The sequence below is a fragment of the Anopheles bellator genome, chromosome 2, assembly GCF_943735745.2.
Source record: "Anopheles bellator chromosome 2, idAnoBellAS_SP24_06.2, whole genome shotgun sequence".
Lineage (NCBI taxonomy): Eukaryota > Metazoa > Arthropoda > Insecta > Diptera > Culicidae > Anopheles > Anopheles bellator.
The window spans coordinates 47341252-47397223 of NC_071286.1; the positions used below are offsets into that span (position 1 = coordinate 47341252).

The 55972-nt window shown below is 43.0% G+C and overlaps 13 protein-coding genes across 18 annotated transcripts; 3 read left to right on the forward strand and 10 right to left on the reverse strand.

Annotated features, from left to right (window-relative positions):
- Nucleotides 1-587: 587 nt before the first annotated feature.
- On the reverse strand, nt 588-1600 carry LOC131207624 (uncharacterized). Its single transcript, XM_058200246.1, has 3 exons — nt 1586-1600; nt 933-1501; nt 588-855 (listed from the first exon to the last, which is right to left on the reverse strand). The coding sequence occupies exons 1-3, from the start codon at nt 1598-1600 to the stop codon at nt 588-590; spliced, it is 852 nt and encodes a 283-aa protein (XP_058056229.1).
- A 5001-nt stretch (nt 1601-6601) lies between these two features.
- Nucleotides 6602-7984, forward strand: LOC131211352 (tetra-peptide repeat homeobox protein 1-like). The gene is made up of 3 exons (XM_058204782.1): nt 6602-6613; nt 7144-7533; nt 7694-7984. The coding sequence occupies exons 1-3, from the start codon at nt 6602-6604 to the stop codon at nt 7982-7984; spliced, it is 693 nt and encodes a 230-aa protein (XP_058060765.1).
- Nucleotides 7985-8146: 162 nt separating this feature from the next.
- On the reverse strand, nt 8147-9367 carry LOC131210393 (Golgi SNAP receptor complex member 1). The gene is made up of 4 exons (XM_058203634.1): nt 9203-9367; nt 8863-9137; nt 8489-8790; nt 8147-8415 (listed from the first exon to the last, which is right to left on the reverse strand). Exons 1-4 carry the CDS (start codon nt 9222-9224, stop codon nt 8313-8315), a joined length of 702 nt encoding a protein of 233 aa, XP_058059617.1. The 5' UTR covers nt 9225-9367; the 3' UTR covers nt 8147-8312.
- A 544-nt stretch (nt 9368-9911) lies between these two features.
- Nucleotides 9912-10310, forward strand: LOC131209658 (COX assembly mitochondrial protein 2 homolog). The gene is made up of 2 exons (XM_058202772.1): nt 9912-10092; nt 10149-10310. The coding sequence occupies exons 1-2, from the start codon at nt 10012-10014 to the stop codon at nt 10308-10310; spliced, it is 243 nt and encodes an 80-aa protein (XP_058058755.1). The 5' UTR covers nt 9912-10011.
- LOC131209657 (protein Abitram) lies at nt 10310-10912 on the forward strand. The gene has a single exon (XM_058202771.1). It carries the CDS (start codon nt 10310-10312, stop codon nt 10883-10885), a length of 576 nt encoding a protein of 191 aa, XP_058058754.1. The 3' UTR covers nt 10886-10912.
- Nucleotides 10913-11581: 669 nt separating this feature from the next.
- Nucleotides 11582-19336, reverse strand: LOC131211985 (sarcalumenin). 5 transcript variants are annotated; one of them, XM_058205691.1, is made up of 12 exons: nt 19319-19336; nt 18566-18672; nt 16318-16404; nt 15711-16264; nt 15136-15459; nt 14836-15075; nt 14345-14728; nt 13877-14198; nt 13643-13815; nt 13031-13222; nt 12699-12962; nt 11582-12628 (listed from the first exon to the last, which is right to left on the reverse strand). In XM_058205691.1, the coding sequence occupies exons 2-12, from the start codon at nt 18624-18626 to the stop codon at nt 12218-12220; spliced, it is 3012 nt and encodes a 1003-aa protein (XP_058061674.1). In that variant the 5' UTR covers nt 18627-18672; nt 19319-19336; the 3' UTR covers nt 11582-12217. The 5 variants fall into 5 exon arrangements, with proteins under 5 accessions (XP_058061674.1, XP_058061671.1, XP_058061672.1 ...); XM_058205688.1 differs by having other exon boundaries at nt 19282-19325; XM_058205689.1 differs by lacking the exon at nt 19319-19336 and adding an exon at nt 19263-19297.
- A 1452-nt stretch (nt 19337-20788) lies between these two features.
- On the reverse strand, nt 20789-22202 carry LOC131209204 (endochitinase-like). The gene is made up of 2 exons (XM_058202213.1): nt 22064-22202; nt 20789-21990 (listed from the first exon to the last, which is right to left on the reverse strand). Exons 1-2 carry the CDS (start codon nt 22107-22109, stop codon nt 20837-20839), a joined length of 1200 nt encoding a protein of 399 aa, XP_058058196.1. The 5' UTR covers nt 22110-22202; the 3' UTR covers nt 20789-20836.
- Nucleotides 22203-22778: 576 nt separating this feature from the next.
- LOC131207625 (endochitinase-like) lies at nt 22779-24196 on the reverse strand. The gene is made up of 3 exons (XM_058200247.1): nt 24175-24196; nt 23470-24088; nt 22779-23397 (listed from the first exon to the last, which is right to left on the reverse strand). Exons 1-3 carry the CDS (start codon nt 24194-24196, stop codon nt 22779-22781), a joined length of 1260 nt encoding a protein of 419 aa, XP_058056230.1.
- Nucleotides 24197-24514: 318 nt separating this feature from the next.
- LOC131209203 (endochitinase-like) lies at nt 24515-26023 on the reverse strand. The gene is made up of 3 exons (XM_058202212.1): nt 25959-26023; nt 25292-25898; nt 24515-25225 (listed from the first exon to the last, which is right to left on the reverse strand). Exons 1-3 carry the CDS (start codon nt 25969-25971, stop codon nt 24619-24621), a joined length of 1227 nt encoding a protein of 408 aa, XP_058058195.1. The 5' UTR covers nt 25972-26023; the 3' UTR covers nt 24515-24618.
- Nucleotides 26024-26787: 764 nt separating this feature from the next.
- Nucleotides 26788-31060, reverse strand: LOC131207626 (endochitinase). The gene is made up of 8 exons (XM_058200248.1): nt 30994-31060; nt 30213-30892; nt 29944-30141; nt 29579-29872; nt 29067-29510; nt 28667-28787; nt 27927-28539; nt 26788-27856 (listed from the first exon to the last, which is right to left on the reverse strand). Exons 1-8 carry the CDS (start codon nt 31058-31060, stop codon nt 27223-27225), a joined length of 3051 nt encoding a protein of 1016 aa, XP_058056231.1. The 3' UTR covers nt 26788-27222.
- A 4175-nt stretch (nt 31061-35235) lies between these two features.
- Nucleotides 35236-39323, reverse strand: LOC131207627 (uncharacterized). The gene is made up of 3 exons (XM_058200249.1): nt 39283-39323; nt 38606-39202; nt 35236-38557 (listed from the first exon to the last, which is right to left on the reverse strand). The coding sequence occupies exons 1-3, from the start codon at nt 39321-39323 to the stop codon at nt 37030-37032; spliced, it is 2166 nt and encodes a 721-aa protein (XP_058056232.1). The 3' UTR covers nt 35236-37029.
- Nucleotides 39081-40938, reverse strand: LOC131209205 (alpha/beta hydrolase domain-containing protein 17B). The gene is made up of 4 exons (XM_058202214.1): nt 40875-40938; nt 39788-40423; nt 39574-39706; nt 39081-39510 (listed from the first exon to the last, which is right to left on the reverse strand). The coding sequence occupies exons 1-4, from the start codon at nt 40886-40888 to the stop codon at nt 39427-39429; spliced, it is 867 nt and encodes a 288-aa protein (XP_058058197.1). The 5' UTR covers nt 40889-40938; the 3' UTR covers nt 39081-39426.
- Nucleotides 40939-42237: 1299 nt separating this feature from the next.
- Nucleotides 42238-44790, reverse strand: LOC131209271 (uncharacterized). Of its 2 annotated transcripts, none has more exons than XM_058202297.1 (4): nt 44207-44790; nt 43265-43452; nt 43104-43205; nt 42238-42754 (listed from the first exon to the last, which is right to left on the reverse strand). In XM_058202297.1, the coding sequence occupies exons 1-4, from the start codon at nt 44484-44486 to the stop codon at nt 42662-42664; spliced, it is 663 nt and encodes a 220-aa protein (XP_058058280.1). In that variant the 5' UTR covers nt 44487-44790; the 3' UTR covers nt 42238-42661. The 2 variants fall into 2 exon arrangements, with proteins under 2 accessions (XP_058058280.1, XP_058058281.1); XM_058202298.1 differs by having other exon boundaries at nt 43005-43205; nt 44207-44788.
- Nucleotides 44791-55972: the final 11182 nt, after the last annotated feature.

Below are 55972 nucleotides of genomic sequence, written 5' to 3' on the forward strand. Positions count from 1 at the left end.
GAAAAAGAAGACATTGCTCACATGTTTGTAATGAATTACCAGGACGTGATGCAGTGAATTCTTGCCGACACCGTCAACATGGAGCACTATTTGGGTCTTTTTAGGCGTTTGCGTGAATCAATGCGTCACAACCGCAAGGACTTGTGGGCGAACAACTCGTGGATCTTGCACCACGAGTCCCCACCGACGCACAATGCACAATGTACCGTCCAACAAACACCGAAATCGCCTGATTTGGCTTCCTGGGACATCTTCCTGTTTGATTTAATAAAAAAGCCCATAGATAATGGAAAAATCGAAGATCGAAGCGTTGCAGTCCACGGGTAGTCCCCAGGTAGTTTGAAGGAGACGATATCGACTTTGAACAATATCGTACATCGTTTTATAAATGAATTCCGGCAACTTCTTGTACAAGGTAGTATTTAATATAAGGTTTCTCGAAGTATGGCGTTGTCGTCCCATGGCAATTAAATCATAGTGCTCCTTCTTTTACAATAGTAACACCGGAATATGATGACTAAAATAACACTCGATTGTGTGTCGCCTATCTTCACGCTCGATTACACTAACACATCTCGTATCGAATTTTAACCGAGATATTTCTTTAGTCCCAGCAAACCAAGTCCGTGGTGATGTCCTGTGTATACTTTTTGGAGCGTTATGCCTCCGCCATACACTTTACCGTAAGATGGCAAGAACCCATACCCGTAGGCCGGCACTGGTGCTGGTACTACCACAGGATGCGGGACTGGAACCGGCTGGGGAACTGCAACGGGCTGCGGCACTGGAACAGGGTGTGGCACCGGGACAGGCTGAGGGACCGGGTACGGCTGTGGTACAGGGACACCGACCGTTCTTCAAAGCAAAAAAAATATATGTGTAAGAATTACATTCAACAGAGTTCACAAATCAAGTGACAGAATTTTTGCTACCTCGTAACAGTAACTGGGTATGGTTGAGGTACCGGAACTGGAACTGGATGTGGAACACGGACGGGAACAGCTACCGGATGTGGTACAGGGACTGGCCGATCGACCGGTACGTGCACATGCACAGGATAAGGCACGGGACGGTCTATAGGCACAGGCTGGTGTACTGTTGTCAAAATATTCCTTGTGATAGTAGGTGGCAGGGCAATGGGTGGAGGAGCAGCGGCAATCACAGGGCCAGGAGCAGGAAGAAACGGAAGCGGAACAGGGCCAGGAGCTGGAAGCGCTGGAAGAGCTGGAAGCGCTGGAAGAGCTGGAAGCGCTGGAAGAGCTGGAAGAGCCGGCAGAGGGACACCTCCAAATCCAGAAGGAATTCCAATTGGTCCCCCTAGAATAGGGCCTATCGGGGTTCCATATGGTGCTCCTAATGGAGCCGCAGCTCCAAAGGATGCGCCCAACTCCAGGCCGAGACCATATCCATGCCCAAGTGCTCTTTTCTGATGTTCTTTACCTTCCTGCTGTGCCGCACCATGGACTCTAGCAATGGCCACGAATAAGAGAGCATAGAACACCTAGAAACAGACAACGTGAAACACAACACGGCAACACCGCTTCAGTAAGTACACACTTTGTACAAGGGTTTCAAAAATAATTACTATCGTGGTCTTCATGACTCCCGGAATCAATCACTGCTAGCTCTGGTTCGGACCCTCTAAACTTCACCGACTGTGCTACTGATCTACTGACGAATCTGTCACGTCTGGGTATTTTTATAGCGAATTCAACATGCACCTTACACGCGGAAATAACGTTCCATCTCCAGTGGACTAAGATCTGTGTCGAATCCGGCGCGTTGCTCCCTTACTCCCTGTTAGACATTTCATTGAAGAAGGTGGCTACGGTTCCCCTGAATCTTATTCGGAGCAGTCCGTGTCATAACCGCTCCAATTAAGTGTATTTCGTCATCCGCTGGCTAGCCCATTTTTGAGCATCCCAGCACTATCCTCTGTCTAGACGACTCCGGCAGCTGTCCACACGAGTTTCGCTGTTCGCTGGGAGGTAAAGGAATGGTTGCCCTATCTGACCGGCTGAAACGTATCGCAGTGAGACTACCGGCTTTACGTACCATATCTGTGCACCATCGCCAAACCCTTGTAAGGCACAACGCCCTATACCAAGGAAGCAAGCGCACCTAAGGCCAAGCAATTGCACCTAAAGACATTTCTACTCTATTGACGTGGGGTGTTGTGTCACGCAAGTCTCCACTAGGAGGCCGGACGGTTCGAGTGCTCCACTGGAATGGTGAGGTCTAATTTTTCTAGACCCCGGAGTCCCGCGTACGGAGTAGATTGTATGGTTGGTTTTTTCTTGAATAGCATGCGTGTTTCAATGATCTCAGATCTCACAGAAACCTATAAAGTATCAGATGATCAGGAGAAACCATTGCCATTGCCGACATAATTGTCGGGAACATGGTTTGACCGCACTGGAGTCGTTTAGATAGTTATTCAAAATATGTTGCACAAAATTCAGTAACACTTATCGCACTTTCCAGTGTACCACAAGTGAGCTTCTTGCTACCAAGCAAAAATAACCCTTTCATAACGTAGCTTAATTAACGTAACGTACTAATTTAAAACTGTCATGTCCATCAAATATGCTTTTTGCCCCTTAGTTCTTGGCAAATTTCGTAGAAACTCAGCAATGAGATGCTATGTCAAAAATATTTAAAAAGGTAGCCAAACAGTGTTCAAATGTTTTTACCATGTACCGGTACTGGTAGTTTTGCGCTCCAATTAACCACCAGCACTTTGAGTAGTTATCGAAACAATCAAGCCATGTACCCTACAGTTGATGTTGATCACAAAACTACTAGGTCCGTTCCGAAGACACACTAGATTATTTTTGATAGATTCTCGTAGTACACAAATATGAATCTTTTGAGTATCCAGCTTTTTTAAAGGTTTTTAAGTTATCATTTGGTTGATTGGCTCGTCCATAGATCATCCGTCTGCGCTGCATCTATTAATCGAATTTTATGCGGAAAACGTGATTTCGATGCCTGACAGAGGCTTTACTTGATTGCGAAAATTTAAGTTGCTTCTTAATAGGGTTATGCCCGTATACAAATAAAATTTGTAGTATAGCAAATAGTATACAAATAAAATTGGTGTAACTCATCAAGTTTTTGACTAGTACTGGTTAAAAGCGAATAGATTGCAAACCGTTGAAACTAAACTATTTGCAAGATTACTACGACTTTTTAGTTAGTTAAGTTAGCATAAGTTGTACAAAATTGTTGATGCAGCGGTCAGCGTTTCGATTGTTTACAGTAAAAGAAGTTTACAATCTCCTTCGTTACATATTCAACGATGACATGTTGAATTATGATATTTGGTTTACAAATTAATGTTACATCGGACCTTTCCATTACTCATTACCTGATGTCAAAGTGAAATTGGCAGAAATATCAATGCTAGCCCGTAACATAATGAATGAATTATGAATTACCTAATACATTTTGGTTGAAAATTATGAACGCACACCAAACGCCTGTAGTTGTTTCACAATTAATCACTACGAAACAAATCACTTTGATCCACACGAATCTTCCTCCACCCGACGACCGGTAATCCGTCTACCCTTTGGGCAGTGAAAGTCTCCTTAGCTTTCTTATAGTAGCGGCATGGCCTAACGAATAGCTTTGACAACTTGGTAGCTGCTTAGTATTTCTAGGCGCGCATTTTATGCATTCCGTTCACCTTCTGCAGATATCGCACCGGGCCAGGTGTGTCTCACGCGTTGTCATCATAATCGCACGTTCGATAAGCACTTGATTTTCAAACCATTGAGTGCAGGGCTTTCACAGTGTACCTGTAGACGATTACAACATCACAACTGTTTAATTTAACGGATGTCTATGGCATGCACTTCCTATTTCCTTTCTTACTACTTTTCTATGAAACGTTTTATTCTCATCTTAAAGTGACGAAAAAAGGTCATTTTTTGTCAACTACCGCATTCGATGGATTATAAAAACCACCGGTTTAAAATATAAAACATCCCGCAAAATTCAATTATTAAGTGTTGTTGGAACAGATGAATGTTGAACCACGCAATGTTAGGGATCCAGTTCATGAATGAAAAATATATTAATGACACATTCCATTGACATTTCGCATTTTTTATTTTTAAATTAAAGATATTTTTATTGTGAAAGATATTTTTATTGGTTTTTGTTTCTTACCACAATGATTCAGTGTCCGAGAAATATGACCACACATCAGAATGGTAGGTGGAAAAGTACGGCAAGCCAATAAATTAAAATCAATCATTTTTTTCCCCTTACATTCTTTTTGTGCTATGTGGTACATAGTGTTCCGTGGGTTGATGTGCATGCCCTAGTCAAAAATATACTGTTTAATTAGTGTTCGCCAACTCTTTATATGTGTATATCAATGTAATCCCCTTCTGAACAAAAGACTTCCCGCTGAGTTCTTTAGTTGATGCAAAATGATGACGTTAAATGAGGAGAAAATGCCTCCTTAATGAAAAAAGAGTATCTTCTTAATCTTCTAATAATATAAGTGCTTGTTTGACGAGTATCGTGTTAGAAAATCTGTACCAACCTAAACGACGAGTATAAAAATAATAATGTACTTCTATTATTCACTGTTCTGCGAAACTGCCCAAACTAGCAAACTTATTTTTCCCCTTTTGTTTATAGTAGATGAGTCTAGTATCTATTTCATTAAATACATTAAACAAGTTTGCTTTACTAATTTATAACATTGTTGCATTTATTCGTAGTACTACTGGAGGGATATTCAACTAAAGATTATTGGAGATACTATAGAAAACTTAATTTCCCAGCAAACAACATCAAATGCTCCACTACGTGATAGTTACTCAAACTCATTAAATAATACGAACCGCTTTCTAGGAATTTCTAGGAACACGCTGTCTTATGTACAAAAACCACGACTTTGACCGTGGTATGCCTAAAGCATCCGGTACATAAAATGCAAAACACTGATATTATTCATGACGTCACGTGGTTTCAGTCATCGAAGACGCTTTAAGGTGGTGTCAGTAACAAATGATATTTCCCACGTAACAAAATTGTAAATGCTCTTGGTATAACCTAAGATGGTGCAGAAATAAATAGTAAGAAGCGAGAGTTTAAGACTCGTTAGCCACATTTCACAGTTATGCGAACATTTAACGAAAAAGAAGTATAAATGTCTAATAACCGTATACACATTATCGCATCTATGGTAAAGCAGTAAAACGAACAAACTCAAACAACAACGAGACAGTGTAATAAACAACAAGCAAAAAGTAAACTTTTTTTGGTTAAGCTTCCCTCGTTTGAATTTAAAAAAATGAATAAACAAAACGTCCGAAGATTAAAAAAAGACTTATTCTAACGAGATCAATATCATGACATTGGCAGCCAGCACTACCAAACAGTAACGCAATATCCGGTACAATGGACATCGAAAGCAAAATCATTGCAATAGAAACAGGTCAAGTGTACGAAACATCCGCCATTAACGATTGAACAATAAAGGCACGATGGGAGCTTTCTTGCCAAGTCCAAATATAATGTTGTACACGTTGCTCAATCATTACCAACCAGTAATTGGAATACACGATAGTTTCGCACTATCCATGAATTGGACGAAACGCACGCAATTTCACCTGATGCAATTCAACTGTCCGTTGGAAGCGACTGATAGATAGAGTTGCGTTCAATTTCGGACAACTCGGAATAATTAACATACCACCCGGCTCAGACGCCCTCATGGGCGTTCCGGGGTGGCGATCTATTACGGCCAGTTTGATACCCCCGGGAAGCGCTGCTAATCAGTTCCCTTCTCACCTGTATACTCTGCCAGGTACCGTTACACTCACGATTTTCGCCTTGCCCTCGAAGGCAATGGCAGCAGGAAAAAATATGTCACAAGCATTTAAACAATGTTATTGTCGCCAAAAAGTCCCATTCCTCGAAAGATGCCCCACCTATGATCACGTTCATCAATACAGGCACATTCCGAAGCAAATTACTACACCGCTTGACTGTCGAAACGCAAATAGTGTCCAAATGTACTACGCCTGGAGGGAGGTACCATCTCTATAAGATTTCAAGCAATCGATGGAAAACACTCACTTAACGGTCGAACGTTCAAAATTAAAGGTGTACTGCTAGAAGAAGTGTGTTTTACGAAGGAAACCGCGATAAAAATTGATATAAAGTGCTCTCGAGATCTGTTTTCAGCTGCACTGTTCATGTCACTACTTTGTGCATAGTTGAAAAAGCAACGTTTCCTGTACTAGTGTCATAAGCTACTTTGATAAAAAATTACAAAGTGTTTTCGTCAAGCCGATTGCCAAAAGCACATCCAAAGTTTGGACACGATTATCGACCGCGAAACGTGAACAGGTCTTGGTCATTTGTAACAGAAACAGCAGACCGGACAGGATACGAACTGAATCATCACGTGCTTAAAGTTTTCTGTTGTAATCAGCGTCAGTTCTAAAACGTGGTTTCGCTGGCTACACGGAAGAAAGTGAATTCCGCTTAAGCAACGTTTCATAACTACAAAACTGAACGATTGTTATTCGAAGGCAGTGACACAATTCCACAAGCGGATCAAACAAACCTGGAAATGAAAGTTTTGGTACGTGATAAAGCATTTTGATGTACTCGGTCTAAAAATAGTTCCAAATCTGCAACGAATTGTGATTTAATAATTTCTTGAACTGCAACGAATGGGTTGTCTCAAATGATTCACATTTTACTTCAAATTCCATTTGCTCTTTGGGTTAAATTTTGGCAGGTTATTTCTACCAGTGAGCTTATTACTCATCGCACTATTTTAAATCCTCGTAAAATCAGTAAAATCATGCTCAAACTCCTGAACAAGAACTCGTAGAACACGAGAAAACCAGCACTGCGTAACTAAATAATCATTCATACAACTTGTACAAATCATTAATGCTGAAAATGGCTAGAACCGTCCGCATTACTTTAAATTCAACGTAGTTCTTTTAATTTTTTCAAGTTAGTCATCATTTTTAAACTGATGCATCGGCATATTAGTTTGCTCATATCAAACGAGAGCGGGAATAGTGCTTTGTTACAAGCAAATTTCGATGAAAACTAGTTTCGTGTAGAATATAATGTCGCTTTTCTTTCAAATCACCTTAGGCATTGATGGTTCTTCCGTTGGCATTAGTATATGCTGGGAGCAACACGGATGTCGATAGCATATCCTTTTTGGATCCGAAACACCAGAGCGAACACCAAACTACGACGTTAGGAACTAAAAAAGAGAAACGAGGAATTTTCGGTCTCGGAGCATACACGCCAGGTTCCCCAGTTTATGGACACGGTTTTGCTCATCATGCACCTCATCTGCTCCCGCCGGCAGAACCCCTGGCACCGGGTGCATTCGCCGCCCAAGCACTGCCTGATCCTTTCGGCCCTTACCTTGGGGCTCATGCCCATACACACACTGTAATCACAAAGAAAGTTGGAATTCCCATTCCCGCGCCGTACGCGGTGCCTGTGGAAAAACCATATCCTGTCCCAGTGAAAGTAGGTATCTCTCATTATTCTTGTCCAGATCTAAAATAAAAATTTCTTTTAATTTGTATTTTAACTTTTAATATTAAAACTTTGGTTCAACTGTCCATTTCCAAATTTCATTTTTCGTCTGATTTTTTTCTACCCAACATCGCTTTCTTATCTTTGGCAGATTCATGTACCAGTAGCGGTGGATCGCCCTTATCCAGTGGCTGTTCCAAAACCGTACGCCGTCCCTGTAGATAGGCCCTACCCAGTGCCAGTAGATCGTCCTTACCCCGTAGCCGTTCCGCATCCTGTTCCAGTCCCAGTCGTCAAGCATGTTGGCTATCCTGTCCCAGCCCCTGTACCTTTTGCTGTACCTAAGCCCGTCCCTGTTCCCGTGCATACCCCGGTAGTAATAGAAAAACCAGTTGTTGCAGCATTTGGACCAGACCCATGGGCTGTTGCCAAGTTGTGGTAGAACAAAGATAAGATGCATAAGATTTCGTCTAACTCAATCTAATTCACGATACACGCAAGGTTGTACATTCGTTAATAATAATTCAACAACTTATTTATACATACGAACGTTAAATATACATGAAAGGGGAAAACACAGTAAACATATTATAGTGTATCACAATTTTTTTATTTATGGTTACCAATATTTTTCTATACATTTCATTGTTAATGGTTTTACTTTTCTTGGACTTGTTCCATCTTTAAGATAAAAATCGCATTGAATATGCTTTGCAAGTTATTTCTCTCCGCTCTCACCATTAGTTGTTTTCCGTTTCGTGCTTTAGGAGTCAATGAAAGGCGTACAATAATAGTAAAATGGTACAAACTGCGATCACTGCTCCAAGTATCAGGGATTCTCTTCGCTTCCGAATGTTGATCCGTTGAATTAAGCTATATTTTCAAAGCATAAATAACAGAAATGAATAAAATGATTTTCGCGTAAATTTGATGCGGTATCACTTACCTTGATATGAGCGGAAATCTGTTGGATATATCGTGCATTCGCGTTTGGAATCTTTTTAAATGCTGTCGCTGTGAAGACAAATGTTCCTTCGTTTCCATCGCTATACTGATCTGGTCGTTCACCAGAGAGCTAGAGTTGTGAAGATGTGTATTTTCCTTAAGGTACATATCCCTACGGCTAAGGCCGGATGTTGACGGAGAACCTATGGCCGCGCTTCCCAATCCGGAACCACGCAACAGTTCTTCTCTTTCCATTCGAGTCGTATGATTGGCCTGAATTTTCAAATACTCCTGTCGGTATCCCTGAAATACAGACGCAGATAAGATATTAAATCATTCCGATTATCTATTCCGCGTAAGGCTTCTAGGACTTACATGCAGTATCTCGCGGTGCCTTTGCAGAACGTGTAATACGGCAGTTCCGCTGTTTGGAATTTCCGACATTTTTTCATTAATGTTCGATAACTTGTCCAGCATTTGTTCTATTTCTATTGATAACGTTTCGAATACATGATCACCGAGCAGTGGCGACGTATCGGAAGTGCCTGCCGGAGCAGTTGTCCCACTAGCAGCACCAACGCCAACTTTATTGAAGGCAATCAGCTTCAAATCGATGTCGTTTTCCAAGTGTCGGGCCTGCTTTCTTATACCTGTAAAAAAGCAAAACAAGGTACAAACTAGATGGTGAAGCAGGAGCAGATAAACTATTACTCACTATCCCATTCGTTGGCGACCATCTCGCAGTTGTAAAATGTAGAAGAGGCTTTCTGACGCAATCACAACAGCAACGACTTTAACAAATTAACTTACAAAGACAACAAGCTACACGAATAGAATCACTTGCTAACTGCAAATTATTCCTTCAATTTGTAAACATCGCTATGTGGTTAGAAGAATCGCAGAGCATCATCAGTCAATTCGTCATGCCAGCGTTTATGCGAATGGGTGTGAACTTTGAAACCAGTTTGAATCTTTCGACCACTAGTTATAAACAGTGCATGTTCCGAACCGAACTGTCCTCTTGTACTAACATGAAAATAACATGACGGAATTTTAATTTGTATATTTATAAGATTATACAATATGATAAAATCATTGAACTTTAGAATAAACCGAAATAAATATAACTTGAACAATAATGCTTAAGTTTCATTCCAAGAGATCAATGTGCTAATGTACGTATCGTGGATAAAAATCCGAGCTTCAATTGAAACTGCATTGATAAGCGAAGAATAAAAATATTAACATAAATGAATATGGTAACAACTTACACAAGATGCCGGAAACAAACGAACGAACGAATTTCACGAACTGCTAACGAGCGGTTTCATTTTAGTACTGCCGTTTTCAAAATTATCTGTTTGCGCATTTCATTTGTTGGATCTCTACTCAACAGTATTCTGAGCTGTCAAACTTAATCGGAAGTAAATCATGTTGTTTTCATTGGCTGTGTTGTATAATACTTTCGGCTCAATTTAATTATGGTTACATTGAACGTTCAGGGCGTGTTTTAGGCATCAAGCCATGCATACAGATCTTTCACCTCATCTACATTCTTTAGAATGCAACCAAATAATTGAGGAACTTAAAAAGTGCCACTCTGAGGTATGCCTTGCTTCAGTGCCTTTTAATTGCAGTTCTTACCGTCCAATATTTTTCAGAACGCGTTCGGCAAGTTTCTTGGTGTCTGCAACGGTATTGACCAGCGAATGGTTGCTTGCTTGCGAAATGAGAGGAAAATTAGACAACAATTAAACAGGGAAAAAGCGCTTGAAAAGCAGCATCGTGTTCAGCAACTCATGAAACAACAATCGCAAGAGTGATGGCAGAATTGGTTGAAGATTTCTGGTATGAAGAGAATGAGCAGATGATCTGCGGTGTTAAAGTTCCCTCGATTTTGGGTGATTTGGTCGAAAATTATCCTACCATAGTTGATCGTTTCTATACCAAGTTTTATCATTTACCCAGTAATAGACCTGAGGAGCCTCAGCAAATATTATTCCATTCGAATAGGATTTGCTTGGTAGGGCTAGCTAAAGAACATGTAGCCTTTCAGAAAGGAATTCGCAGCGTTAGTTTTGAAGTAGGGAAGTTAGACAGAAGTGAGAACAAAGTTTCTGGCCGTAAGAAGAACGGCGGAATGGTGTTACAAGCCGATTCCACTCTTGCGCTAATTACATGTGAAGATAACGTCGTTTACAAAGTACGTTCCTGTGTGCAAGGGAAGTTGATTGAAGTGAATAATCGAATTACTACTGAGCCAGAGATAATGAAAACTGATGAAGGATATATCGCAATAGTGATGCCGAAATTGGAACAATGTCAGGCGATGAAAGAAAAATTTCTGTCTCCCGACGCATATCACGCAACTGTGTTGAAACCAGTGCAGGCTAAATAAATCACCTTTTGCTGCTGTGTAGCCATCAGCGGATGTTCTCTTTCATGGTAAGCTTTATGTCCTATGTCCGAATCCAGCCACGTAATGTTTCAGCTGATCCTGCATCTGGTTAACACTTTGGAATGTTTGCTCGACTTAACTCATAACCGATCGGCTCGGCGGCACGGAGCCTAAAAGGTCTTATAGACAATCAAGCGATCCGCTAGATAATAGCGTGGAGTGTGCTAGGATAAGCGGAGGCAGGAATCAGTTATAAATAATAGGAATTGAGGAATAAAGCGTCACTCAATGCTTGATCGACTGCCGGAGGCAAGACAACGTGGAAGTGGCTGGCCAAGAAAGTCAGCCTGCCCTTGTTATAACGAAGCCGCACCGTTATTGGCACGGTTGGTGCGTGAGATTTGCGCAGAGTTTCGGGACGGACCTGCGCTTCCAGAGCTCGACCGTGATTATAGAAAAAGTGAAGAGGAACAGTGATTACCCAGTGAACAATTTTGAGAGCCCGATGCTGCCCCTCTGTTAGAATTTAAATTAGAGTTAGAAAGAGGCGAATGTTAGGCCAGTATGGCTCAAAGCCTCCATAACACAAAAGAAAAAAAACAATCGCATTGTCCTAAGTCTGTAGGGCTTCAACGAATATACTTTGTATAGTCATCATTACAACACGGCATAGAAAAAACAAATCATGTCGTTCGTAATTCATTTTATTTGCCTTCTTTGCATTTGTTACGTTTTTCTTTCTTATTGCAACACGTAACATGATTATGATATGGCGATCGAACTGCCTGTATTAAGATGTGTTCTTATTACTTCCATTCACCCGGATCAATCAGTCTGGAACGGATCCTCAGATTATTTGAACACTGATTTTTGTTGATTTCATAATTCACGATAAACAGAAATCTCATCCGATTCATTCGATGAAAACCGTATCCAATGTCTGCATTAGATCTGAGTATTCACTATCACATTGGCAAACTTAATTTTGTATAACGGTTGGTCCGTTGGCGCTTTTCTCTTGCGTTCGGTATTACATAATTTAAACAGAAATGTTATTGAAAACATATTTAATCGAACGGAACATCGAAAACACTGTTTTCGTTATGGGCATCCCGGTTCATCACGGTAATACCAACAAAAACATTCACGAATCAGAATAAAAGGGTGAACATTACACTTTTTCGTTAGCTTCTAACAAAAAGGTTGAGAAAGCGAGAAACGAGGAACGAATCAAAACAAAGTATTGCAAGGAAATATATAATCTACGCTACTACTTTAACATTACGCACTGAATGCATTTGTATTCGATCGTACGAATAGTGCTCTTCAGCTTCAACTACTCGATTTCCCTTTTCCGAAATCGGTCGTTGATGTGAGCACGTGCAGTTTTGCTAGGGCCGCTTCAGACATTTTCTTGTACTTGCCGACGAGCTCGGGTAGATCGTAAGCAATGGCCACGTCAAGCTTATTGATGGGACAGCCACGGAAATAGGTACATGTTTCCGATAGCTTTTTGAAATCGTACAGTGGGTTCAAGTGGAAGAAATCACGATACACTTCCGGATCTGGCAGATCGTATCGAGAGATGTTGGTCAGCGTTGATAAGCCTTCGTAGATGTGATAGTCCTGGGGGCTGGCAATGATCTTTTCTGAAATTTGTTTCTTGTTGCCAAACAGCGACTTGTGATTGTAATAGGTGGTTAGATAGCAATCAACCATTTTTGCGTGATTGCGTACGCGAACCTGAAATAATCCACAAACAATTATAAATGTTTTTTGATGCACAAAATTCACACATTATAGGAAATCCTACCGCAAACCGGCGCGCACTCGCGATTTTGTTTTCAATTCTCTTATCAATTGCCTGCCCCAAGTCGAGCAGAAGCGATCGTTCCTGCGCCTGCAACAAACGAACAGGAGCACCTACTTCGAAAGGATTGGACCACAGAGATACTGTGTACATTACAGGAGGTTGCGCAGACGACATCAGCGGAGAGATATTCCAGATTAACGCACTCTGAACTCGTAACAATTCCTCGGGTTTCACCTGATCGGCCTTGTTAAGCAGGATTCGTGTCTGTAACGGGTGAAATGGTGATGGCTCTACTTAATTCCCATTCTTACTGATTGACAACATGATATTACCTGATATTCTCGTCCCTTGAGCTGATCGAGGATTGCTTCGGTTTCCGGTCCAACATCCAGCTTCGAGGGATCATACACCAGAAAGATGATATCGGCTCGATCAATAAACCACTGGCAGGCATCATTGAATGGGAAATATTTGGAAACCTGTTTGCGTACTTCCAAAATTCCTGGGATTTCCACAATATTAACCTACAAAAAGGCGGTAAAACAAGATGTACCCAATGGATTGGAGGCTGGTTCGCAAGCAACACAAGCACAACCGCGAGGTCAAGTACCAGACTGCAACGAAATGGGTGCCCAAATAGTTCTAGGTGGCAGTGAAAGTTACGGTCGCCGCTGAGGTAACGTGTGATATAAATAGATCACTCTTTTACAACGTGTTCGCGTAGGGTCTATTTTAAGCAGGTTTGTCGTAGCCTGGCTAGCGGATGCGTTATGCACGAAATGTCAGCATCTAGCTCGACAGGGTAACAGCTGCTCTGGCAAATCCATGATAAATGCCATGATACACTTATTTGCCAATGTATACGTGGGGCTACATTATATTGTTACTCTGCGTGCATAATCGTACTCTGTCTTTTAGCCAACGATACATGAAAGCTGTCTTACCCGTTCTAGCAACTTATTGGGAAGCCTTTGACCACGGAGCCGGTCTAGCAGGCCTTGTCCGAACTTTTGCAATCCCGAAAATGTCCAATCAGCTGCCAACTGTGTGCCATCCAATACCTCCGGCTCGTCACCATGCATCAATATATTAAAGTACGCAGGGGATGGTTCAGCACCTAAGACCGATTTCCTAGTTACAAACGGATCATTTAATTTTTCCACTTCCTTCATACGAACCTGTTCGCACGGAATTAGGTGTGTATTCATTGTGAGTCAGATAGTTTAAAATTGTTGATTTGCCTCCGCTCCACGGACCCATGAATAACACAAGAGGTTTCGAGAATATCTCCGGGTCACCAAAGTGCCGGTTGCTGAGGTCGCGGTACTTGTACAGGGTTTCTAGGGGCTTGATTGAACTATCGTAGATACGCTTAAGATCACGCAAAATAACTTCCGCAGTTTCTTGCAGCGCTTTCTCTCTGTCTGATGCATCGTCGTCGATGTTCAGCAACTCGTAGACGTGCGATGTATCTCTAAGGTTTGTTGGAATTTCGTACTCCTAGTGGGACACGTAGATAGATAGACATGTTTAAAATTATGGGGACGTACACGAACATTTTCATAACCAAGATCTGCTAGCGATCGTTATTGATCATTGTTGAACAGCTCATTCTTGTGGAATAGATAAAGCATTATTTTCATTACCAATAGAAGATCTTCCTCCGGGAACGACTCTTCCTTAGAGTCAGTTTCGGTTTCTTCTGAATCGGTTTCGGCTTCGGCTTCTTCTACTTCTCCTAAAGTTGTGGCATGTTCTTTCTCTACAGCTGCCTCTTCAGCATTTAGTTCATCCTTTTCCGTGGATTCCTCTTCCGATTCAGCCAGATTTTCGGTGCTTACAAAATCCTCTTCGGCTACTGTTTCTGTTGCCGCTTCCGATGTTTCCTCCGATGCCTCCGTGACTACTTCATCTTCGGTGTCTTCTTCGGTGGTTTCTTCCTCACTGGCTACGACTTGTTCCTCGCTCTCGACTACAGTTTCCTCAGAATCTGTAGTATCGTCAGCACCAGTTTCAGAGTCTTGTTGCTCCTATGGGAAATTAAAAAAATGTTGTAACTATGTTTTTGGCTTATAACGAACCATATTTCATCTCACTGTGTCCAGCACCGTTGTAAAAACCACATTAAAAATCCTACCTCACCGCTTGTTGCGTTAACTTCTTCATCTACATCTTCATCATCATCATCTTCTTCTTCTTCATCTTCATCTTCGTCTTCGGCTTTCTCTGTTAAATCAGCAGCGTTAGCGTCATCAGTTTCCACACTGTCAGCACTTTGTTCCTCCTCTCCACTGGAGGGAATCTCATTCTCATCGCTAGTGGTTAATTTGTCGGTCATGTTATCTTCGTCCACGCTATCAGGAGCCTCCACTCCTTCCTAACGACAAGTTGTAATCTTAGTTTTGGCCATGTTTCAAATCGGTTAACCGAACCTTACCAAATCGGTGTCATCGACATCCTCCTCTGAGTCCTCTAGGTTCTGTGCCATTTGTTCTTCTTTTGCTTCATTTTCATCATTGTCCTCTTCATAATCGTCGTAACTTTCTTCAGAACCAGTTTCTTCACTTAAATCATCATTCAAACTACTTTCTAGATCTTCTTGATCCTCTCCGTCATCATCATCTGAGTCATCAATTGCCTGGTCGTCATCAACATCGTCCTCTTGCTTCTCACTGTCCTCTTCACTTTCTGTTGCAACTTCATCTTCACGTTCGCTACTTTCATTGTCCACGTTGTCAATATTATTTGTACTTGAGTCGTCCTGTTAAATGCGTTCAATTAGTATATCGATTGCATGTTTCATACTGGTGATTTGAAAGCCGATTGGGGATCATAACGAAATGATTGAGACAGCAACGTAACGGAACAACAAGCGGGTGAGGTTTCTTGTGGTAAACGCTGGGACAAAAAGCATTTTCACGTATAACGAAGGCAATTTCCTAAGGCCTCGTTTGCGACGGATCAGATGAATGTATGAAAATAGGACAAATGAAAAACCAAATTTAAAATTACCTGTTCTTCGAAACTACTAGGTTGCTCCTGACTCTCGTCTTCTGTGTGCGCTTCTGACTGGGAAAATTCTTCTGAGGCAGTATCATCCTCAGAATCCTGGTTTTGTTCTTTATCTTCTTCTTCATCGTCGTCTTCATCGTCTGCGTCCAATACCTGATCTGCTGTTTCTTCAGAAGCCACTGCGGGCTCTGCGCCTTCCTCGTTTTCGTCGGAAGCTACGGCATCCTTCTCTTCTGATGCATCATCCGCATCATTCGTATCCAAAACCTGGTCCTGCTCCTCGGATAATACTGCTTCTTCCTCAGAGTTAGCGTTTGGCTCGACTTCGCCCGTATCGTCACTTAGCGTCTCGGAATCAGGTGCGTCGACATCGTCTTCGCCAGCAAACAACTGTTCCTGCACCTCTTCCGAGGGAGTAATTTCTTCAGATGCATCGTCCCCGGCAGTGTCCGTTTCCTCGGTACTTAGTTCCTCAGCAGCTGTGTTATCTTGTTCCTCCTGACTGGTAACGTCGATCGGACTTTCTTGGCTAGCATCCTCCGTGGGTACCTCGGCTGTAAAAACGTGCGTAAATCATTTGCAATCTAAACTCAGGGATGACTGGTACCTGATTCAGATTTCAAATCCTGAATCGCCTTCTCGATGTATGGTCTGCATTCGTACTCGCTTGGTGTTTCAGCTTTCACAAGAAAACCTAAGAGAAAAGGAAAATCCATATAGATACAATTGGTAGCCAACAAAAGAGTCTATATTTAGTAGACCGCATGGCTGTGTGAAAATCATCAATCCTGGTACGCTGGCTCCGCAATTAATAACGGATACGTTATACTATTGCAAACTGTTTTACTCTCTTTTAAGTATAAGTTACTACTTTCAATGTTCATCTCTTTTTTTCTCTCTCTCTTTCTTTCTCTCTCTCTCTCTCTCTCTCTCTCTCGCTCGTCTTCTTGTTTCATCGAAAAAGAAGAAAAACCTCACGGTTTCGAACGCGGCTAAAATTATCTTATTTGTCTTCACATATAAATAGTGACCCTGACAGAACTCGATCGTCTGCCCTCGACAATCTGGCTGGACCATGAAAATGTATGTCAAGATCGTGGAATCTCCCGTTTGCATCAACAGCCGAAAGCATATCGGTCGGCAGTCCAAGGCGTAGAAAATAAAAATCAATGATGGGGACGCATGGTGGTTATCTCACACTTTACCCTAGGTAATAGCCTGATCACGGGTTGCGGCATACGCCTTTTTATCACTGTGCATATCAACCCAAAATAAAGCTAACAAAACTCAAACGTGCAGCGACACGTTTATGTTTGGTCTAGAAGGCTTTGGGCGTCAAAATGATCAAATAACTCACTAATGAGCCTTCGGGGGTCGAAATTCTCGTGCCAAGAATGTGATTGTAAGCGCCATAACCATACCCTGCGCCGTGGTGGTTACTATCAAGCTCGAATCCTAGAATACCAATTTTTCACACTCCTGAACGGTTAATTATAGAAAAGAGCAATTAAAGTACGATTTGTGGACCTGGTTCGTGCCTTTTGGACGTTATGAAGACATGCAGTGAAGTTTTGTTTTCGGTGTAAGTAGAGTTTGTTCACTTGCTATCGTATACGGAAAACGCTATTTTTTCGTGCTCCATGCGACCAACTGACCGCAAACCTACCAAATAACAAGATGTTTCCTTTTCTTACGTAAATGTTGGAAATATAATATTTTAAAGTGGTCGCAGTCCAGCGGTACATAACCTCAAATGCCGTCTATTTTCATTAAAACAATATTAGCAAACAAACAATAATCATCAGAGACTAGTTAATTAACAAGGGTACTGTCACGAACATTAACCTATCCGGGTTTTCAAATTATCTGGTTCTAAAACAGTATTAATTAAACCAATCTCACTTCATATTTATGCACGCAACCTTACTTCATATTCAAAGTTGTTCAAATTTGTAAGCTATCTGATTTTTCATTACCTAAAATCGAGAAGAAGCGTGTTACTCATAATCGAGAATTGGTGTCTGATTATTTGGATTCGTTCAACTGGCGTTCAATAAATATTCATGGTCCAAGAAGACTTTTCTGTACAAAACCGTTACTTCGGATGTCTCCTAAAAATATCATTTCGAACGTCGCTCATCACGAGTGATTAGTCGGAGGGCAGCGTGGGAAAAGTTTGATGACGCGAGTAAGCCGATAATTGAAATTCCCTCCAACGGTGCGTGGACGGTGGTCGCATACAAGACCGCTAAAATATGTGTTGCTAATGAACAAAACAAAATACGCAAAGGAAAAGTATTCGGTATTCTTCTCACTACCTTTTCGCAGTAAAGTTATGAGGATCGATCTTCTGAATGTGAAAAGCAGAAGTTTTCCACATAATAACGAAAGCGTTAAATAGCTCCCCCATGGCGCTTTGATACTTTGACGCTAGCGTAGTAAAATTTAATGTGTCGGACCCACCATTCAGTTCAGAGAAGTACATCAGCAAAAATTTGTCTGCCAACGCAGAGGTGAAGAAGAACCTGTCACAGTTTTTGGCCTGTGTATTAGTAGCCATACGTAGCTGAACGTTGTTCTCTCGTGTCCGGAATGAGGTTAAAAATAAATTCCTAACCTCTTGCCTTGGACACCGAGTGTCCTCTACAAGCGCCGTCAACAGTCACAGCATTTAGAACGTTGGCTGGTTCGTGATACGATCGCGCATATTCCCTAGGTTCGTTGCTTCATTTGATCGTTGCTAAAGTTGCATAATGAAGTTATATAACGGCTCATTTTCACTGTTGCCCACTTTTCCAGCTATGCTTCCATCATATTTGAGCCAAATTGAGTGAATTTTTTTTTATGATACTTACCACACGTTCCAAGGGAAAGTAGTGTAAGGCCCAAAAGGACCCACACTGAAAATCGCTTCATTATTACACAGATTACGTCGGTGTCACTTGTATTCACTTACATATGACTGCAATTAATTTAAAAACATTAACATATTTTTAATTTCATATCTCAAAGCAAACAGAGTTAACACATTGCACAATTTGAAAATATTTTACATTCACTTTCACAATAACTACTAGTACTATAGATCGTGTAGCTTTATTCTTCCAGAACAATCTCTCACGCATATTTCATTGCATTTTTTATCGAAAAGACAAGTATCACTATGGACAAAACCACACAATGCTACTGATGCACTTTACGAAAACCATGTACAATATCATCCTTGGAGAATTCTGCGTGTAATTAATAAACCATATTTGCACAAAAATTTCAGGAATGATGAATATAAACTAAAAATATCTTCTTAGAAATATAGTAGAAGCATTTGCAGTGAGTCAGACTAAACACAATCACAATAAATAGACTTTCTTCACAGCATCAAGATGGAACGTTTTCGTTATCGTGTTTTCTTGTACGCTCACTTGTCTCACTTGTTTTTCACTTCAGTTTATATATCCGCATCTATTTCGCAAAAGGTTTTGGAAACTGAGATATACTATTTGAATTAAGAAGTGAACACTAATTTGGTGAAACAGGGATACGACAATGTACCGCAAAGTATATCACATACAGCGTGCGTTTCGGACGATGCTCGAAGAATCACTCACTGGCCAAAATGACTGAGCTGCTCGGTGGTTGCCGAATTTTTCGATCCGCGATCTCCCGCCTGTGACGACACTGGCTCGGTACTGTCGCTCTGGCATACACTACCAATTGATATGGGAACGAATTCTCCGAGAAGATCTAGAAGCACCGCCAGAGCGCTGAAGTATGCGCAAAAAGTGCGAGAGAACTGCTACCTCCATGGTTAATTTTAGAGACATCCATAAAAAACGATAGCTAAACGTTGCGAAAGTACAGGGATGTCGCGTTCCGTCCAAAAGCTGAAGAATGGGTTTTGCTGCGGATTCTGTAACAATACCTCGGCAGGTTGGTCATTAATGTAGGGCTAGACGAGACGGCTTGGACACGTGCTCGATTCTGGTCGGCTTTCACGGCGACACGGCAAACAAGTGGTATCCTCGGTAAGGAGAATCAGGGATTAAAGCACGGAAACAACTGCAGAATAGATGATTGCTAATAATTTTACTTCTACAATGTCGATTGTTGCAAGCTATACAAACCTTGGTTTGAAGAATCTCGATCCCTATGTTGCATTAACATATATTTGTAGAAAACACGTTTTGGTTTTTGTCATTTCTAGTCATACAACGGTCCAACCGTTAATCCTAGGCTCCCAGCCCTCACAGGTCGGACAGTGGTGCGATGGGGCTCACCTGGAAGGTACTACTGAAAGTGCCCAGTGAGTAACTGGGTTAGGTGCCGGTAAACTTCCCCATGTAGCCAGCCCTTTAAAGTTTTTGGCCTGTAGCCATGCTTGAGGTATCGACCGCCAGCCTACAGCGTCAACTCCACCTGTAGGCCTAACTTCCTACCGGAGGAGCCCTCAGTTGACTCTGTCAACATGTTGCAGATCAACCACTAAGAGAGTCTACGCATTGTGTCCAGAAACCAGATTGGCCTGTAGGACGAAGCGTCCCGTGGTTTATTGCCGGGCTTCGGCGGCAGCCTCTGGCCCCGAAGCAAAGGCAAACGGGCAAGTGATCACTGTAAGTCCAGCAAAGTGCTCACTTACTCATATTTTCTTCTTCTTTGCCAGGCTGTAGAACGTGTCGGAGATGATCTACTCCCTTTCTTGCCGAAGCTCCTGCTGCATAGATTAGCGAGTACCAGATCGATCGGAGCGATTGCTTCCAACACAAGCATTCCGGCGCGTGTTGGTGAGCCTGCTGCCTTCGATGGACTTCGATGGTCTACCACATTTTGTTCGAGAGACCAACTCGGAGGCGTTCAATGCAAAAAACCCAATGTGAAAACAAATGATGAAGCAAAAGCCTCTATATTGTGGATGATAATCCTATCACGCTTATGCAATTGCCTTGCAACGTGAGTAAAGTATCATCATATAATCTAAAGAAGATTACATCTTTTAGTTCAGTACTTATAGCAGTCATGTAGATGAAAAGTATTGCAATATTGCCCATTCCCCAACATAATGAACAATGAATACATTTTGTATCTTTTTGTTATTTTATTACTTTACACGCGTATGAATAATCCTACCCCTACGGAAACACATACCATTGGCTTACTTTCGTTTCATCATGGTATTTGGAAAGGAATCTGGTAAGAGGAAATGCCTCGCCGCAAGTTCCTTTATGATCGTCCAAATCTAAGGAAAAGGCATACAGCCCTCCTAGCCCTTTTCGATTGGCGAAGTTTATTTTCTCCTGTAACGATCGTTCGTCTTCATAGCCAATCCAAGTGGTGTTACTGTATGCGTAAGGACACAGACCAACGTCATCCCATTTCTTGACCCATTCTGAGCTGGTCAAGTTTTGGCAAAACTCACAGTAGCCCAGATAGCCCGGTTCGTTGCTGTACGGGCCGGCATCGCCAGCCCCGACGGTAACCGCGCCGATCGCATTGTCCAGAGGATCGTCCAGCATGTAAGTGCGCCCGAAAAGCGCCACACCTAACACTATCTTCTGCGAAGGGCAACCCTTGGTCAGCCAATCATCGACGCCGTCACCAACGTTAACTTTTTCAAAACTCTCCATGGCCAGGTCGTTGGGTCTGGGCGCTAGGGGACTATGGACGTCGGCGAAATTATTCCACCAGCCTCGCAGATCGTACCCAATCATGTGAACGTAGTCGGCTACACGGCACAACTCCTCCTGGTGGTATCCGGCGGCCATACGAGAGCTATCGACCGGCACTTGAATAATCACCTCCCAGTCTTTCGAATCCTCCCGGAAGACTTTGCTCATCTCGGTCACTAGGTACAGAAACGTATCCTTATCCTCCACTGTGCCACCTCGGTCATAGTTGCCTGGGTAGAGCCACACCAGCTCGATGCCGTCGAAGCGGTACTGGTGAAGGAACTTCATGACGCTTCCGATGAACTGATTGCGCCTTTCTCTGAATTTAGCCATCTCGCTAAATCGCGCACCACCATGGGCCCACCCACCGACGGCCACTATTAGCTTCAGGTGAGGAAAGCGAGTTTTCAACGCAGCGAACCGCTCTAATCCCCTTTCGCCTATATCGTACTCAGGTTGAAGCAGTTCCAATTGGTACGATGTTTCGTTGACTCCTAGAAAGTTATACACCATATGCGAGCACAGCTTTCCGGGGATGTCTTCGATCTGGAATGCGCCATCATCTGGGCGGTCACGCGACCAAGTGGTGTAGTGGCACACGAGACGACCTTCGGCCACTGTGAGGAATACAGATGAAAACCGAAATGCGTTTTACCGTTGACACTAATACATCGCTTTACGAAGACTTACCCGCAGCAACACTAAACGCGAGAAGAATTATAAATCTGCAGCCCATGACACTGACATTGATCGTATACGGAGGAGCCAAGTAAACCACAGCGTTCCACACAGCCGGACTTCAGGGCTGATACTGCTCACGACCTCACTTGTCGGCGGCTTGATAGCATCTGCATCTAAAGTTATTGCTCTAACTTGCCACCAGTTGAGTAGCAGGTTGTAAACCGGTTTACTGAGGGATCGGGTCAACCGCTGAGAGAACTGGAAAGTGAGTCATTTACGCATCGGAAGGGATCGGGAACAGAGCACTGTTTGGTGTCCGACTTGCACGGTTTGTTTGGAGGATTTGGAAAACACAGAGCTGGGAAATTACCGCAACGTGCACCCATTGTGGAAGTAAAATACGTTTACTTTTTATTTCCATTTTTATACATTTTGAAATTAACTCTGTCAAGTAAAAGATCAACGATCCATACATCTACTGATTGTTTTCTAACAATGTTTCGACGTCTGTCATCAATAGTGCAATTCTTCTTAACACGTATGTACTATGGTTACGTTTTCAAAGCCGTATATCGATCATATACTATCATATTAAGGAAACATATTTTTTCACTTTTCTGAGGTAAATTATGTTAACATTAACATGTGTAGAAACAACTATGACTGATAGTGACTTAAGCGAGCACACTGGCGAGTGACTGTCGCACATCTTAGTTTGGTGTTTTTAAGAATTGCGCCCGCGAAAAATGGCAAATGTAAACTCATCAACGGGTACTTTTTTTATCGGCTTGTATGCTTTCCAAAGCGCTTTCATCAAAGGATATGTAACCGCACAATCGCCTCTATAGTCGTCTAGATCAAGCGAAAAAGCGTATATGCCTGCTAGCTTTTGAACATCCGCATATATAGCTTTTTCCTCTAACGAGTATACATTCTCGAAACCGACCCATTGGTCTGCTAGATAAGCATATGGACACATACCTTGTATGTCCCATTCGACCGTCCATTGTGACTCGTTGAATTCGGAGCATATTTCAAAGTATCCTCTATAACCTCTTTCGCGCGTGTAGGGCCCTGCTGCGCCTGGTCCGATTGTGGGAGCTGCTAGTCCGTGAACACTGCTATCCTGCAAAGTGTGCGTCCTACCAAACATTCCAACTCCAAGTACGATCTTGCTCGCAGGGCAACCATTGTTGATCCAATGCTGTACCCCTGCTTTAACGGTAAGATCCTTCAAACCGTCCGTATCATGTATACGGTTGTTTAGGGGACTATGTACGTCGGTGAACCCATTCCAAGACCCTCGTAGATCGTATCCAGCGATGTGTATATAGTCAGCCACTCTACAAAGACGTTACCAGAAACAGAAGATTAGTGAATAATGTGTATTGCCCTCTTCCATGATAACATCTTACTGGCACAGGCGTCGCTGGTGATAACCCAAACCAATTCTGTACCGATCCAGAGGCACTTGTATCGAAAGTTCCCACGAACCGCGACCGACTTCGCTGAAACTTCGTTTCATCTCATCGATCAGATGGTAGAAATTATCCTTATCGTCATCCGTGCCACCGCGCTCTGGACTTCCCGGCCACAACCATACTATTTCGATTCCATCGAAATCATGCCTTTGCATAAACTGCACCGCGCTAAAGATAAACGTTTGTCTTCCGTCCAACGACGATACCATCTTATGGAAAGGTTCACCACCATGTGCCCAGCCCCCGACGGCCAATGACAGCTTCAAGCCTGGATTCGATTTCTTTAGTTCGGAAAACTTCTTAAACCCATCCTGCAGAATGTCAAACTTTGCGTTCGTAGGTTTGATTTCGAAAGTGTTCTCATCAACGGCGGCGAAGCTATAGGTCACATGCGTACATAATTCTACTGGTATGTTACTGATATTGTAAGAATATTCACCCGCCCTGTTCGGTGACCAGTTTGTGAAGTAACAAACAAGACGGCGCTCTTCTTCGGCCGTACGAATACTGTAGGGTGTCAGAAGCAGCACAAGTAACACGACTCGCTCGATATCTTGAAAAAACATCAGAAGTGTACACTTTATAAGTATCTCAAAAAACTATCGAAACATGTTTCAGAAAATAGTGTTTGATATTTACGGTTCACAATTATGTTCTTCATTTCTGCGTCCTCAGATCCCACGGTCAACACATCTGATCTAGAACAGGCCTTGATCAGAACTGAATTCTTCTGTTGGCGTCTGTATTGGAAATTCTATGCTGCTAAGACAGGACCAAGACTAGCATAAATTGGGACCAACATGAATACGCATACGTTGTGCGAATGAAGAAGAAAACAAACGCACAAACAATGATAACCATGGCATCATCACTTCAGACCCGGACGGGTGCTCATCTTGCTTGATGCCCACGTGATTCCCGAGGTTATCAGAGTAATTTAAAGCGCGACATTGAACAAAGTTGTCTGCACATTTTTATTGTAACGATAACCTACAATCGTGTCATAATAGGTATAATTGGTAATTAGTTAAATAAAACTGCGGAATGTTCCGTTTTATTTCACTAAATTATAGAATCGCAAGGTTACGAACGGAATATGGCAAACGAAAAGTCTTCGTCCGTTTTTGAGTAACTTTCCAGATATTTATGAAGAGTTCTGACGAGAGGATACGCTTCCCCACATTTTCCTCTATAATCATCCAAATCTAGTGTGTAGACATAAACACCGGCAAGCCCTTTCTCCGTTGCCCACCTAGTCTTGGTCTCGAGAGATCGCTCGTTTTCGTACCCTATCCACTGATCGCCCAGATGTGTGTAAGGACTCTCGGCAATCGAATCCCACTCGGTCGTCCAATTACCGTCCTTGAGCTGGTCACAAATCTCGAAATACCCCAGTAGCCCTGGGTCGTTGGTGAATGGACCTATCTTGCCAGCACCGATCACGCCCGAACCGGGGCTGGTTTCCGCGGAAGATATCAAAGTATAACTTCTACCGTAAAGTGGGAGACCGAGCACAATTTGATTGGGTGTACATCCGTTGTTTAGCCACGTGTCGACCCCGTCTTCAATGTTAAAGGTGTAGAAATAGTCATGGTCGTGAGCGCGGCGTTTCAGCGAACTGTGCACATCTGCTACATTTGTCCACGGACCACGAAGGTCATACCCTGCTAGATGAATGTAATCAGACACCCTGTGGATGAAAACGGAAGCGTAAATTGTAGTACCACAGCCGTATTCTCAAGTAACAAGTACGCACTGGCAAAGAGACTCCTGATGATATCCCGCCACCAGTCGAGCACGATCAACCGGGACTTGCACAATTACCTCCCAAGATTCGCCAGCTTTCTGAAATTCGCGTTTTAAATCATCGATCAAATAGTAGAAATTATCTTTATCCTCTTGTTTGCCGCCACGTTCGGTCGCGCCCGGCCACAGCCATACGATTTCAAAACCGTCCAAGCCATATTTTTCCATGAAGTGCACCACACTTATGGCAAACTTTAATCGACTGCTTCTCGTCGAAGCCATCTTGCTAAAGACACTACCACCGTGAGTCCAACCACCCACCGAAACCATGAGTTTCAGATGCGGAAAACGGCCCTTCAGGTCTCGGAATCGTCCGAACCCATCTTGAAGGTTATCATAATCCGGTTTCAACGACACAAGCTCCGATGTGGCCTCTTCCACGCCGAGAAAGGTGTATGCTACGTGTGTGCAGAGATTTCCTGGTACATCCTCGATTCGATACGAGTATTCTTTCGGTCTACCGTGGCTCCAGTTTGTGTAGTAGCATACCAACCGGGGTGAAGCAGTAACGGTGTTGAGTGCAATTGTGAAGAGAACTGTAATCCATATCAGAGCACCTAAAATTCACCGTAAAGCACCGTTTTATTTGTGGAAATAAAAAACACAATATAGCCAACCTTTTGCCAACATTTCTGATGGTCGAAGCGAGATGCAGTAACTACGATTCCCCCCGAGTGTTTCCTTGTCCAAAACTGGAGTTTTATAAAAATCCCTGCTGATAGCTGCATCGGTCGAACGCTCTTTTTACATACCAACACTGTCGAAGGGAATGCGATTGGCACACCCACAAATAAGCTGTTCGCGTTTTTACATGCATACATTTAATGTGCCAAGCCATCTTACCAAACGGAACGCTCGATGGGCGTCTTCAAAATAGCTTAGTTCGATGCTACGGGAAATCCCCATTATTCATTCAATTTTGTTTACTTGGCTTTAGTGGTAACATTTTTTTCGCGCAATAAGAAAACACTAATGGATGCACTATGTGATGTAACGCATGGGCAGAAAAACCCGAGAAAGTTAATTAAAAAAGAAAAAAAGGCGATTTCATTCTTACACATTTCCACAACTCTTATGTAAAACGATTTATCATTTACCTCAAAACAGGCCTCAGTTTCAGCGATAAGCTCTTCAATCGAGAGAAATTTCTTACCGGTGAGTTACCGGAAACCGGAAATTACTAAGCGATTGTTTCGTTGCGATTTCGGCCTTCACACGCTCCAAAAACACTTTATAATATTCACTGTTGATCCTATTTCCCTTAGTCTCCAGAAAGTCGATGAATATTCCCCCCGCGCAAACCCAAAATACTGACTCCCATTATCTTTCCAGCCAATTATTGTAATTTTGACGGTTCCTTGGACGAGGTTTATCAGTTGATCTCTACGCTGCGTTTTTTATTAATTTTTGTATTTTCGAAAAAATATAATAAATAATTTTACTCTGCAAACTGTTACAATCTACACGATCCATTTCATTATTTGGCAGCTACAACCGCTAAAGCCCTGTGCTCTCGGTCCAGCGCCAACGCAAACTCGATAAGTCGGCCGTTCTTGCATCGCTATCGTTGTGTCCTTTCCGAAGGATATAAAAGGGTTGTAAAGGTACATGCTTGTTCAATGCTTCAATAGATTTTCCTTCAGTTCAATAATTATTTTGTGTTTGAAAACTTCAATGAACTTTCAACAAAGCTTCCCACTTTTACTTTATAGTTGATTTTTGTATCTATAACTGCATGAAGCTTACAAACATCTTTCGCTTTTTTATATCACTTAATCTAAATGCACAACAACTTTCAATTCACAGGCATTTCTTCTTCTTTCTGCTTCATTATGGTTATTTCAGTTGTCTAATGATACCAATCTACAGCTGAACTGAAAGTCAACCATTGGCGGTTCGGTTGCCTTTGATTTCTCTATGAATTGCCCAGTCGAAATCGTCATCTGGTTTTGCTTGGTTTTTAATGAGTTTGTAAAGAGTGTTCATCAAAGGATAAGGTTCTCCGCATTTGCCGCGATAATCATCCAAATCGAGTGAAAAGGCATAAATTCCTCCGAGGCCTTTGCTAGTAACCCAGCTTAATTTTTCCTCCAACGACGTTCCATTTTCATACCCAATCCATTGGGTACCCCGATAGGCATACGGGCACAGACCAATAGAATCCCAGCGCAGCCGCCAATTGGGTTCCTTTAATTTTTGGCAAATTTCAAAGTAACCCATATAGCCCTCGCTGTACGTATGGGGTCCCTTGGGCCCTGGCCCGTTGGATGGCGATCCTAGGGCATTTTGTTGACTGCTTCGAAGCACATATGTACGCCCTAGGAACGGAACACCGAGAATCACGTTTTCGGGGCGGCAACCCTTATTCAACCACGACTGTACACCATCTTGCACATTAAGTCCGTTGTAATTTCCTTGATCGTGAGGCCGATTTTTCATTGGACTATGGACATCAGCAAATCCGGTCCATGAACCTCGCAAATCGTACCCCGCAATATGTATGTAATCAGCAACTCTGGGCAGTGGAAAAGAAAATAAATATTAAACGACATCTCGACACTGACACTGCGTCGACAGTAACTTACTCGCAGAGTGCGTCCTGTTGATAGCCAATTTCAAATCTCGTATGGTCAGCAGGCACTTGTATAGCCACTTCCCAAGGTTTTTCTTCCCGGTCGAAGGCTCGTTTCAGATCGTCGATGAGATAGTAGAAGTTATCCTTATCATTCTGACTGCCGCCGCGCTCAACACTGCCAGGGTAAAGCCAGACAATTTCCAGTCCATCAAAGCCGTACCTCGTCATAAACTTTACCACACTGGCCACGAACTTCTGCCGACGGCTTCGATACGCGGCCATCTTACTGAATGGAGCACCACCGTGATCCCATCCACCGACGGCAACATGAAGCTTTAGGTCTGGAAAGCGTTGCTTGAGGTCTATGAATCGACCGAACCCATTCTGTACGACGTCGATTTCTCGTTGCAGCGTGGTCAGCTCGTATTCTTCGACGTCCACCCCGACAAAGTTGTACACTACGTGTGTACATAGTTCCCCGGGGATATCTTCGACCCGGTAGGAGTACGGATCAGCCCGGCCTTGCGACCAGGTGGTGTAATGGCAAATTAGCCTCTGCTTGGCTTCTATCGTCACTCCATTTTGACCGATCATGATCAAAACAAGCACATAAAACACCGTACCTAAGAAAACGGAAACACAGAGGGAAATCGCAGTGCAAGGTTAGTACGAGCTGTGGAACTTAAAGTCGCAACACATTCGAAGAAACAGGTTTCAAACATGTTTTGGGTTGCCGACAACGATTCGCACCTTTCACAAACATTTCACGGTTAAGGTGGTTCCGAAAGTGAAGAGCGATGTGACTGCGACCACGTGAATCGCTGGGATCGGATGCAACTGAACCCAACGGGGCGAACGATCGTAGCTTGGCCTAAACTCGTTCCACACGCTATGCTGCGTTGGGTGGTGGTAGGAAAGGGTGGGAATTCCAATGTTTCTTTCAATAGAGTGAAAGAGTGAACACGATAATGCCGCGATGATAAAGCAGACGCCGAATATCAACAAACTAGTACAGGGTGACTCTATTTTGCATATGGTCGGCAGCGCTTTTTCAAAATAGTGAACAAATGAGCTTCTTGACAACTGAAGAATATCGTTTTGCAAAATTGCAAGCAATCGATTCTTTCCAACGGTGGTGTGATTAGATTACCACGTCGATGATGGATTTATTAATTAACTTCGCCTTGCTGCGACACTCGACTCGATCGGCACTCTCCGGCCAATCGCAAACATTCAAAGCCGTATGGAATACTGTTCCAGGCTTGCAAGTGAACTCGACCGGCTGCCCGTGTACGCAGCGGTAGTACTTGGTGCAGTCGGCCGACGGTACAAAGTCCTTGTATCCTGAACAGTCGATCTCAGACTCATCCTCATTCGCAGGTGGGGGAATGGGTTCCATCGGTTCCTGAGAGTGTTCCTCTTCCGGTGGTACAATAGTAGCCGGTTTACGCGTCGTACTTCGACTTGTGGTTTTCTTAGTAGTCGTTGCCTCACTAGTGGCTGGTCTAGGACGACGTGTCGTTGTAGTCGTAACATGTTGCGATGGCTCATCGCCCTCCGATGCCATTGTGGATGGTGGTCGATTCCATTCCGGCTAGAAGGGTGCCAGAAACAGTTCATTCTAATGGGAAACGATAGTTCTATAATAATCTCTATACTAACCCTAGGAGTAGTAGTAACAGTGGGTTCGGGTACGACATAGTCTTTCATACTGTCGTACAGTACCTTCATTAGCGCATTCTCAGGTCCGCACAAGCCATGAAAATCGTCCATATCAATGGCCCAGGTCATCGCTCCTCCGTAGCCCTTCTCCTTAATCCAGTTCATCTTGTGCTGCAAGGATTCGACATCTTCGTACCCGACAAACTGGGTCCCTTTGTAGGCATACGGACAAAGGCCAACATCGTCCCATTGTTTCGTCCATCCTTTGTCCTCGTCCTGCACCTCAGTGCATATCTAGAGTTTAATTTAAACAAACCATTATTCGTCATCAACCGTCCTTTTGCGTCCTGCTTACGGGCCATTACCTCGTAATAAGCCAGGAAGCCAGTAGCGTTGGTGTAAGGCCCGGGAGAACCCCCTCCGGCTTCTTTGTTGATATATGACCCGAGTGTCGGGTTCGTTGTACTAGCACTAAGAGTGAATGTTCTGCCGTAAAAAGGAACACCAACCACTAGCTTGTTGGGAGGACATCCATAATTGACCCATAGCTGAACTCCATCATTCTAAGGATCAAACAGTATCGTGGTCTACAGTAAGTTCCGTGAAATTAATCATTCCAGTATCTGCTACTTACCACATTTAGTTTCTCATATGCCCATTGATCGTGTGGCCTTTTATACAGCGGGCTGTGTACATCTGCAAACCCAGCCCAGTTGCCACGCAAGTCATACGTCATACAGTGGATTGCGTCCAAATTTTCACACAACTCTGGTACATGATAACCCTCCTGCAGGCGGAAATTCGCTACCGGAACTGCCATCGTGATCTCCCAGCCACGTCCTTCGCTGTCGAAGGCTCGTCGCAATTCTTCCACGAAGTAGAAAAACTTGTCTTTATCGCCAAAACTGCCACCACGATCCGCCGCTCCGGGGTATTCCCAATCCAGATCGAAACCGTCAAAGTTATAGACTTTCATGAACTGCACAACACTTTCGATAAACGACTGCCGACGCTCTTTCACGGCAACCATTTCGGAGTACTTTTTGCCGCCCTCCGCCCAGCCACCAACGGCGATTTGGTATTTGGCTGCAGGATGCTTCTGTCGCAGGTCGGTGAAGTTTCGGAACCCATTTTGTTCCAAGTCCAGCTCAGGATCAATGATCAGCACCTTATAGTTACTGTCATCTACTCCGATGAAAGAGTAGACGAAATGTGTGCACATTCCCGCCGGGATGTCTTCAATTGTGTAGCGTCCCACGTCGGGCCTGTATATTGCCCAATTGCTAAAGTAGCATACGATACGTGCTTGCTGACCTAATCGAGGAACACAAAAGAACGTTAGTTAAATGATATTGTTTATACTGTGAGGGAGCAAAGTGCTTGGAGGACCAACATGTGTATCTAAAAACACTCACCTTGCGCTGCTATAAGCGGAAGAACCGGCAGCAAACAAAGTGGCACCACCCAAGACTGGATTAGCATTACACCTGAGCAGAATATTTAATTAGAGAAGGAACAAAGAGTCATCGATGTGTTTAACATTTATTATTGGCCAGCATTTATGCTTTCTCTACACACACGCAATTCAATGCCATTGTGCAATCTCTGGCGTGCTGCCTTCGAAGAGTTAAAAAACCGAAGTTTCGGTTAACGAACGAAAGTGGCAAGGAAACAGTGACCGAGAGGAAATGTTTTTAGACTTCTGCTCACAATTCTGACTACTTGCAATTCTTGATCACACAAATCGCAATTCATCATAAGATTTGGAAAGCTTTCATAGGTTTTAATAGACATTGGCGGTATCCGTAACAGTTCCATAATGCAAAATTGTACAAATGGTCGTAGTTGTTTTTATTTACTCAAATGATAATGCTTCATCTACAAAAACCGTGGATACACATGATCAGCTGTAATTTTTCGATTCCTCACTGCCATGTTTTTTCTGGCTCGAAAATGTGTTGAATATATAAATTTCAAGATGCAACTCATTCGTACCGAAAAACATGATGCGAATGATCAAAACCACGCACCCTTAATTAATATTTCATTTCCATATCATTTGTGTAACATTTTTCCTTCATTTAGAAAAGAAAGTCGCTATTTGTAAAGTACATTTTCATTTAATGGTAATTTGTCTTCACTTCAAAGTACTGAAAGCATTGAAGATACCCGGGCTTCAACCAATCACTCGTAATGAACGATAAACACCACAACGCCACTTATCGCCACTAATTACAAGAGTGACCATCACTTGTCACTATTTGCTACGACGTTCAAATTACGTTGGATGGGTACATGTTAAAGGAGGTCACTCACAACGCTATAGTTCGTTGCCGTTCGTTTTATGTAGGTACCACACAAATTATGATCACATCCGCGTGTCCACATCTTGTCGCGATCCCAAACGTCCACCTCGCGCAACCCGAAAACGCCCATCGATACCAGCCAGGTCACGCGAATACCGTTAATCCGCTTTTTCTACCTTGTTTGCCGTTTCTCCAATACTTGAACTTGATCTTGGCATCCACGGTCGACAAAATCGCGCACTTACCCATCTTACTTGGACAACGCCAAATTCACTAATAAACGGTCCCCACTGGACAGTCCGCCGTATTTATACCACGGGTTACAGACAACGTCTCCAGGCAAATTCTCCTGGAGCATCGATCAATTGAGAGCAGGTCGACGAACAGAGCCGACCATTAGTTTGGTTTCATTGTGCCAAACCGTTTTGCCGATCGCCTCTCGATAGTTTGAGTGCTTTGCATGTGGAGAGGCGATGAGAAGGATCCCGAAGCAGACTGGATCTTCCAACCGGTCCGGAGGCAGGGTACATACTTTGATCGATTTTAGGACCTTTGAAACCGGCTCAGAATGGGGCGTTTGCTTGTTCTTAATGACATTTTTGAAAAGATTTCTTTTTGTTTTTAACACTTCAATTGTTTTTCTTTCATTTGTTTTTAATAGGCATGAAGAAAAAGCGAAACAGCATCAAATTGGAAACAAAACTGCATCACGTAGCTTCGACAGTGAGGAGTTGCTTATCTTGTCTTCAATATTTCACATTCCTACCAAAACGATTGGACATTTTCGCCAAAAAATGGGGCTAAACAAAAAATATCCAAATCGAGTAAAAAACACGTGATCTTGGAGTACAATAACTTAAATGTAAACGTTTTGTTATTTGTTCTTCTGTAATGCAATCTCAAAGCGCGTTTCGTACAATACACCAGTGGAATTTATCCCACGTTCGAAACCAAGTCGAATTTCACGATTTTTTCATAGCATTCATAGCACAGTACTTTATTTTCACATTCTTCAAGTCGCGTTTAGTTATAGACAGTAATTATAATCAATGGTTATAAACCAATATATCAGATACAAGATGCATAAATTATTTTTTTCATTAAATGAAAAAATGGTTTTGTTAATAGACAGCAATACTGCTACTAAAATACATTTTTTATGTAAAATCCATTTTTGCCTCTTCTACTCTATCCTCTTCATCCGCGACAATACGGCTTATTTGGAACGGAAGTTATTTTCGAAATCCTTTTTTATATACATTTGGTTCAATCAATTATTATGCTTGCTTATTATAACTTCAAGCGTTTATTCACTCTATAACAATGGTGAAACAAGTTTAGTAATATTAATTGTAAACGATAAATGAATTTGTATACATTTTTATACAACAAAACACTGAATTTTTATCACTTTGTTGGAAACAATTTCTACATAGGAACATTTTTTGCTCAACACACTTTCCGCATACACTTCTTTTGCATGCATTACAAATATACTTAGTTTTATTGTTATTGCAACATCCTATTTGACACCACTTGCGTACAGAAAGCGTCCCACTTGTAGTTGGAAATTCAGTTCTCTGTGATTTTTGCATTGAAGTCTGAAATTCGGAAGCAAGTTCTTCTGCTAATCGAAAGAGAAAGTCTTTCCGTGAAATGTTTTTCCTGTTGTGTTCGTGTACAATATCTAACTACTGATTCCGGCTAAGTCCAGCATATTGAAAAACACTTGAAGTGGCCACCTTCTGGAACCTGATTTCACTGTATATTTTCGAGCCATTCGATCAGTGACATCGACGACAACTTTGGTTCCATCATAAAATGATACAGTTTCACGTAATTTCTTAGAAGCTTTATCAATTAGCTTATTTATCAGAGGGGTACTGTAAACAATTTTTTTGTTGCACTCACCAACGTTCTGGAGTGCCCAACCTACGATTCAGAGATCAATAGATCACATTCTGAGCAACATTTGCCGTTTTGGCCTAAATTTCTTCATGGAAACAAGGACCAGCCATTTTGACTGGTATAAATTAAAAAATAATTATTTTTTTTGCCATCATTTATAAAAAGAAGATTATTTATAAAATGTATTCTTTACTTAGAGCTATTAAAAGTCTTACTTTGGACATTACTTCGGGGAAAAAAAATATATGTAGTGGAAATTTACAATTCATACTGAACGACCAAAATGACTGGTGTGGTATATCTAGTGTTAATTATCGTTTACCATCGTACCTGAACGTGTAAGGTTTGTGTGATTCCTGTAGACAAAATGGTTCAAATTAAAAAAAATTATGCATACTGAAACAAATTGAAGAAACAACTGAAACTTTAAAACAGACGTTATGTGCAATATTTCAGGTGAAATTCATCACAGCCGAAGGAAGCAAATAAATTTTTAATAATGAATTAATTAGGGTAATTTTTAATTATTGCTGTTGTCTAATTTGGCGAACAAAAGCCAGCAGCGTTTTTTTTAAACAACCTGTTTCTCTAGGTCTAGGTCCTGTCTATACATAGTCTAGTACAAGTAGTTATACATTTAGTCACATTCATAAGCCGCGGATGTAGACGTATAGACGTTTCCAGCTCCGCTACAAGGAGCTGTCAGTAGCTGTAAGTCAGCTTTAGAGCAATATTTTCTTGCATCGAAATAGCTATATTTTCTTACATTGCAACAGCAATATTTTCTTGCATTGCAAAAGCGAGAGAGAAAAAACAGAGACTGGGAACGCAAAAATACAGATTTTTGTTTTTTTCACCAGAAAAAGTGTGTTCGGGATTTTCGTAGGTTGAAACGGGTTTTTTCGGAAACCTGCAAAAAGAAGCTTCAGGCTCAAAATCTCTGTAATCAAGATAATAACAACAACATTTTGAAGAAGAGGGATTTTCGGCGAACAAGCAGCGTTTGAGGCAAGGATAGCCCGATTAATAAGTAAGTTTGTGTTTTACTTTAAAAAATAAATTACACAGCCGCACGCTGTACATTTTCCAAGAAGTAACGTTTCGTTTTCGGTTTTGGTTGTTTTCATTCTAGTTCAGCCGAAATAAGGATGCATCTTTCGCGTCGTGGCGGTAATCTTCAAACATTTGATGACTATCTTAAGGAAAAATATTCACCTTATCACGGTACAATAGCAACTTTGCTCCGAATAAAAGTGACGCGGTCTTAAATAATGAATGTTTAATCCGACGGCTTGTTGTTTACGTGTGCTCCAATGGCGTGGAGGCATTTCTACATTAAGATAATGAAACAATGTGGCACGCATCCAAAACTCATGTTTCTTTTGCGTTGAAATACATGCGAAAAAATACGAAACAGTTGTCTGCACATTTTTCTCGAGTTTTATTTATCATGAAATCGTAAATGATCAGGATTTTCCGATCCACACGCTCAAGCACCCTTTGAACTGTAGTGTAAGGTTGTTACAGCGAATTCTCGGAATACGATAAATTGGGGCAGTTACGAAATGTCTTTCATTTTCCACTGCCTAGTGCGGGGATAACAAACCCCAAAAAAACCCTCACGCAAGAGCAACCAGTTCTTCTGCTCAAAAGAATCACACATTCTAATATATGAAGTCGCTGGTGTAGCGAGATGCATGATGAAATGTAATTGTAGTATAGTACTTTTTCATGTGAAGTATGTACAATAAAACCGTTAAAAGAGCCTCTCGAGGATTCGTTAGCCTTGGTTCTACGTTGAATCTGGTTCTTTTTACAAACCATACGTTTTTATGGTTGGCAGTTTAGGTGTGATTTTCTAAAAGTTGCCGCCGTTTTCACAAGGAAATATTATCACTGTGTGTTCGGACACATCCTAGTATTGATGTAGAGTGTTATCTCCAGCCGATTCAATTTTCATTGCCTAACTAATTTATGTTCAAAAACACTCAATTTCCGTGGCTCGTCCGTAGATCAACCGTCTGAGTTGCATGCGGTTTCTTGGCGAAAGACGTCACTTCGAACTGTAATGCACTACTGGAGTGCTTTAAGTTTAAGTTGGTGCTCAATACGGCTCTGTCCGCTCTAATAATATTTAAAAAATCACTTTAGAGAGAAAAAACAACTAAATCCTTTGACATGTACGCTACGTTGCTGTTATGTACTTCACTGCTTCAACGTACCAAGAAAACGAATGGCGGAATGATTTTTCTTCAGTCAAACAATACTCTAATGGCACAACAGCTATTTACATGCTTCGTTAATGATTGAACCACGCACAACCATTGTACGTAACTGAGTCAACTGATAAATTTACTACGGCATCATCATAAGTCCATATTCAAGAAAAGTTCGTCGCACGTTGCGTATTATTACGGGCAATTGTTTATCCTCTCTGTGCGGTTGCCCGTGTGCATTATGTAGTGTTCGAGCTCAGCAATTCCTGCCTGCCTAAAAGCAGTTTTACTAGACATAATACTGTCAGTGTCTTCTACAACTATTTTCTCAATTCTTCAATCTTTATACATTGGCATTTGACACGATTTTGGTTTAATCTTGTCTAGCAAGGTAATCAATGCAATACACATCCATTACCTAAATTTACGAACACGGCTGATATTGTATTCTTTACTTCCTGCTGTATGTCCTTGCCAACCAAATGTGTCCTTCCTTACAGTTAACGATAAATTGAAGCATTTCTTTACATTCTGATCACAACAATTACTCAAATATTTACTAAAGTATAAGTTTGCCCGATTCGTTCGTTATAGATACACTGTTTTGTAATTAAATGTCTTATATCTAAATATCTTACTAATGATATTCCGTAAATCCTTGCCACCTCTTCTTGGCATTCTACCGAATTACCGAATGGTAAGAGAGGGTATCCTATCTTGTTTCGTTCCTGGGTGCTAGCTGGCTGTATTGATTGTTTGGTTAACTCTTGCTCTTCCGATTAATGGAAACTAATGTTGGCCATGCTTACGACACAGGGCACTGAACCACTCGTGCATTTTACTATCAAATTTCAACCGACAATAATAAACTAAAAGATTCAAACGCACGTTGAGCCGTATTCCGCAGTACCCGCTCTAGCCAGTATCGATGAGTTGATCAAAACCTTTCAAGCGGAACAAAATACTGCAGATTGATTGTTTGCTAACTACAAATCAAATCCCAGATGTTATTATCATGATTTTAGCAGCGTGTTTCCAAGATCGGCTCGTTGATTTTAGAGTGGGACGCAGTCTTGCGTTGGGTAGAAGCTACCGTTGGTTCGACTACTACGTTGCTGCCACTGCCGAGGCCGGAAGTTAAGCTGCTGCCACAAACTCCCCCTGTTTTGGCCTTTTGCTGTGCAATCGTTTCGTTCAGAAACGCCGGCGCTGCACTGGAGTGGCTGTACTTATTCATCTGCTCGCTTAATCGGCGGATATTAAGTTGCAGCTCGTCATCTTTTTGCGATGGTGTCGAAAAGCTGTGGCGAGGTTGAAGCATGTTCGGATTCAACAAATTTAGCGACGCCTTGATTGACATCTCTTGCTGGCCCATTGACAATTGTCTCGAAGGCGAGGGATGCGGCTGCTGCGTAGACGCTGCCAAAATAGTCAGTTTCGGTGAAGGATGTCTTTTTGATGTTGGTGAACCATTATCATTGTAACTGCTGTAACTGCTGACACTATTGCTGTTACTGCTGCTGCTATTGTTGTTGTTGCTGTGATTCATGTGATGCAGAGAACTGCCAGCTGAATGGCCATGGCCATTTAGGTTGGAGTTTGATGCGTTCTTTTCCATTTTTAACGAGGAAACCGACTTGTTCTTTACTAATGAATGGCCCCCGTTGACTGGACATTTGTTCGTGTCTTGTCCAGTTTGCAAGTGCTGGAAAAAGTCTTCATAGAAAGCCGGTGATTTTGAGCGCTGCAACTTCGGCCGTGTGATCTTCTTACGAGCGTCGAAGCTGCCGTCCACCCCCGGAATGGTGAGTGTTTTTTCGAACCGGCCAAGTGACTGTTGTTGGCAAAGTTTTGCCGAACGTAGTTTACTGCCTATATTCGAGTCATCGTGGCTAACCGTACCCATGGTAAGCGATTTTGCCTGGTGCGGTAATACATGTCGTTTCCTACCACCTTTGCTAGTGGGCGCCTCGGAAAGATGCACATTAGAGCGCCAGACCCAGGGATCGGAGTTTTTTATAGACTCCAAGCAGGGTTTGCCATACGCTTTACAGCTGTTGTCCAGCGTTTTTGACTTCTGCTGCTTAACGGATGGTGGCGAAGCTATGGTACTAGTTGACATTCTTGTCCACGGGTCCGACGGTACGTACACTAAACAGCTGGTGCTTCGGTTGCTGAGTGCGCTTTTCGAGCAATCACCTAGTTTTAAAGTACCTTCGCTATTGACAACACCAACATCAACAATTGACGAGGATTCATCAAATTGGTCTTTTACACGTGCCTCGCAACCACCACCAGCTGTGGCAGGTGGCATCGATAACTTTAACGACTCGTCTTCGAAATCCTGATTGGGAGAAAGCTTCACGGAGATGATGTCGTTTTCGTCCGAAACCATTATTGAATGTTGATGGCGCATTGGGGGACGAGGCGATAAGCTGCGTGTGTTACGCAATAAACGTGACGGCTTACTATCCCCCAAAGAGTTCGACTTTTCAAGCGTGCCTTTCATCGGTGATAGTTTTTGCGGACTAATTCCTGGGCTTGGTGTGCTTGGTGTAGTGGTTGTGGCTACAACCGCCACTGATGTGGACGCGTACTTCATAGGACTTGTGGCCACAGTTTTGCTTGCCCCATTAATGCTCAGCGACGAAAGACGTCGGTAATGGCTGGATGTTTTCGGTGAGCAGTTAAAATCAAATTTCGTGTCTGTGGAGGCCTCTATCTTAGGGCTGCGACATTCCTGAGCCGAAACCTTCAGAGGACTGTTCGACTTTGGGCTGGTAGATGCATCCTTAAACTTGGAAGAATTATACTTCTTCTGACCCGTACCGTTTGTTCCCGCTGCTCGCGTCTTATACGCCGCTGTTCTCCGATCAGAGGTACGACACTTTTTGCAGCATTTTCCTTCCTTCAGAAAACTAGGAGAATACAGAGCACAGGTACAATCCTCCTCGCTTGCGAATTTGTCGAACAAATCCAGACTCTCTGTGCTGGCATTGCGTTTGCTCTTAATTTCGCAAGCCGAATTTGCACCTTGAGATTGGTACGGGTTCTCGTACGAAGCTAGCTCTTTTCGTATGTTGCTGCTTATGGTGGAATGCGCTTGATGATGACTGTGGCTGTGATGAGCGTTGCCGCCCTTTGAGCGTCCTGCTGTTTTTCCACAGTTACAACTGTGTTGCGAGTTGCCACCGCTGGGCCCAGACAACGAGTGCTATAACAGTTTTTCACTTCCGTTTCTGATTGAACCGCCCCCAGCCGCGACGCCACTTGCCTTTGACGTAGTATTACAAGCTGTTGCCTCTTCGTTTGCATTATGCTTTGATATTGGATTTGTCAAAGATGTCTTCGTCGATCGTTGCGGACTCTTGACTATTGCAGTAGAGGAAGAAGGCTGACCGGGGGCACTCTTTAACTGTCAGTTACCCAATTCGATTCCGATAAACTTTTTCAGTCGATCCAGATATTGATTATACAGCTCCACATCGTTGTGTCCAGCACCCTGAAAAGAAACCAAACAAATAACTACCAGTCACTGAGCAGGAGATTGCTCCGATTAGTTTACCTCAACCCATAGTGGTTCCACGGCCTTTGGACACTTCTCGTAAATGCTCAAACCGTGGGAGAAATCTATAACTTCATCCTCAGTTCCGTGAATCACTAGCACCGGAGAAGATATCTTCGACACTTTGTCAATGCTGCAAAGAGCAGTATAATCACCGTAATGGAAGCACATTCTAAACCTGTTTCACACAACAGCCTGGAACTTTTTAACATACCTTGGGAAAACATCGAAAAACCATGTTCGTTTCGTGTTGGGGAAGGCTACCCGCATTCCCGACATTAGGGGAGAGTGCAAAATCACAGCTCCAACTTCGTAGCGGGCCGCCAAATCCACCGTCGGCACGGTTCCAATACTTTGTCCGTAAAGTATGATGTTTTCTGGGCTTACACCGAAACGCGTTCGCAACGAGTGCCATGCCGCGTCAATGTCCGCGTACAAATTTTTCTCCGATGGCTTTCCGCCGCTCATTCCATACCCCGAATAGTCGTAGCTAAAGATGTTGCAGTTCATTCGCAGGCCAAGCCCCAGATAGAAGCTGCTCATCTGTCCGAGATCCACGGCGTTGCCGTGGGAGAACAGCAGCGTGTACTTGGCCGTTGGAGTACATTTTACATAAATACAGGATAGTTTGTTACCGCGTGACGTTCGTGTAAAGAATCCTTCTACGTTTTCCTTTTCTCTTTCCGAGTACGGCCATTCGGCGCGCTCGTTGAAGCTGAGCAAGTACTTCGCCTTGGATTCGTCGACAGCTGTAAGATTGTATGTGGGTTCCGGCGGAAGGAAGGCAAGTTTGGCAGCTATTCGTCCCGGAAACGGAGGACAACAGAAGAGGCAGCACAATTCGCCAAAGCTGAAAAGGAAATCGTAAATGTTTGAAGTTTGAAATTGAACGCATAATTCGGCGCATCATTCTACAGCATCAGTTCACATAAGCAAACAAACTAAAAACCGACCAATGTTCTTTTTGTTGATCACCTACAATAATTTTTTGGTTACGGTTTTTTCATATTTTTTAGCGTATAATTTATTCAATACAACTTCACAATAAGTATACTTATATTCCGATGCGTAAATAATAATCGTTCGCTTCTTGGACGAAGCGAAATCAAATGCATATTTTACGATAGCTACTCGCTTACGTTGAATAATAATAATAACGATATGCCGACGAGCATCGGAAATGGATAATCGATAAACTACTTTCTGTTGGCGAACCAATTCTTGCATCGGCACTTGTTTGGTTTGGGTTTTTTATTCATGCTTAGGTTTTCGGTTTTTACTTTCCCAATCAACATGCTTACCTTAGTCCATTCATTATTGTTGCACTAGTCTAGAGGTCGGAATATGGCAAGGACAGCATCCACATCTAAATGAAAGCGAAAACTGGAAATGTTGTCCCTTGGGTTTCGACTCTTTCGACGTTGGACGCTTTTCCCGCTGTTGTCAAAGCACTAGTTTCCACAACTATGGGGTCGGAATATTGGTAAATATGATGTGCACCTTAATGACATCTGGCTTATTAGTTTAATCAAATCCACGCTTCACAATTGTATTGATCTCGTCTAACGATCCAGTTTTTGTGTACACTAATATTTACGGCTACTGGTTGCTTTGTGCATTCGCTGGACAGCTGAAAACCATCGTTTGGTTCGTTGCTACACAACGATAAGGACCAAAATATTACTTCCGATTATAATTGCTACTATCTCCCCGGCAAAAATAACACACGAAAAACTGATACAACACGCACTTTTCTCGAGTACTCACGAATCACATTCAGTCTTACGAAATGATTCCGAATTCCTTTTGTTCTATTTCTCAAATTCCAACATTTCTAGACACGTCTGCGAGGGCTTTGATTGCGTTTCGTTCTTATCTTTTTACTTTGTGCGTTGATTTACAAACCAAATAATTGGTTAATCAGTCCTCTCGCCAGCCTATAAAAAAGCCCGATTATAACTCGACCACCGGTATACTTTATTGTCCTTTATGCGTTGATGGATCCCGACGGCTCTACGTTTCAGCTACAACGGACGCAGGACTTTTTTACACTACCGGAAGCTATTCGTTCTGCAACAATCGCTTGCACTACAGAACATCGATTTTTCTTCTGGTTTTCTACTTTACCATACAGGAAGTGTTGTGGAATGTGCTAACACGGAGCAAAAGCTAAAAGAACCCAATCATCGGGATTTCCTTTCCGCGAAATTTTTCTACGAAATTGTATCCATCGCGCAACAGCAAAAGACAGGAGCTGTCAAACACATCTCATAAAAACTAATTGTGACATTTAGTGAGTACTGCGCCATCTAACGGCAAGAATTAATACTAATAGAGCAAACTTTTTCAAAAATTGTTCGTTCGGCGGTTAACAGCGGCTTGTTACAAAAGTAGTTTATTGCTATTATTACAATGGACAGACCGGCACAAAGTTAAAGCTTGATTTTGGCTTTTGACCTGTATTACATACATTACAAACACATTTCATCTGCTGTGGCATTATGCTAAAAACTTAGTTAACCACATCAAATGTTTTATCAATAGAGTGAAGCTTTCGACACACCTGGAACACTAAAAGTGCCTATGTATTCTTGACGATGCACATCTTGCGGAAATGAAACCTTCAATCGAATAGTACGGATATGTTTTATTGAATCACTAGTTTCCCAGATGTAACGAAAATCTTACTTACTTATGTTTATCCATTGATAATATTTATGCACATATCGGGACAACTTTATTCGCTAACAATGCATTGGGTTTAATGAAATTGTCGCACGCACGCGCTTTACAATTTGGAAAAACTCACATTGTGAATTTATCTGATATTGGTACTTTTACGATCGTTTAGATCAATCGACTACATCCTAATGGAATCTTAATGCTACTTCCTTATGAACCTATCCCTACAGTATATATTTTCATTATCCGCTCATGTACTCCTTCAGCGCAGAGGTAAAGCAATTTGGAAAAATTACAAAAATCACAATTTAGCTCCATATTCGGGCTATTTTTTGAAATGCTTAAATCTATTAACCTGGCGCTTTGCGAACTTATGGCATTTGCGTGGTTGCAGCATCATTCCGGTTCACTCTGACGACGATTTGGATTTCTTCTGCATTTCCATAAATATCAGTGTGGCTCCCATATTAACGCCGCCCCACTTGGCGCAGTCCGATATCTGTGTGGGGTAGGAATATTTCAACCATTAGGCGTTATCAATTGAAAGTGTGAGATAAGTGTGACATAAATCGCGGTCCCATCGAACCGAGTCCCTATAGTCCCCCGGGGTTAGTATTTGCAGACGTTATCAGTAGCCAGCGCACAGGTTTATTCTTATACTGCACTATACGAGAAGTACCATCTTCCACCACCAGAGCCAAGATAACAACAAGCAGGCTTAAGTAAAATAGTAATGATCACTTTTTAACCTTCTTTGCGCTCTTTCCAGGCAGCAGTCGTATAGGTCAGAAGTAACTGTTGTGCGCTCCTTGCAATGCATCCTCGAAACGTTTCAGCAACGCACTTACTTGTCGCTTCCGGCTGTCCTGAGGCCTGTCCCCATATCGACAGAATTCACAGAAATGTTGGCTGTTGTGGAAGACCATCTGGCATTTGGAGGCATATTTGATCTGTTTGAAATTAAATTAACGTTAGTTTGTGCGGGGTTTGGAGTGTGTGTTTTCCTCACCTGCGCCAGAATGTCGTTTTCGTGATGTGGTTTCTTTGTGCGGTCCGCAATGTTGTTGATTCGCAGCTGGTACCCTTGTTGCCACAGATTCCTCAACGAAACGCAGCATACCTTCATTGGCTTCTTCTCCGCACTTTTCATACGAACGGAATAGATTTTGACACACTCTGCGGTTGGCTTAGGCGATGCTGATAAAGGCAAAGAAGTCAACCGGCTTGATTAGTATAGATTACTTTTGGCAACCGAAACGAGATAGTAGATAGTATCGCAGTTACGCCATCGCCTGTTACGTTGGGTGTAACCTATCAAGCAAACGGAGTCAAAACCCGTTTTGGAATGGACGTGCCTCCCAGCGCGAGCATTCCAATGTAAATAAGAACCACGGGGACAACAGTGTTGACCACAAACCACAAATTAGCATTCCACTGCCACACACGCAAAAACCGCATATTGGACGTCACGCATTGCGGTGTGCCTTGGCCTTGTATCTTGGGCGTCTTCTAGGGCTTAGGAAAACGAATCTAAAAATATTTACAGTGAAACATTCGGGAAATGTAACAAACCATAAACCGATCCGCGCTCAAGGGCAGGAATATTGAAACAGTGCCCTCATAGCTCCTCGATCTCTTCTTTGCCAGCCCAACAAACCCTGCTCCCCGGATTTGTAAACAAGTTCTCTACCCCTTGCTTTTCTGTCTGGTATGCAGCGGTGCGCAGCGTCCTTCGACAGCGACGCCGCCTAGTCACGCCGCAATCATCGGTTCAGCCCCTCACGATGGCGGCTACGCTATTATTGCGCGAAGCTAAAAATAGCTCAGAAGCTGCAGCGGTGCAGGGCTCCCCGTAGGACAACCCGTGTCATGGGGGGCCTCTGGTCACGAGAACATTCGCCCCGATCGCACTACCGCGGATTGCATCGACACAACTCGACGGGACACTCACATTTCTTCAGCTCGATCGTGACCACACCAAACCAGCTTTCGCCGGTTTCCGAGTGGCGCACCTCCACAATGAACCCGTTCTCAATCACGGCGCAAAAGATGCGCTCCTCGCCGGCGTCGAACCACTTGCTCTCGCGCAGCTTCTGGATGGCCACAGAGCTGCCAAAATTGCCCCGACCGGTGCCGGTTGTGGCCGCTGCGGGTGTAGAACCGGTGGGACTCCCTGGCGAGAGCCATTTGCCGAACGAAATGTTCAAACTGTTCCGTCGCAGGAGACCCATAACACGATTGGTAACGAACACTTGGGCCTAAGTCTGGGCACGTGGCACCGTTCGCTTCTATCACACCCTCAGGCACAGAACTGTCTAAAAATGCCTGATTTTTCACATAAACTAGAAACTGATGGTTTCAAAAGTCTTCCAGATTTGGCGCAGAAAGTTTCTCAGAGTGCGAATGCTCAGTTCGGCAGAAACTTGATTCTTGGCTTTGGTCACTTCACGGCTCTGTTCGAAAGTACGTCCGCTTCATCCGAGCTCTGTACAATATCTGCACGAGACGAACCGACCGGGCCGCGGCCACGTCTTAGCTCCAACGGTGATTGTTGTTTTAAAGGTATGCTCTTCAACGCGCCGAGGCGGGTGGACGAGTGAGTAAACTGCGCAGATACTTGACTTATGGCGCAGAAGACGTGCGAGCTACTGCTTTATCGCGCGGTACCGTCCTCCCGCTGGTCCGTCGCGTCTTTCAGTGTGCCGTCCCGCTAATGCTTCTATTTTTTAATTTGAAAACTTTTCCTCCGAGGTCCACATGTTTACAGTTGTTGATTTTGTTTTAAATATAATCCCAAGTGGCAAACCGGCCGGGGTTTTTTTGCACCAAACTGCACCGCCATTCACGGCCCTGCAAGGTTATTGCTGGCGGCTGATGGGGCACGGGCACTGGGTTAGTGGCGGGGGTGTAGTGTGTACAGCAGAACATTAAGCTATGTGAACGGACATTGGAAATAGGGAATCGGAAACGAGGGAAAAATATATACAAAACGAATTGTAAAATGTATTATTATTAAGTCTATTGGACGCGCAGGCGTGCGGTGCAAAAGAATTAGCAAACGGACCTGGACAAATGTTTCTTGTCATTCGATGCAGCCTTTTGGCACGACTGATGCCGTCTCGCTGGCTGGCTGGTTTTGTAATGGGACTGCGTGCTGGGTATAGGTCTGCCGTGACACAGTACATTGAAAGTGCAAGATAATGATTTCTGGAAGCAGTTTATATGTCTTTTACATCAACAAAGAAAAATGACTAAAAGTGGAATATTCATATGATTCGTGTCAAAAAGCTGTCAGTTTGAATTTTTTTACATGATTGTATATTAAATCCTTTTAAAGGATTGTTGAGCATAAATGTTAGTGGAGCTGGAGCAAGCAGGGTGGCAATAGGAAGCGGCTAACGTGTTTCTATGTAATACTGCAGAAAGTAACATTAGAAAAGTTATGCGGCTCAAACCGAGCGAGAAAGCTTTACTACTATTCTATCTAATTTTAAAGAATTACATGCTTTCGAGACGATAACGATGTGCTAGGTATATTCTTCGCTACCATCAGTTTTGTATTAATTAAACTCATGTTAGTTCAAACAACACTGTACCGCTCTAGTTTAACTTTTGCTTTGGCGACCGTTAGTGGTTCTTATGAGTTGGTAGATCACTTTGCATTTGACTTGCAGTGTTCAGGGATTTTTTTAACAATTGTATCCTAGCTTAGTACGAACAGTGCCCAAAATGTTTAAATAAGATCATTTCTTTGTTTCAAATCACATGAACCCGTCAAAATGTCAAATCATATCTTTCATTTCTGGAGATTCCACCTTAGCTCGTGATCAAAAACAAACACGTGCGTGATCCACTAACCACTCGAACTGAACATCAAAACAGATTTTATTTGATGCTTAGTGCAGAGGATTCAACTAACTCAAATGTTGTACAATATCGGTAGCAATGTGAATTAGAAACATGGTAGAGTAATTTCCCATCAAATCATTTACCCACTTCTGTGTTGCTATCAATGTTGGCGCAATACTTCTGTCTAAGGTTAGTGGACAGATTTGCTTCTAACGATGTTAGCGCGTCGTTGTGCTATGGAACCAATGGTGAACAACTTTGCATACTTCAAGGGAATCTAATATCTGGTCAGAGAAGCTAAGTGTTTGACTAGTGTCCCAAAAAATTTTAAATCACCCAAATTACGCGCTCAAAATTGTGTACACGGAAAAGTTCCCTCGATTGGTTTGAAACAGAGATCGATATTTCACAGATGCGGCATTAATGTTATGAAGGAGTCGAACATTTCCAACTATTCAATGAGTGAATAGACATGACCATGCGCATGTTACACAATAGGGTTTAGAAGAAAACAAGGGTTGTCTTATAGAAAATTTGTTGACTCTATGTAAAGGAGCATTTTTTCGCTTCGAATGAAAATAACACAGTCTGGTTTGGTGTTTTCAGTTGCGATACCCTGTAGAATGATTTCAGTTCCATAAATCATACAGCAAGCACACACATTTTTATGCCATTCTTTTATTTAAATTTCATATCGAGCACGAGTTTGTTTTGAGATAACAAATACTATATTTGACGGAAAATAAACAGTAAAATAAAACAAAACATTTTATACAGCTGGATATCATGTGTATGTTTCATTATCTTTAAATTGATCGAATGTTTTATTCAAATGAATGCTGTGAATGAATGAATATGACGAAATAAAAATGGTGAAACATTGGTTTTGTTCCTCCACTTTGCGTCGATCAATATGAATTATATGGATGGAAAAGTTTCCGCTTAAACTGAACAAAACCATTCTACACACTTCCATTTTTCCAATTACATAATATATTTGCGAAATAAGAGAATTACTTTGATCGAGAACTAGAAGGTTTTACATAGTAGTTTGAAATGACTTCTGTCTTATGACGAAAGTGTAGGCGCTGTATCCAAAGCGGGTGCTCGGTTCGCAGCTCCAGCCTCCAACATTCTTAGTTCCTCTGCTTGCCTAGCTGGTTTAACAACAGTGAAATACCGATAAACACGAACTCCGAGCATGTAACTACATCGTCCTCGATACGAATCTTTTGCTTCGGTTTGCGCTTCTCAATACGAGCTTTCCGTTCAGCTTCGGATAGTAAGCCAAGGGTAACAATAGTATAGTAAGCCAAGGTTCGGATAGATAGTAACCAAGGGTAACTGAAAACAATAACAAAAGTTAAAGCACTTCTCAGTGGAAGATGAACAAAACATTACCTTGATTATCCTTCGCGGTTCATGATAGCTGATGTTGATGGTGGCCCCGTCAGGAAGAACCACCATGGTTGGGTAGCGGCGAGAATAAATACTTCGATGCACTTTTACCACCGCAGCACTGCAGATCCCCTCCGAAATCGAGCACCAAAGAACATTCGAGCTAACTAAGGTGCCACACGAACCGTAAATCAGAGCGTTAAAACGTCAAATCGTTTACGCTTCGTGTGGCGGATTTAAAATATAAAACCGAAATGTCAAACGTGTTTACATTCGTGTTTTTGGCCCGAAAACTGGGCTGGGCTGGGCTGGGCTGGGCAACCGAAAGAATCATTAATTTTTTCGCCCATCCCTTAAGAGTTTGCTCGGCCTTCGCAGACGCGAAACGAAGCGAGAATGGTAATAAATAATGCTGCAGGATGGCCGTAACAAGGCACACGTACGCCGCGTAATCGGATTGTGCTTGCTTTAGATTACTTTTTTCCACATCGGTTTGTTTTGAAATTGTTCTATTAACCGTTCGTCAATGGAAGCTACAGCGGGCACACACTGTCGGGCACTGTCAGGACGTTCGCAAACATGGTAGCAGGCTTAGAACAATGTGCAACACTGAAGCTCCCCCCTGTCAAGCGCAGGTAACTGTCCCTGTCCTCTTTCATGTTTTTACTACGGTCATACGAACGAACCGTTCAGCCGTTGGGCTCTTTTGTATTGAAATTAATGTTTTAAGAGTTTGAAGTGTTTTTTTGTTTACATTCCAAAAGGGCAGTAACAATGTATATGTATTTAATTGCATTCTGCGTTAGTGGCGTAGCGTTCAGAAACATCCCGGAACGCAGCAGGCCGTGCATTGTTAGACGTCACTGTTGCAGTTTGACAGGACACAATGTCGATTCTATACGCATGTCCATACGAAGTACGTTTTTTTAAATTTTGTTTAACAAGTAAATATAGAAAATATTGTGCTCAGAGTTGTGTTCAAATTAACACGCACGAAGATAAGTTGCAAACAGTTGTGAGGGCATTAATTTAGAGGCCCGCCACATAAAGACGTCGCTAGAATTTCTTCGCACCGTACAATGGAGGCGCCTGGTCGTTGGTGGCGCTGCTCCGAGCGGGCGGATGGGTGGATTTTGGTGTAAGGTTTCTCCATGGGCCACCTCGTACAGTTGCCTGACTCGGTGCCATTTCTTATTTGCTCAGGTGTCAACCCATGCAATGTTACGTTTATTACGTGCTAAGCGCCACTAGGGGGCCCCGCAACGCATCCATTAGCTCGCACTCCCCAGGGGGGCCTGACGAAATGACTAGAAATATTGTTTCTCCGGCGAGTGCGTCCGGTATTTTCGTTTTCCGGAAGGCGAAGTACACCAGAAAACGAACGGCGAACGGCTTCCTGGTTGGGTAGCCGGATTCACGGCTAAATCTTGCCCAACACCACCGGGAACCGGGGTTCTAGCCGGGGGCACAGTTCGCGCGAACTCAGATCCGCCTCCAGTGAGCTTTTCATCAGCGCCTTCGATGAGGTGTAGTACTTGAAGAACAGCGTCTTCGACATGACGTAGTAGGCGAGTTGCGACAGGAACAACACCACGCATCCTATGATAAAAAACACGAACGCCGTCGTCGTGGGGTTGCTGGCAAAGGTCAGGGCGACGATATCGGCGATGGCAGAGAAAATCCCGCCCAGCGCCTGGCCACTCACGGCGGCCGTCATGTAGTGGGCACTAAACTGTCCCGCAATCCCAAACAGCCCACCAGTCAGTATCGCAGAGAAACCTACCAAACGGGAATGGGAACCAAAACGTTAATCTTCAGTCCGAGATGGGAGGCTGAAGGATCTGGTTACTCACTGTTTATAACGACGACGGAGAGCATGGTAAGCCTGAAGAACGCATGGTCGGCGAACCATCATGATGGGGAACATTAACACGGTTTAAATAATAAATTATCAGAATATATTACATTAATAAAATGATATTATGTCGTCAAGGCAATAACGACAATGTTAACGTTGCGTTAACCAGATCTAACTGCTCTCACCTTCCTTCTGGCGATATTGTTGAATTGGTTTGTGATTGTAGTGTAATGTACTGTAGAATGTGTTAATAATTAATAATGGGAGTTGTGGTTTTATTAGCGTTCGAGCCGCAAACGGTTTCTACCAGCCCCTTTTTTTTTTTTTTTTGTTTGTATTTTGCAAGCAGGGGAATGCATTTACGCACGCCGTGTGGGACTCACCTCCCTGCCGAGGTCCTACCCACTAAAACCCTACTTGGTTCTCCATCCTACCCCTTCCGGGACTACCGTTACCGGCTTTACTTCGAAAGGGGGGACTAGGGCTTGTCCTCGTCTGTAATTTAACAAAAAGGAGCACTGTTGTGCTGTCTGCCCTCACTCCCGGTCGGCAGGTGCGGTGGGTGCCGCCAACGTCTGCGCCACCGGCTGCTGTTGCTCCCGTCGCCATTCACCGAGCAGTTTTGCTGTGATGGCTGCAACATACGTTCTCACCCCCCCCCCCCACCCACCAAGCCACACCACCCAACACCCCCTCCCCATATCCCCCACACCGTACACCACGACACCTACCTACCACCCTACACTAACCTACAACACACCCACGCTGAAGTAAAAAAAACGCCAACCAACCCCCCTAACTAACTAATACCAACCCCCCTAACCCCCCTAACAACCTACACTAACTTACAACACACCGTACACACATCACAGCAACGCTGAACTGGCACAAACAACGAGACATTACAAACATTCAATAAAGCACAAAAGATCGTTTTTGCACTCTGATTGAATCATTCTTCGAAATCTGCGAATGATTCAAACAGAGGCCCAAACTCTGTGTAGTTTTGCAGGGTTACTACACCAAGTTTGCAAACTATATTGCTCACATGATATCTTTGTGGTGGCTTCAAATTTCGTTTATTCTGTGCGTTGAAAAAGTTCAACGTAGCAGGAATGTTATTGGTGAATTGTATCGGGTGTACGAACGACTTAGTCGTTGCCTCGTCCAAAGGTCGTCCTAAGACGACAAAGTCCTTTCCCGATGCCAATGCTGCTTCAAATTTGACGACCTCAACACCAACATCGGTCTTTGCCAAAAACCAACTATCGGCATCGCTTGCTGAGATGGTCTCATTCCTCAGCAACAACTTATCCCTTATTTTAACCCTACGGCCTTCATTCGTAACCGTAGGGTAGGGACGTTTTAAAGGGGGGTGACGACGCGCTTCCTCCCGAAGCATCAGGGAGGTTGCTATAATTTTCACCGCCCGTTGAGGGTCGGTTGTATTTACTTTTCTTCTCAACCCGGCTATCTCTTCCTCAAATGGGGTGGTTGACTGACGCGGCATTGGACCCTTTTCTCTTACTTCGTCCACAACATGTAACAAGCAGTGGACGTTGTAAGGTACAACCCCGACAATTTCATTATAACCCTTGACGAACCGCTTAAACAAAGTTTCTGCATATCGCAACAATACTTCATTACGAGTGCGGTTGCAAATTGCAACCGCCCAATGCAACTTGCAATAAAGTTGATAATGTTGTCGCGACAGCACCTGCGCCAAAACCACAAAACCTACCACGTCCAATAGATATCCCCACATGGACGGGGTCCAAAGGCCAATGGTCCTCCCGAATTGACCGCCTTTCCTTTCATGCGGAAAGTGGACATTGCACAATAGATTCGCCAACTTGTTGAAGTCACCTACGGTCATTCGGGCAGCTGAGGTAAAAAAGGTGAAAAAATTTTCAACAACACCGTTCAGTAAATGACGGACGTCACCGACAATCACGTCCTTAACGATGTCAATTCGCAAAAGCGCTAATGGCGTCATTTGCGTGCGAACACCAGTACGGTGTGTTCCGTCGTACTGGTGACCCACAAATTCAGCGTGGGTTCTCGCGGGGTAAGAGTGTTCGCTGTAGAAGTTAACAGCATCGTTAACTCTTACCCCCCGGATGGTGCAGTAGTGGCACGAATGAAAACCTGTATTATGTTTCGTCTCTGTAATTATTAAAAAAACAATAAATTAATTTAAATTTAAATAGATGTACGACGCTAAGAAACCTACCTTTAGCACGCGCACGTCCCTCGGCGTCAGAAAGGACTGCCCTGGTTGTGACGTGCGTCATGGGCTCCAACTGCTGGCAGAGCGGACCAAGCAACATCTGCGCAGTTGGCGCTTGGCTGCCGCAAAATACCGTCAGACCGAACGGTTTGCCCGGTGGCCCGCTATCCGTATCCCGCAGCCTTCCAAGCACAACCCAAGATAGCATCTTTGGGTTGTCCAACTGCTTGAAGGGTGCCCCATCCACAAACAAATCCAACACGGTTGACGGTCGTGCTGTCTGCCGTGCTATTGCCTCTTCTGTAATTAAATAGTGTTACATTATAATATAGTTATTATATAATATAGTTAGTTATTAATGATAATAAAATTTTGGAGGTGTACTTACTCACATCACGCTGCCAGAAGCTCGCTGGCATAGGAAGGCCAGTGACATCCTGAAGCGTGATGTTCCACGGCATCTTCAGCACGGACCGTGGGTCTCTCGGCAAGCCCGGTATCATTTGCTTCAGAACGCAAATCATTTGGACAAAAGTTGCCGATGGGCTTTGCTTCGGGCTTTGTTCGCATACCTCTTCTAATTGACTATAAAAGTTAACCAACCGTTCATAGTCACAAGCGGTAGCGGGAAGGGAAAGGGGAAGGGCTTTCAACTCCTCACAGTCGCTGTCGCTGTGATAGTCGTTATAACCCGCCTGGAACTGGAGTGGCCACCTGGAATTGGAGCTGGAGGAGGGACCCGGCTGGCCATTTTTTGCCGTCCCGCGTCGCTTTGCCGACATGCTGCAAAAGGTGGTGGTGCAAGGTGAGAAACAATTTGAAATACCCTGCCGCTGACGCTGAAAACCCCAACACTGAAAATCCCTTTACGTTCCGTAAGAACGGTTGGAAAAATCACGATCACAATAGAACAACACACACGGGAAAAACGTAAAATCGTGCTTTCTCCCCAATGGCAGATTTTCGTTCTGACGTTTCTACCTTTTGACAAGTTTTGACGTTAGCACCAAGGTTGCCAACAAGTGGGAAAATTTGCTGGTAACATTCTAGTGCCTACCACGCTCCACTTTTTAGTCAAATCTTTGTAAAAGAAATGATCGTGTCGTATAAAAGCGATACAGAAATGTCTTACCGCCTTACAGAAATGTTTGCTGTACCAAGTTGCTTCAGGTTTATATTTTTTCTTGTTTCATTCTGTCGTTTGTTTTTTCCCGTCTCTGTCGTTTTTTTATTTTTAACGTAAACCAGACTGCCCGGCAGCACTGCCGCTGCCGAGTAACAGTTGCAATTCCGTTGCTTTTCCGTTGCGACATATTATTTCTTGTCCGGACGACAGGCGTGAGCGCACTAGTTGTAAACTAACTAACTGTGTATTGTGTGTGTAACTGTGTAACTAACAGTACAACAACTAACTAACTAGTTGAAATGAGAGTTGAAAACCGACAGCAGCGTATGAAATTAATACAATTGCTATTGGAGAATCCAATAGTACTAGATAACAGAGCACATATCCTAAAAAGAAGAGATTTTAAAGCAGCTTGGGAAAATGTTCAAACCGGAACGGGAATGTCCATGGACGAATGCCGAAGGCATTTTTTTTTAATGAAAAAGATGCAACTCATACAAAATGAAGGTTTAAGTGTAGAAACTCTACAAAAGTTACTGTGTATTTTACAAAAGCAAGCAACCATAACATCAATCAAAAGAACGCAGGTGATGTAATTGTTTTTTAAATATTAGATAAATTTTTTTTAACGATTATGTATTCTCTTTGTATTAGATCAAGCGCAACGAGGAACAAACGGCGGAGAAAGCTTGTAATATCAGAGGGTTTGAGGATAGTAACAGTGGTTGTCCTTTGGATTCTCTCGAAAAAGAGGTAAATACTTATTTTTTTAACCTTATAATAAACTAGCAGTCCGGCAAACTTTGTTCAGTCCCAAAGGGAATGTGGTATTTTATGTTTCACACGACTGTTATATTTCTGTGTCTCTTTAAAATTGCGATTTCAATTTCTTTTCTAAGGCAAATCCTGGAACCACGCAAATCCTGCCCATCGCACTGGAAACCGACGTGGAAATGCCCATCGAACTAGAAACCGACGTGGAAATGCCCACCGAACTCTCCTCACAGCAGCAGCTCGTGTTCAGCGGGGCGTGTGGCGGCCAGTCGTCGCAGGTGCGGACAGCCCCGTCCCCGTTCCAGCAGGTGCCGCTGGCCATCAACATGCCGGCCACGTTGGGTCACGGTGGAGAACCGGCCGCCATCCCCATCATCAATGTGGACACGCCGATCGCGTCCTCGTCGGCGTCCTCCTCGTCCGGGTCCGGAAGTGTGTCCACGAACTCCGCTTCCACCGCGGCGCCGCAGTCAGCTCGGAATATTCCAGTTCCAGAGCTTTACAATATTAATGATATGGATATTATTATTGAATACTCTGAGCTTGACTCGGAATATCCCGACTATCCGCCCCCGGAACAGCAACAACAACAGCCTTGGTGTGGTGTGCCACCAACGATGGTGGCCACGATGGCACCACCACCACCAACAGCACAGCCTCATCTGCAACGGGTGAAGGCGTCAGGACGCCAAAAAAACGCCATGACGCCACCGCAACAACAGCAGCAGCACCAACCGCCTCTCACGGGTCCGACTCCACCATCGACCCCCCATCCGCACGACGTGAGTCCCCATCCGCTGCCCCACCTGCCAACGCACCTAGACGAAGGACAAGCGTTCGGACACGCGGCAACAACTTCTTGTCTTTCCATTCCAGAAATTGGGGACGTGCTGCAAATGCCGATCAATAATATAGAGTCCCTCATTTTATTAGATGACTTTTCGCGGATAAATTTAGACGGCACGGTACGGCGCCTAAGATGTTTTCTGCAAAGGTCATCTATCCCGCGAGTACGTAAAGCGTACCAGCATCGTCAAACCGGGGACACGATGTTTCGGTCCGCGGTACATGGGTTTTTCACTTCGAATTTCATTATGTCTTGTGTGTGGGTGAAGCCTTCAAAAACCAAATGGTTTAAAATGTCGGCTTACACACACGCATTAAACGCGGTCCATCAAACGATGGTTTTGGAATGGGATGCAAATTATTCTAAGAAGGAGTTCCTAAAAAATTTGCAATCTGCCGTAAATTTCCGTCGCCCGTCCGTAAGAACTGCTTCTTAGAATAATTTTCATCCCATTCCAAAACCATCGTTGGTAATGCGTAATGCGTGTGTGTAAGCCGACATTTTAAACCATATTTTATTTTATATTTTATGACCTTTATTTATATTTTTTTTTTTTATTTATTTTTTTGACCATATTTATATGACCTTTGCAGAAAACATCTTAGGCGCCAAAATTTATCCGCGAAAAGTCATCTAATAAAATGAGTGAATGAGTGAATGAATTAGTGATCGGCATTTGCAGCACGTCCTCAATTTCTGGAATGGAAAGACAAGAAGTTGTTATATATTTAGTTGGTTATATGCAAATTGTTATAACTTTATAATTAATATTTATATTTAAATTATATTATTAAATAATAATGTAAATAATGTAAATACATTTATCATTTATCTAAATAAAAGAAAGTCGTGTGAGTCACGTACGTAACACAATTCATAACTCAAGAACGACCGAACAAATTTGGCTGAAAATTGGTGTGGAGGTAGCGGCCACAACGACTCGATTTGCAATCCGAAATCGACAAGCGAAACATAGAAATCAACAAGTAGAAAATTTGAGGTGGTGGGTCGATGAGGTGCTGATTTGAATGTTCGATCAGCGGTTATTCCCGAAGAAGAAGCTGATTTGTATCGAGCGGCGTTTCGATATGATTGCAAAGTACGGCAAGCATAACAGCGTTGACATTGGACTGTTTCGTTGCGCATTGACATTTTCCGGAGAACGACCAGATTGTGCTGCCTTAGTGGAAAAGTTAAATTGCCGTTGCTGACTCCGCTACCAGAACTTTTGCATTCATTGCTTTGTGGCGAAACACCAGAATCACGCCTTTTTTTTGAAAACATTCGAAATTACAATGGCTGTTTCCAAATGACGTCGTTTGGGCCAAAGATTATCAATGAACGAGTATTTAATCCGACATTCAAGGTATTTATTTATTTATTTTTATACTATAGTAAAAAACTGTAAGGGTTTGCTTTTACGGACGGGTTGTTAGCCCCGCGCCAACTCTGGCACGCCGGTATCGGGAATCGAAACTATGGCCGGTTGTGTGACAACTGGTCCATGATTATTATTATAATCTAGTAGTCCATGATTATTATTATAATCTAGTAGTCTATGATTATTATAATAATCTAGTAGTCCATGATTATTATTATAATCTAGTAGTCCATGATTATTATATTATTATTATA

Bases quoted from the DNA above. Each gene is read 5' to 3' on its own strand.
- LOC131207624 (XM_058200246.1), bottom strand. The intron at 856-932 runs GTAGCAAAAATT...TTTGCTTTGAAG, and splicing joins TACCCAGTTACTGTTACGAG to AACGGTCGGTGTCCCTGTAC.
- LOC131211985 (XM_058205691.1), bottom strand. From the start codon at position 18,626: ATGAAGCGATTTTCAGTGTGGGTCCTTTTGGGCCTTACACTACTTTCC. The intron at 15,076-15,135 runs GTAAGGTTCGGT...ACTTGTCGTTAG, and splicing joins ATGTCGATGACACCGATTTG to GAAGGAGTGGAGGCTCCTGA. The intron at 13,223-13,642 runs GTAAGACAGCTT...GCCTTTTTGTAG, and splicing joins CCAATAAGTTGCTAGAACGG to GTTAATATTGTGGAAATCCC.
- LOC131209205 (XM_058202214.1), bottom strand. The intron at 39,707-39,787 runs GTATGTTAAAAA...TGCTCTTTGCAG, and splicing joins TTTTTCGATGTTTTCCCAAG to CATTGACAAAGTGTCGAAGA. The intron at 39,511-39,573 runs GTAAACTAATCG...GTTTCTTTTCAG, and splicing joins TGGAACCACTATGGGTTGAG to GGTGCTGGACACAACGATGT.
- LOC131211352 (XM_058204782.1), top strand. The intron at 7,534-7,693 runs GTAGGTATCTCT...TATCTTTGGCAG, and splicing joins CATATCCTGTCCCAGTGAAA to ATTCATGTACCAGTAGCGGT.
- LOC131207626 (XM_058200248.1), bottom strand. From the start codon at position 31,060: ATGCTAATCCAGTCTTGGGTGGTGCCACTTTGTTTGCTGCCGGTTCTT. The intron at 29,873-29,943 runs GTAATGGCCCGT...ATTAAACTCTAG, and splicing joins GCTTCCTGGCTTATTACGAG to ATATGCACTGAGGTGCAGGA. The intron at 27,857-27,926 runs GTAAGTTACTGT...TCCACTGCCCAG, and splicing joins CAACAGGACGCACTCTGCGA to AGTTGCTGATTACATACATA.
- LOC131207627 (XM_058200249.1), bottom strand. From the start codon at position 39,323: ATGCAAACGAAGAGGCAACAGCTTGTAATACTACGTCAAAG. The intron at 39,203-39,282 runs GCAAGTGGCGTC...GTCTGGGCCCAG, and splicing joins CTTGTAATACTACGTCAAAG to CGGTGGCAACTCGCAACACA. The intron at 38,558-38,605 runs GTACGCGTCCAC...CACTACACCAAG, and splicing joins GTGGCCACAAGTCCTATGAA to CACACCAAGCCCAGGAATTA.
- LOC131209204 (XM_058202213.1), bottom strand. From the start codon at position 22,109: ATGGGCTGCAGATTTATAATTCTTCTCGCGTTTAGTGTTGCTGCGG. The intron at 21,991-22,063 runs GTAAGTCTTCGT...TATTCCTCACAG, and splicing joins CGCGTTTAGTGTTGCTGCGG to TGGCCGAAGGTCGTCTCGTG.
- LOC131209203 (XM_058202212.1), bottom strand. The intron at 25,226-25,291 runs GTGCGTACTTGT...TTTCATCCACAG, and splicing joins CATCAGGAGTCTCTTTGCCA to GGTGTCTGATTACATTCATC.
- LOC131209658 (XM_058202772.1), top strand. From the start codon at position 10,012: ATGCATACAGATCTTTCACCTCATCTACATTCTTTAGAATGCAACCAA. The intron at 10,093-10,148 runs GTATGCCTTGCT...AATATTTTTCAG, and splicing joins TTAAAAAGTGCCACTCTGAG to AACGCGTTCGGCAAGTTTCT.
- LOC131209271 (XM_058202297.1), bottom strand. From the start codon at position 44,486: ATGGGTCTCCTGCGACGGAACAGTTTGAACATTTCGTTCGGCAAATGG. The intron at 43,453-44,206 runs GTGAGTGTCCCG...TGCCTTTATCAG, and splicing joins CACGATCGAGCTGAAGAAAT to CATCGCCTAAGCCAACCGCA. The intron at 42,755-43,103 runs GTAAGTGCGTTG...TACCCCACACAG, and splicing joins AGGACAGCCGGAAGCGACAA to ATATCGGACTGCGCCAAGTG.
- LOC131210393 (XM_058203634.1), bottom strand. From the start codon at position 9,224: ATGGTCGCCAACGAATGGGATA. The intron at 9,138-9,202 runs GTGAGTAATAGT...GCTTTTTTACAG, and splicing joins GGTCGCCAACGAATGGGATA to GTATAAGAAAGCAGGCCCGA. The intron at 8,416-8,488 runs GTAAGTGATACC...TTGAAAATATAG, and splicing joins AGATTTCCGCTCATATCAAG to CTTAATTCAACGGATCAACA.
- LOC131209657 (XM_058202771.1), top strand. From the start codon at position 10,310: ATGGCAGAATTGGTTGAAGATTTCTGGTATGAAGAGAATGAGCAGATG.
- LOC131207625 (XM_058200247.1), bottom strand. From the start codon at position 24,196: ATGAAGAACATAATTGTGAACC. The intron at 24,089-24,174 runs GTAAATATCAAA...TGTTTTTTCAAG, and splicing joins GAAGAACATAATTGTGAACC to ATATCGAGCGAGTCGTGTTA. The intron at 23,398-23,469 runs GTAAGATGTTAT...ACGTCTTTGTAG, and splicing joins CACCAGCGACGCCTGTGCCA to AGTGGCTGACTATATACACA.